This window comes from Lathyrus oleraceus, chromosome 2 (assembly GCF_024323335.1).
Source record: "Lathyrus oleraceus cultivar Zhongwan6 chromosome 2, CAAS_Psat_ZW6_1.0, whole genome shotgun sequence".
Classification (NCBI taxonomy): domain Eukaryota; kingdom Viridiplantae; phylum Streptophyta; class Magnoliopsida; order Fabales; family Fabaceae; genus Lathyrus; species Lathyrus oleraceus.
The window spans coordinates 89,924,413-89,996,501 of record NC_066580.1 but is presented as its reverse complement, the minus strand read 5'-3'; the positions used below and the strand labels follow the sequence as shown (position 1 = coordinate 89,996,501).

General features: G+C 36.9%; 1 long non-coding RNA gene across 1 annotated transcript; it reads right to left on the bottom strand.

The window, feature by feature from the left end:
- Nucleotides 1–50,035: 50,035 nt before the first annotated feature.
- Nucleotides 50,036–50,801, bottom strand: LOC127121154 (uncharacterized). The gene is made up of 2 exons (XR_007803331.1): nucleotides 50,616–50,801; nucleotides 50,036–50,458 (listed from the first exon to the last, which is right to left on the bottom strand). It is a non-coding gene; the product is annotated as an uncharacterized LOC127121154 (long non-coding RNA).
- Nucleotides 50,802–72,089: the final 21,288 nt, after the last annotated feature.

The following is a 72,089-nucleotide window of genomic DNA, read 5'->3' as shown; positions in this document are numbered from 1 at the left end:
CAATAGACTTCCAAGCTCTTCCTATCTGCTCCAATCTAGCCGGGTCACTCTGCTTCTCAAAATACACACTTTCAGCTACCTCAGCCTCAAGTGGTTTTCCCTTCAACACGAACCCCAACTGGCGAAGAGAAAGAACCGGGTTATAATTGATGCAACCCTTAGTCCCTACCAGTGGCACATTCCGGAACTCTCCACAGCTCATAATGACGTTACGCACATCCATCTGGTAAGATTGCCATCTGATATCATAGGAGGTAAGGGACATAACCCTCTGAGTCCACTTATGCGTGCTCTGAGCATCCACAAAAGGTCCACTAACTGGCAGGAGAGACATGAACCATCTGAGCAAAAGTGGGAGACAACATCTGATAGCTCCACCCTTACCATGCCTACTGTGAATGGCATAATAAGTGTCAGCTAATAGAGTAGGAACTGGATTTCCTCCAAGAAAGATAATGACTACAGCGTAGTCAACAAAATTGGGCATGCTCGGGAACAAGACAATCCCATAGATCATGACAGCAAGCTGAGCATGAAAAGCTTCCCAATTCCCCTTCTCTGCTTCTTCTCTAGCTACCCTCAACAGAAACTTCAAAGGCAATCCTACAACATCCCCACTGGGCTTCCAGTTATCACAAACTTCTTTGATACCCAAATGGAGAGCTCGAGCAACGACTCTGAAATCAACTTCCTTAGGCACATCCAAGAAAGGAACCTGATACCGGATCGGGACGCTCAGCAGAATAGAATACTCCTCAAGAGTAGGCGCCAACTGATAATCTTGAAAGGTGAAACAATGAAGCTCTGGGTCGTAGAACTGAAGAAGAGTCTGCAACGGTACCGGATCGACTACCATCTTCAGCAGCGTCAGAATATCTCCATACAGGTCAACAAACCCCTTCTGGTTACCACTGGTCATAAGGCTACTCAACTCAATCAGAGACGTCAAAGGCTCACGGTGAAAGCTGTAGGAACAAGTCTTCCGCTTCGGCTCTGGGACTGTTGCCATCTCTATCAGTGAACAGACTCTGGAATGTACCTGAGAAATGATATGCATGCAGAGATTAGCTTTTCTTTTTTTCTTCTTTTTTTTTTCAATTCTTTCTTTTTTTTTATTGCGTATTTTTTTTGAAAATAAACATGCTATGATGCAAATGATGCAGACACGACTGGCTGGCTGTGCATCTCAAAACGCAGGATCGAAGCTTCGGTTTAAACTCAGAACCCCAAATCCATCTGAAACCCAAAGTCAACTGAGAAACTGTCATCTGAACCCAAAGTCACCAACAGGACCACAAATCACCAACGGTACCTGTAATAATTATCAAACCCTCCCCACTTACGGGTGTCGTCTAGGCCAGGGTAAGGTCGAGAGAAATGCAGCATAAATAACCTTTCGCAGAATATCATCATATACACACCCGAAGTATGCAACGATAATATCCCACCAGGGTCTGAACTGCTCGTGATATCAATGTTCCGCTAAGTGGCGCGATACCACCCGCTTCCCATGAATCACTCTATTCCTAAGTATCCTAGATTTCACTCATGGCCTGGGTATTGGGCCTTTTACCTCAAGTAACTCCCACCCCAACAGAGAGAAACAGACAACCAGTCAGCCAGATGAACAATGAATATGAATGAATGCAAACATAAATGCAAACATAAATGCAAACAATAAATAATGAATGCAATAAATAACAGCAAACAGCAACCAAAACCCTAACCTAGAGAGCGCTAGGAGAGACTCGCTTAGGGAAGATGGACCAGCAAGAGGTCAACTTCTCTAGAGTCCCCAACAGAGTCGCCAGCTGTCGCATTACGCGAAAAACCGGCGGGAAACAAGAACAACAGAGCCGCCACCGTGCGTTATTTATCCCAAAAGAGGGAAAGGAAACGCTCGAAGTAAACCTGGAAAAGACATGGTCTCGCGACCAAAGAGAATGGGATCGGGAGTCGGTTATGTGAAGGGAAGGTATTAGCACCCCTACGCATCCGTCGTACTCGACGGGATCCACGCACAAAAGGAAGGAAAATGGTTGCTAAAACGCTGCTCACAAACAAACAAACACTGGCTGAAAGAGACACAAGAAAACAAACAAGACTGACTCGGTAGGATATCGCATCCTGGGCCTACTTAGTCTATCAAACATAGACATCAGAGTCTAAGTAGTTCGGACTGGGGGAAAACATGCTCGCTAGGATGTCGCATCCTATGCATACGTATCTTCTTGGACAAAGAAGAATCAGAGCATTCGTAGCTCGGCTAACGCACGCCAAACAAAACAACACAGGAAATCGACTGCCAATCGCTGGACTTACGTCAAACTCCACACAAACAGGCAAACGTGGAATCCGAATGCCAATCGCAGGACTTATATCAGATTCCGAACCAAACACACCCACACTGGAAACCAACTGCCAATCGCTGGACTTATGTCGGACTCCAAGCACACGACAAGAGGATACGGAATGCCAATCGCTGGTCTTACATCCATCTCCTGACACACACAAAGACAAAACAAAAAGGGCGCCCGGAGAGATCAGCTCATCTCCTGCCTACGTACCTCATCTGGTATGAGGATCAGGGCGACGTAGTTCCCCTACGAAGGGACAAAGGACTAGCCTAACCAGATAACAAAGGGAGACACAACTAGGGAGACTACGACTCGAGCCTAGATGTTATCATGCAAATCATCCCTAAGTTAAGGTTGCTATCTAACTTGCACAGGAAGCAAGCTAACCTAAACATGACTTGCACAGGGAGCAAGCCAAAATAACCCTAACTTGCACCGGAAGCAAGCTAAACTAAAAAACACAAACACACAAGCACAAATAGCACCCTCTATATGCAATCAGTTGGCTCAATCAAGGTTAGGTTTTAGTCGAGGGGTCATATCAACCTCGACAAACAAACCACTGTAACAGGGTAATGTTAGCTCTTAACCCTAACATTGAGAGTTAGGGTGAAGCAAATGAAAGGTGAGTGAAGATGAGACTTCACAACTCTTATCCCTGGCCAGGGAGAGCTTCAAGACAATGAAAGTGTGGGTTCAGAAAGTTGGAACCCTTCTACACTTATGACTGACACAATGTACAATGATCTTGGGTTAGTATCTGCAATGCATCAACACAGTGGTGTGAGCAAAGCAGATGACACACAGAATAGCAGGGGATGGATTGCACATCCCTTGTATCTGCCAATGCCTCTTCACTTAGGAGGTCTTTGGATATGTACAAGGACAAAAGTAAACAAACGCAAACATTGCCTCTTAAGGAGGACTTCAGACAGGTGCCTGACCAAGTAACAGGCCAGGTCTTCCAGACTACATGGAGAAAAGAAATTCTACCTCAATGCTCAAGCTATCAAGCAAAGCCAAAGCAAGTTCACAATGGAACTATAGCAACTAAAGTACCTGAAATCAATCAAATATCATCAGTATACCAATCACTAAGTCAAAACAGGCAAGATAAGAACCAACAGTCAACACAATCAATCACATGTGCAAAGCACAACTCAAATCAAATGAGCTAGCATCCTACAAAACAAATCAAGTTAGTCCATAACAATCAAGTAAACCAAACTCAATCAACTTGAATTAATCTCCTTAAAGCAATTGCTTCTTCAACCTGAAAATCAAACTCAAACATGAGAAGCAAACCCTTAGGCCAAGGCCTAGAGTCAAAGAAAGAGAAATGGACCAAAACAGAACATGAAAATTTACCAAAATCAAGATTAATCAATTAGGAACAAAATCCAGAAGGCCTCATGTCAAAATCATACACCAATTGCATTTCATAAGCAAATCATGTCAAACAAGCAAGTTAAAACCTCATAGAACCAAACAGAATGATTCAACTCAAAACAACTCACAAACATTTCAATAAATCCCCAAACAATTCATGGCTAAACAACATTCATAACATGACAATCATACCAAATTTCAAGTCATTTGGACCAAGGGAAGCAAGTCATTTAAATTCATCAAGTCAAGGCATGTTCAAACAAGCTCATACAAGGCATCCAATCATGTATCAACTTCAAGCAAGCATAAAACAGGATTGGCATAAGATAAATGAACCAAATCAAAGCCATGACAAACTTCAAGATGTCTAGAATACATGTGTAAAATTTCAAGTCCATCCAATAAACAACAAGAATTTCACAAATCATATAAAATCATGTCTCACAAGAAGTCAATAATTGGTCAAACAGGGGAGAAAATCTCAATCAAATTGGAAATGCACTCAAAAAATCCACAAAATTTCATGAGCAAACTTAACATCCAGAAGATTCAACATGCAAAAACTCAGGTCATTTTGAGTTCATATGGCATGGTAAAGAAAATCAAGAAGTCAAGCAAGAAATGGTGTGACACAAATTGTCACACCTCTATTCAAAAAATCATATCTCATCAACCAGGAATGATAAAATCAAAAACTCCATACCAAAATGACCATGAACATGTCTAGTTTAAGCACAAAAAATTTCAGCCTCATTGGATTAAGCATCATCATTTCACAAGCAAAATGGCAAGGCATACACAAATTGGACACACATGAACAAACCCTAGGCAATTTAAAAATCCACACGTGCACAAATTCTGGAAAAATCACCATAAACTACTAGAGATCATGAGGAACACAGTGCAAAACATCCCACATTATTTGGACAAATATTGAATGACTTATGATTTTTCTAAGATTGAAGATGAAAATGAAATTAAAATTTGAAATGAAAATGAATTAATGGATTAAATGGAAAATAATGGCAAAATCGTAATTAGGATGCAGCAAGGATGAAACGCTGCGTTTCATTTTATGAGGTGGCAAGGCGTGGTTGGATTCATGGGCGACAAACACAATTTCCATGCAAAAACACGGGACCAAAGATCAAATGGCTTCTGGCTAGGGTTCTTGATACAGTTCATACGTTCTTCAAACAATTTCCAGCACATGAACACTTTGTAACCAAAATCAACAAACGATATACCATTGTGTTCATCTTCTAATGCACATCAATAATCTAACATTGGTTTATCCTAATTCAAACTAGCATGAAAGAATCGAACAGAATAACATTCACCAACCAAACTTAAAATCCAAATAAATCTCTTAATACTCAATAAAAATCAAAACTATAAAGTTCAGTGTACTCATGGGTGCAAGATCTATCAAACACATAGCACAATTTCATGAATGGTGGATTTCGAAATCTGACCTCTATGCAGATGCAGATGTGAAATCGCAGCTTTCAAGGCTTGAAATGTGCAAACAGAAGCTCAATGATGCTTATGTTGATGAATGGAAGTGTGTTGGATGTTCAATCGCTTCGAATCCAGCTCAAAAGTCCAACTGCCATGAATGGAGCTCTATGTAACAGTGATTGGAAACAGCTTGGAATCTTTGCTCTCTTGCTTCAATCCAGCTCAGTGATGATTGTAGATGATGATTCAATCGTGGAAATGGCAAGGGTTTGGAGGAAACTTGCAGAAAAAGTGAAGAGAAAAAATGGAGAGAAATTGCAATTCTTAGATCTAGATCTGTGTGAATGAATGCTAATCCGAAATTCTGTTAGAATTATGATTTTATATGTGCTGCTAATCCACCTTGTTAATTATGGTTAAGCCAAATGCAATGGTTAATGAAAATGAGTGTTTATGTGCAATTGCTAATTCACCTTCATGTGCATGGGGTGCATGCTACAGTACACGAAAATGGGCCTAAATCCACTCCAAATATCATTTTTAATCAAATGCAATTGATAGAAAGTGTAGAAAATGCTTATTTTTCAAATTGACTTTTTTCCTTCCAAATATTCAAATTAATTCACTTGAAAAATGCCATTTTTATGTGATGACTTTTGATGAAATATGATGAATGATTTGGATAGAACATGTCAAAAGGAGATTGTAGCAAGAAACCTCACTCAATTTGGCCAAATGGTGTGAAAGTTATCCCACTTTGAAGTTCAAAATTTCTTGATAATGATTTGATCATAACTTGCCAACCACAAATGAGAAATGGATGTTCTTGGACTTTTTGGAAAGGTGAGAGCAAGATATTCAACTTTCATGTTGGACAAAATTTCATTTGAAGCTTTTAAGATGATGTAAATTTGAGGAGAATAACTTTCCATTTTTGGCAATTTCCAATTACAGGTCACTTACTATTTTTGGCAATTTTTCATCTGACCTCAAATTCTTCAACCTTGAACTTTGAAATGTCAAATGAGACTTGTATGGACACGAATGAGGCCTCTCAAACCATCTCCTACCTTCAAATCCTTGATTTCAGGCACAGTTGACCACAGTTGACTTTCTAGGGTTTCTGGGGGATTGAACAATGACAGATGACTTCTGAGCACCCAATCCTTGACCAAACCACTTCAAAAGGACCCCTAGGTCATATGAACTTGTTGAATCAACCCTAGGGCTTTGCCTCAATAGGATTTGCACTTGCTTGCTTGCTTGACTGATTCTCCTGATCATCTTGACCTAATCTTGTCTGATGAATTGCACTTGGGCAAAGGACAATGCAATGCTATGCAGTGGACTATGTTATGTTAATGACCTAATCATGACAATGTATGTACAAAATGGGAGGTGCAAATTTGAGGTGCTACAGCTTCCCCTATTCAATCAGCTGGGAACCTGAACGGATGAGAGCAACGGCTGTCAGACTTTCAGGGTAAACAGGGATTGAATACCAAGAACCGTAGAAATTTGCACTCTGCTGGATATGATACAAGAAAAGCTAAGTCATTTATCGATGACGGCTGCACGACAATTTCAGGAAAGCGAAAACCATTTACCGATGGCTAAATACTGGGAACTTGATTTTTACCGATATCAACTTCAGCGAGACCATTTACCGATGGCTGCTGGGAAACACCTTGATATTAAAAGGAAGCAAGACCATTTACCGATGGTGGCTTCAAAGCAACTTGATATTTACCGATATCAACTTCAGCAAGACCATTTACCGATGGCTGCCTCAACTGGGGACTCGATATTTACTGATATCGAAGAAAGCGGGGCCATTTACCGATGGCGGCTAAACTGAGCATTCGACATTTACCGATATCGAAGCAAACGGGGCCATTTACCGATGGCGTCTCCACCGGGGGAGGAAAAAGATATTTGCAAATGGAATCAGATAAGACGTTCACCGACGACTCCTGGGGATTTTTTAATTTTATCAACAAGAAATACACACGATCAGACATTACCGATGACTGGGATGAGACTCGATGTTTACCGACATCGGAAGATGATGTTTACCGATATCCAAAAACGACCAGACATTTACCGATGACTGGGGTGAGAGACACCAACGGAAAGGTGAGCACTTTACTGGGGAAAACAAATCCTTGTAACCGGAAACCAAACAGGACGTTTACCGACGACTCTACTGGAGATCTCTAGCTGGGGAATTATCAGACATTTACCGATGACTGGGAAAAAAACTCGACGTTTACCGACATCGAAAGATGATGTTTACCGACATCAAACAAAGGCGACCAGACATTTACCGATGGCTGGGGGAGGACTAGATGTTTTACTGACACCGAAGCAATGGTGTTTACCGACACCAAAGAAAGAACGCACGCGGGTGCTGACATGACACTTACCGGTATCCCAAGAATGACATCTTAAATACGTCAAGGCAAGGCTGACCACTTGCTGAGGATCTCACTGGGGAGAAACAAGCTTTCCGTTCGCGGACGGGTGAGGAAATAAACCTCTCTGGGGAATATCAATCATGAATGCTGTCAGGAGCAACTGCAGCAAACGTGATGTACCGATGTTGAACAAACAATCCGCCTCTGCCGGGGATACGGTCTGATTGGGTTAACACATGAATGCATATGTTTGAACTTTTCTATGGCGTAATGCTCCATATTGAATGGAAATGCTACGCAGTTTTGAGGATGCAATGATCACTACATGCAAAATGCAAAGGATGAACACTCCGCCGGGGAGCCAAAACTGATCAGATACTCTAACTCTGCAGGGAGACTCTGCTGAGGAGTACTCTGCGGGGAGAGCACCGGCTTCTCACTCATGCTGGAGAATAGCACTGCTGCTTGGGAAAGGTAAACTCCGCTGGGGATATCCTTCATAGGACCCAATCCACTCGGGGACTCAGCTTGGGGGAACAACCAAAACAACTCGCTGGGGACAAACCAAAGCGACTGCGCTGAGGAGTAAACAAAGCAACTCGCTGGGGAGAAACAAGGCGACTTGCTAGGGACAACCTGGTGACTTCACTGGGGAGAGCCAACCAATCCACAAGTAGGAAAAAACTCTGCTTTGGGAAATAAATGCTACTCCGCTGGGGACGACCCATCCAGTCCACAGATAGGATAACTGCTGGAGATAAATTTTATTGAACCCGCTCCACTCGGGGATTCGCAGATTATATGCTGGAGATAGCACTGCTGCCCTGCTGAGGACAGGCGCTCACAACCATGCTGGGGATGGTGATACTTCCAACCAGACTGCTGGGGAAAAGAAGGCACTATCCACCGACGTCTCTGCAGGGGAACATAGCTCTGATAGCTTCCATACTTGCTTGGGAAAATATCTGCTGAGGAAACGTTCTCACAGATGCCAACCTGCAAAACAGCACAACAAAATGCCTCCAGGGGATACATGGACAAGATACGCTCAAGTGTCCTCAATATTCAAAATGATTTTCAAATGTTTTGTCTTTCTGCACGTTATTGTTTTAGCCTTCATGTTCTTATATGCAATGCTTATCAAAAATTCGGACGCTTTTGCAAACAAAACAGTAAAAAATAAAAACAAAAGAGCTATTTATCTGAATAACGACTTTTATTGATTGAAAATGTGCCTGAAAAGGCAAATACATTGGGGAGCAATTCCTAGAAAGAGGTAATTGCGCACAGAAGGAAAATAAACTATCCTAATGGAAATGTGAACACGGCATCCACTATTTCCCAACTCTGTTATAACTCACAGATCATCAGTTTTTTCTCCCAATTTCCTTGCTTTCTGAGAAGAATGACTGGACCGATCACATCTTTCGAGATGGCAGACGACAAAGCGCGATGAAGTACAGATAACTCAGACTGTAGTCTTCACTCTAATCCCTCTTTTGCCTGGATCGCCCTTTCGGGTTTTCAATCCACCGGGATACCCATTTTTGCCTAAGCCGCCCTTGCGGGTTTTCGACTTACCGGGTGTACAAATTCTTTTCATTTTTATCCCTAATTTTTGCCCGAACCTTTTCTTTCTGTTTTTTTTGGTTCGCCGGGATGCCCTTTTTTGCCTGGACTCTTTTATTCTTTTTGTCCATCGGGTCAATTTATGCGAAGTATTTTTTGACTACATCTGAGTTAACAGGGGACGGAAAATCTTCGCCGTCCATAGTTATAAGCATCAAGGCTCCACCGGAGAAGACCTTCTTCACAACATATGGACCTTCGTAATTAGGAGTCCACTTGCCCCTGTTATCTGTACCGGGAGGGAGGATCCTCTTCAAAACTAGATCACCAGTTTGATAGCTTCGAGGACGCACTTTCTGATCAAAGGCTCTCTTCATCCTTCTCTGATACAACTGCCCATGGCACACAGCTGCTAGCCGTCTTTCTTCGATAAGGCTTAACTCATTAAACCTTGTCCGAATCCACTCGGCTTCGTCCAGCTTGACATCTAATAAAACTCTCAGAGAAGGGATCTCCACTTCAACTGGCAGGACTGCTTCCATACCATACACAAGGGAGTACGAATGAGGCCTCTCAAACCATCTCCTACCTTCAAATCCTTGATTTCAGGCACAGTTGACCACAGTTGACTTTCTAGGGTTTCTGGGGGATTGAACAATGACAGATGACTTCTGAGCACCCAATCCTTGACCCAAACCACTTCAAAAGGACCCCTAGGTCATATGAACTTGTTGAATCAACCCTAGGGCTTTGCCTCAATAGGATTTGCACTTGCTTGCTTGCTTGACTGATTCTCCTGATCATCCTCACCTAATCTTGTCTGATGAATTGCACTTGGGCAAAGGACAATGCAATGCTATGCAGTGGACTATGTTATGTTAATGACCTAATCATGACAATGTATGTACAAAATGGGAGGTGAAAATTTGAGGTGCTACAATATGATGTAAACTGAAAATTAAATCGAATTTATGAAAATTTTAAAATGCCCGGACAAAATTGGGGTATGACAGCTGCCCATATTTCATTATCTTGCACTAGAAGGTAAGAATGACAACAGTCTTCATACATTCATAGTGGAAGATAATTAAATACGAAAAGACCCAAATTTTTTCTTTTTGAAATGCAAGGAAGAAATGCAGAAAGAAAATGCAATGAGAAATACAGTAAGAAAAGTTATCAAAAGGTAAAATGAGATAGCCAAGATTTTTTGGGAGTCGTCAGAACAGTATCTTGGACATCACAATCGAGATATGTTAGTAATGGAGTGACATCCCTTGCTAAATATCAAGACTTTTCCAGGATGCTAGAGTAGTATAAAGAAAATCTGGCATGAGACTCTTCATATTGATGAAGCAGCATCTCAATAGTAAAAATGAAATACCCTGTATCCAGTTGAAGCAGCATCTTATATGATAGAATTAAGATGTTCCAGCAAGGGAAAGATACCTTAATTAAATCTAAGACTCTCCAAGGATATTAGAGCAGTATCTCTAAAAAGATCTGAAATGAGACTCTTCATATTGATGAAGCAGCATCTCAAATAGTAAAAAATGAGATTCTCTGTATCGGGTCGAAACAGCATCTTATATGATAGAATTAAGATATTCCAGCAAGGGAAAAATACCTTAATTGAATCTAAGACTCTCCGAGGATATTAGAGAAGTATCTCTAAAAAATCTGAAATGAGACTCTTCATATTGATGAAGCAGCATCTCAAACAGTAAAAAATGAGATTCTCTGTATCGGGTCGAAACAGCACCTTATATGATAGAATTAAGATATTCCAACAAGGGAAAAATACCTTAATTGAATCTAAGACTCTCCGAGGATATTAGAGCAGTATCTCTAAAAGATATGAAATGAGACTCTTTATATTGATGAAGCAGAATCTCAAACAGTAAAAATGAGATTCTCTGTATCGAGTCAAAGCAGCATCTTATATGATAGAATTAAGATATTCCAACAAGGGAAATATACCTTAATTGAATCTAAGACTCTCTGAGGATACTTAGAGCAGTACCTCTAAAAAATCTGAAATGAGACTCTTCATATTGATGAATCAGTATCTCAAACAGTAAAAATGAGATTCTGTGTATCGAGTCGAAGCAACATCTTATATGATAGAATTAAGATGTTCCAGCAAGGGAAAGATACCTTAATTAAATCTAAGACTCTCTGAGGATATTAGAGCAGTATCTCTAAAAAGATCTGAAATGAGACTCTTCATATTGATGAAGCAGCATCTCAAATAGTAAAAAATGAGATTCTCTGTATCGGGTCGAAACAGCATCTTATATGATAGAATTAAGATATTCCAGCAAGGGAAAAATACCTTAATTGAATCTAAGACTCTCCGAGGATATTAGAGAAGTATCTCTAAAAAATCTGAAATGAGACTCTTCATATTGATGAAGCAGCATCTCAAACAGTAAAAAATGAGATTCTCTGTATCGGGTCAAAACAACATCTTATATGATAGAATTAAGATATTCCAACAAGGGAAAAATACCTTAATTGAATCTAAGACTCTCCGAGGATATTAGAGCAGTATCTCTAAAAGATCTAAAATGAGACTCTTTATATTGATGAAGCAGTATCTCAAACAGTAAAAATGAGATTCTCTGTATCGAGTCAAAGCAGCATCTTATATGATAGAATTAAGATATTCCAACAAGGGAAAGATACCTTAATTGAATCTAAGACTCTCTGAGGATACTTAGAGCAGTACCTCTAAAAAATCTGAAATGAGACTCTTCATATTGATGAATCAGTATCTCAAACAGTAAAAATGAGATTCTCTGTATCGAGTCGAAGCAGCATCTTATATGATAGAATTAAGATATTCCGAACAAGGGGAATGATACCTTAATTGAATCTAAGACTCTCCGAGGATACTTAGAGCAGTACCTCTAAAAAATCTAAAATGAGACCCTTCATATTGATGAAGCAGTATCTCAAGCAGTAAAAGTGAGATTCTCTGTATCGAGTCGAAGCAGCATCTTATATGATAGAATTAAGATATTCCAACAAGGGAAAGATACCTTAATTGAATCTAAGACTCTCTGAGGATACTTAGATCAGTACCTCTAAAAAATCTGAAATGAGACTCTTCATATTGATGAAGCAGTATATCAAACAGTAAAAATGAGATTCTCTGTATCGAGTTGAAGCAGCATCTTATATGATAGAATTAAGATATTCCGAAAAAGGGGAATGATACCTTAATTGAATCTAAGACTCTCCGAGGATACTTAGAGCAGTACCTCTAAAAAATCTGAAATGAGACTCTTCATATTGATGAAGCAGTATCTCAAACAGCAAAATGAGATTCTCTGTATCGAGGCAAAGCAGCATCCTATATGATAGAATTAAAATATTCCGAACAAGGGAATGATACCTTAATTGAATCTAAGACTCTCCGAGGATACTTAGAGCAGTATCTCTAGAAAACAAATGAGATTCTTCAAATTGATGAAGCAGTATCTCAAACAGAGAAATGAGATTCTTCAGATAAATGAAGTAGTATCTCGAATATTCGTCTGTTGAGGGAACTTTAAGAAAAGACTCCTGTTGAGGGAGACATACTGGAAATGCTCTGCAGGGGAAAAGCTCATAAGAGACTTTTTAGGGTAACCTCTGTTTGGGGAGTAATGATTGTAAAGAAAAATGCTGGGAATATCATTATTAATCATAAAGTTGAAAAATGATTTGTTGAGAAATAATTCCACGAGCATATGCAAGATAATAACTTTATAGAATTTAGATGGAGAGTGTCTGGGGTACATATGAGTGAACCTGGATCTTGATATTTGTCATGTTTGATTTTTGTATGATGTCCCACTTTAGGTGGGAATACCATGCATGGGATGATGCATGTGATGTATGCAAGTATGCAATTACTAGGGATATTTGGCCGTGCATGTAGGAATGCGAATGATTTTTATTTTGTTGAAATTCCCCTTTTGTGGGAGTGTTATGCATGAGTATGCTGATGATTGATATGAATGTGTTTTTTTAATTTTCTGTTTGGTAGGAAAACCATGTATGGATGATTCGTGTGATGCATGTCGGAATGCAACTAGGTAATTGGATGTGTTTGTAGGGTTTAATTCTTGATTGCCAATGAGGTTGGACTTTAAATGGGAACTGCCAGAAGAGAACTGGTGAAGGAGATTGAACTTCCAGATGAGGACAACACTCGAAGGGTATGTTACCTGACGCGAACTGGTGAAAATAATTGAAATGTCAGACGGGACTGAATTTGTTTTTGTTTGTCAGACGGGAACTGACTTTTTTAAAATAGGCTACCAGACGAGAACTGGTGAAAATAATTGACTACCAGACGAGAACTGGTATCGAAATAAGTGACCTACCAGACGAGAACTAGTATTAAGAGATAATTTACCAGACAAGAACTGGTATTTGGCAAATGATTTGTCATGCAAGAACTGATTTTTGATATAGTTCGCCAGACGAGAACTGGACTTTGGAAATAAATTTCCAGACGGGAACTGGACTTTGAAATGAATTGCCAGACGGGAATTTGGTTTTGAAATAAATTGCCAGACGGGAACTGGGCTTTTGAAAAAGGTTGTCAGACGGGAACTGGGCTTTGTAATAAATTGTCAGACGGGAACTGGACTTTGAAATAAATTTCCAGGCGAGAACTGGACTTTGTAATAAATTTCCAGGTGAGAACTGGACTTTGTAATAAATTGCCAGACGGGAACTGGGCTTTTGAAAAAGGTTTGCCAGACGGGAACTGGGCTCTTGAAATAAGTTGCCAGACGGGAACTGGGCTTTGAAAAAAATTGCTAGGCGAGAACTGGACTTTGAAATGGCCAAGCGATGTTGGGCTTTGGTGTCAGATTTTGTGTTTCAAGGCTTTTTGATGCTAGGTTCATGTTATGGGGTTAGACCCGATGAATTTTATGATATGCATGGTTTTATGTTAGAGCAAAGCGACATGACTAATGCATGAGGATGCTTTACGCAATGATTTGCAGGTTTCCAAAATACCCCTGCGTGAGTATTGGAAGATAAGGTTCATGCCAGAAAGGCTTCTGTCTGTCAAAAGGCTATTTTTTTGGGGTGGTAGCATGATTCCCCGACACTCATCTTGAACTCTGCATTTGCTGACTTGCGAAAAGCTTTTGCTTGAACTGCTTAAAAACATGGAGAGGAATCGCTCTTGTATGGCTCATCTTGCCCCATTGTGATGGGTCTATGCAAAATGTTTACCTCGAAAGGATTTTGAAAGCAATTGTACCATAATTTAGAGATGGATTGCCCCAGAATTTTGATCCCTGAAAGGATTTATCCTTGGTTAACCGACTCTTGGAGTGGTTGAATTTTCTGTGCTCTTGAGGTAGCTTGCCCCGGTATGAGCGTTGAAGCGACTTAACTCACCCTAACTGAACATTGAAGGGGTCTGCCCCTGCCCAACAGAACCTCTAGGTGATCTGCCCCTAGTTAATAGAGTCCTGAGATGATTTTCTCTAGATCAACTGATTCTTGAAGTGACTGGCCCCTGATTAACAGATGTTTGGAGATTGTTTAAGACTGGCCAATTCTTGGAGTAATCTTCCTATGATCACCTGATGTTTAGGTGGCATGCCCCATATTCATAGGTTGTGAGGTAGTCTTGATTCGGGTCAGCACCAACGAATGTCCAAGTTCCTCTGATTGTTCCTTATTATTGGAATTTCCCTGACGTCAAGTACTGTCTTGCAGTTAAAATTATTTTGTTCAGAAATGGTAATTTCAATGCGATACTCATGCAAGTTTTAAGAAAGAATCATTTATTGGAATGATGTGATAGTATGTGACAAGTGGGCCATGAGTCCAAATGTAATGCTGATTTAGCAATTTAAAGTATGAAAGACACAGCGAGAATAATGACATCGATGTTGAAGATTAGCAAATCTTTAGGAGTCAGTTTACGCAACCTTGTTGTAGTATGCTTTCGGAATAAACCCTACTTCAATTAGGTCTTTTAAGGGTTGTAACATGGTTTGGTTCACGGTTTTCGAACAAAAGGATATAAGGCTCAAAGTTTATTTTAACCCACCCCTTCTTCATGATGATCTCCAATCCTACTTTCAGTTAATTCGACACACACTTACTTTTGCGAGATTTCAGCAGTGCAATATCCCTTGAAATGACAGTCGTCCTATTTTGCTCTTCATGGATGTTGGTGACCTTTTGATTTTGGTATGGTGGCCATTGGTTCTTGTTTTCTTTTGTTGAGGAATTTCATTGTCTTTTTTGATTCTTGTTTTGATCCCTAACTTTTGCATGGACCGCTTGTTGAAGCTTTAGTCCATCAGGATTGCCCCAGTTTTTGCTTAAGTCTCCTTTTAGGGTGTTGGACTTAGCGAGCTCTTTCTTTGATTTTCTTTTTTTAGAATGTGACTGCCAGGTCATTGGTCATTGAAGAACAACCGTCGTAACTTTTGATTTTTTCAAGGTTCCTTCGACACTTTAGGATGTGTGCGAAGAATGGCATGTAGTTGATCGATATACTGGATATTTCATCTTGTAATTTGAATGCATAGTCAGATTAACTGAACATTACCCTGCCCCGGGTTAAACATAAGGGTTTGTATATCCAAAAGAAACACCTACTTCTAGGCTCGAAGTGTTAGACTAGGGATTAACTCCTTATCTCTCCAGTGTTTGGGGATTTGAAACAATGCCTATACATCATTAGTAGGATTTTATCCGAAAGCATACGGTCAGCAATTATGGGTATTTTGTTTTCGTCATCCTCCCTCAAATCTTTGCTAAAACAAAAGTTATGATAAAGAAAAGTGAACGGGAGAAACACTGATGTATCTTTTTGTCTAAGAGAAGAAAAATGAGCGAATGCGAGATAATTAATTCAAAACATGCATCATTACTTCATCAATATTACCATTAAAAACAACAATGTTTAAACACAAGCAGCTTTTAACAACAAAGAAACTACAAATGCAAAAATAGAAACAAATCAGTCCAACGATTGCCAGTGTTGAGGATGTCTTCCTGTCTGAACTACTGGCATTAGAAGATACTCTATGAAATCTTTGAACTCATTCTGACGAGAGATTAACGTGCACCAACAGGCTTCCTTCTGCAAAGGATATGTACCTTTTGTTGATCAATTATTGCACTTTAGCCTTGAAAGCATTGCAGTCTTCAGTTGAATGCCCTATTGTTCCGGCATGATATCCACATTGCACATCAGGATCATATCCAGGTGGGTATGGTTCTGACAATGGCCTGAGAGACTTGGGCTCCACTAGTGAGCTTTGAATTAGACATGGAAAAAGTTGACTGTATGACATAGGGATTGGATCAAGAGGAGCATTCCTTCTTTCCAGATTGTTTCGAGGCCTATGTTGGTTTTGATGCTGATTCTGATATCCTTGACCACGAGATCTTTGATTTGTATGAGGAACAGTCCATGGTTGCTTGAATGGTGCTCTAGGCCTTTTCGGTCGCCTATAAGGATAACGTGGTGTTGGAAATGGTGATTGCTGAGAAGGTGAAGAACCATAAGGCCTGGATGGTGCATCGTGAGAATACCCAACATCTGCCATGACTGCATTTATTTCATTATCCTCTTCCTTCTGGGAATCGCTGAGGGATTCTGTCTCGCTAGCTTGGTTGCTCGAGGCACCTTGGATTCTTCCACATTTTAGGGCACTCTCGATGCGTTCTCCAATTGTCACTAAGTGAGCGAAGTTTGATGTTGTGCTGCTAATCATCCTTTCGAAGTATGGACTTTGCAGGGTGTCCCTGAATAATTCCATCAATTCTTTGTCTAAGAGTGGTGGCTCAACGTAAGCCGCTAAATTTCTCCATCTTTGGGCATACCCTCTGAAGGATTCATTGTCTTCCTGAGATAAGGCTCTTAGCTGCATGCGGTCGGGAGCGATGTCCAAATTATATTTGTATTGCTTCAAGAATGCGTTAGCTAGGTCCAACCATGATTGAATACGACTCCTTTCTAACTTCATGTACCAACTCAACGATGCCCCGGTCAAACTGTCCTGAAAACAGTGAATCATTAGCTTATCATCGTGGGCATGAGAGGTCATTTTTCGATAAAACATCACCAAATGGTGCTTTGGACAACCATCCCCTTTGTACTTCTCAAATTCTGGTACTTTGAATTTTGGGGGTATGACCAGGTCAGGTACCAAACACATGCCTAAGGCATTCAGTTCAACCGTATCTTGCCTTTCTATGGCCTTGAGTCTTTTCTCTAGCACGTGACATCTTTTAGAAATCTCATCATCTTGTGGTTGTTCAGCATTAACCACTAGGCTTGTTCCATGGGAATCTGGCACGGAGAATGCAAAACTGTGATACTCAACAGCATCATGACGTGAGGAATCTTGAACAACATGACGTTCTTGTACAGTAGAGTTATCAACTGGGGTTTGCACAAGCTGAGGTTGGGTAAGACCATTTACTGTAGCTAGCCTAATATTCTCAACAACTGCAGTCTGTTGAATGTTGTCTTCCTTCTTTGCTAAAACTATCATAGCCTCCACAAGTTGGTCTACCTGGTTTTTCATCAAGTCAACATCTCCTCTTAATGCAATGTGATTTTGCTCCAATGGATCCATGGTTTTTCAAGAGCTACTTTAAGTCTGATATAAGTGTCGGGAAATCAACTGCAGGTTATGGACGAAGGATAGATGAGTTTTTTTGTATTTATTTTTTGGTGAAAATGATATGAAATGTATGATGATGAACGCAAATGCAATGATATGTGTATGAATGTAGTGACATGTTTAGGATCACAGGTTCAAAACGTTCTCAGATGGATCAGAATAACGGGTGAATGATGGGTATCTCTGGATAATGTAACCCCAGGGGTAGGCTCTACAGTTGGCAGGTTCCCAAAGTCATGGATATTTCTTGAGGATGTCACTGTCGTGACGAAGACTCGTCGGACAATAGTATCCTTAAGAAGATCTCGTCTAGGTGAGGTCTTTGTATTATCCCAACAAGGAAAACTCCATGAGGATTCTACTACACGACTCTCGATTCCAGGGTTCTAACAAGGTTCTCAGAGTCATAGATCGAGGTTGGAAATATTACTGTAAGATAGTAATACGTCCAAGGGATCTCATCTGATTGGGGCTTTCATATTAAGCCAACAAGTCTGAAACTTCGTAGGTTAATACTACATAACCGCCATATAGAGTGGGTTAAAAGCTCCCTAAAGTCATTGATCCAACTTGAAAATACTATCGTCGTGACGAAAACTCGTCGGGCAATAATATCTCAAGAGAATCTCCTCTAGGTGGGGTCTTCGTATCTTCCCAACAAGGAAGACTCCTTGTGGGCTCCCACTACGCAACCACCAACTTAATCTTATGGTTTTTCTCAGACTTGGGTAGAGAGCCTATCTCACAAAGCACCATTAACAAAAAGCCCCAAATAAGACATAGTCAATAAATCACAATACAATAATTATGACAGAATAATAATAACAGAATAAAAATAGCAATCAAATAAACAAGATTAACACATAATACAGAAACTGAACTGAATTAGGCTTCACTCTCTTTTGCTTGGAGCTAGTCCCCAGCGGAGTCGCCATCTGTCGCATCTCGAAAAATACGACTCCTCACGATGGTCGCGGAAAATATTTATGTTCGAACAGAGTCGCCACTGAACTTTATTTATCCCGATGAAGGGATAGGAAAATATCGATAAAACCTTTAGGAAACGGAATAATGGTCGTCGCAACCATATTCAGGTTCGGGAGTGGATTACGTAAGGGGAAGGTATTAGCACCCCTTACGTCCGTCGTACTCAACGGGAACCTTTTAGTTCTAATGTGTGTTTCGAGTGTTAATTTATGTTTGTTTGTTATCTTTGGGTTATAAAATTATTAAAAATAGAAATGGATGGGAATCTTAGAAAGGGAAAGGGGAGTTTTTTATTAGTGTGCTCACGAAGATACAACAATCTCCTGCATACATATCCTTAAATAAGGAAATCAGAGCATTCGTAGTTCGGGGAACTACGGTTGGTTGGTGTCTTTTAGTGAACAGTTATTTAGATCATATTCTAAAGGCTAAACGTTGGCTTGTCTATTCTCGGTGGAGGCTTAAGCACTAGTTTGTTATGCGCATCAGAAAGGATTAAACAATGTTCTTTCTGAAAGGAGTTTCGGTCACACGGGGGTGACAAGTTGAGTTAATATTTTTGATGTTTTGTTTGATTGGTTTTGATTTCACGAGGGCAAGAAAAGATAGATTTGATGTGTTGAGATATTTTGTTGGATGACGATTACTCGGATAGTCGAGTAAGACAACTCGTATCCTAATAATCGAGGAGAGGAATTGAAGGCTCAAAACCATCCCCCTTTTCATCCTTAATAGTAAAAAGGATTTGATGATAGTTAAGGTATTTTAAATGGATGATGATTACTCGGACAATCGAGTAAGACAACTCGTATCCTAATAACCGAGAAAGGAAATAGAAGACTCTAAACCACTTTCTTTTTCATCTGAGTAATTATGAAAATAAGGTTGTGTATAGTTGATGTATTTTAGTATGAATGACAAATACTCGAATGACTGAGTAAAACAACTCATATCCAAGCATTTGAGGAGAGGAATCGAAGACTTAAGACCATCTCCCTTTTCGCATAGTTTATTATGAAATGATTTGACTTACGGTATAAGTTGGTGGAAAAATGACAATTGTTCGACTCACCGAGTAAGAGAACTCGTATTCAAACAATTGGGAGAGAAGTTGAAGACTCAAAGTCATCTCCTTTTTCATTTCGTTATTATGAAATAGTTTGATTTAAATGAGTTAGGAAAGTCTTTAAGAGAGATGACAATTATTTGACTAACCGATTAAGAGAACTCGTATTCAAACAGTTGTGGAGAGAAGTTGAAAACTCAAAGTCATCTCCCTTTTCATTTCTTAATATGAGTATGAATTCGACTTGATTGTGCTTAGGTGGATAGAAATCACGACTATTTGACTAACCGAGTAAGAGAACTCGTATTCAAATAATCGAGGAGAGGAATTGAAAACTCAAAGCCATCCCCCTTTTCATTTCCAAATAAAATGGCGTTTGATTGTGATTTTTAATTTGAATGAAAATACTCGACATTGGATCGAGGTTTTAAATTCGTGTTTTGTGAATAAATTAGATTTTATTTAGTGAATCAATCATCTACTCGATTAAAATCGAATATGTCTCATTGTAAGAAAGCCCAAGAGTAAGCTATGTGAGGTTGATGGTGATGCCTAAAGCAATCGACTTACAAAGGTGTTTGAAAATGGGCTTGATGTTAAATCAAGAATTGTGTGATTTTAGTGGTTTAAAATAGTTTTGTATTGGTAATGAAATTGAATGAAATCAAGTTTGTTTTATGAAATGGTAGTAAAAGATGATGGTGAAATTGTGAAATCGGTCAACTTCTAATTAGCAAAATTAATTTATTAAAATTTGATTAAATCGTCTAATTTAAGGTAAATAAAATTAATTATCAAAATTATCGGATTAAAAATTAATATAATCAAATAATTAAGTTAATTAAAGTTAATCAATAAAATTATCTAATTTAATCAAAACTTTAATTAATTAATTAAAAAGAAATAAGTGACAATGTCGTTTTAAAAATGATCGGAGTAAATTGGCCACAATATGCTCAAAAACCCGGTTTGTACATATCGACAATAAAGTTAAAATGTCGTATGTAAAGACCGAAACACAGTGAAATATCATATTGATGTATTATAATTTGGCGGCATATCGACATAAAATTGCTGAACCCGCGGATAAAAGTCTGGCTTATCATAATGAAATTAAACAGAAATCAACATATATATATATATATATATATATATATTTATAATATCATATGGATTATATATAACCTACAAGAGTAACTCATGTACCTAAGCATATATGTAAAAACCAAGCACAATATATCAGTATTATTATGATTCAAATAAATGATACCAATAGAAACTCTGTTTGACTTTTCAACCCTTATAAAGAAAAAGAAATATCACATAACTATGGTCAGCGAAATTCTAAAAAAATGCTCATTATTGTCTTCTTAGTGAAGCATAGATCACACAAGCAAAATCCACAATCTTCTTCCTATTTCCAAAATAAAACAAATATAAAACCTCTTTGTTATGGACAACAGGAGAAGTGGTAAAAGTCTTTACAACACCAATTTAATCTCTTATTCACGTACAATTTAAACAAAAACTTGATTTAGAGTTCAAAATCCAACACAATTTCTATAACTTATGCAATTAGGATAGAGTTGAAAAACAATGTATGGTCTTCACGTTTACAACACACACAAAAAATGAAAAAAATGCAGAACCAATGGATATGAGTCGATCACAACTGCAATGATTCCAAGAAGTGTTTTACATGAGCTTCAATAATTAAAAAAATCATAACTAAAAAAAAGCCTCTGAGTCGCAATGAATTTGAAACAAGAATATGTCACCAAACAATATACTAATATCAACGAACAAGTTTTTAAAAAAATAGAGTGTTACCATTCGAATCCGCTCGATGTCGCTGCTTCAGCATTCAATGGCTCATAATTTGTCATTGTGGTGCACTGGATGGTGTCGTTCGCGACTTATGGGATTTACCAGCATATGACAAAAACCGGAAAACTTGAGGTTGTCTTCCCCTGTTCTTGCCCATTATCATTCATCCGGCTTGTGCTTATTCCAACATTTGTGTCTAATCCAAATCGCAAACGCCTCCAAATCTTGCACCAACACTGTGAAAAACAAACAAACAACAATGAACCGAGTCGTAATGTTGGAAACAAAAACCGTGTCACTGTGTAATGAAGTGGCAGCCTCCATGATGAGGAATAGTTGCGTGTGGCGTTACGATGTTCATCGAAACAGCATCCTCACGGTGTCCCGATAGTGCCCAGAAACGGAAAAGCAGAACATGGATAAGTGGTATTGAGAAGGGTGTTATGGTTTATGGAATCGGTCGGCCGGAGGGTTTCGCGGTGTGTTGTGGTGAATGGTTGGAGGAAAAGGTCGGCGACGGTGCCGGAAGCGGAAGGTTGTTTCAAGGAAGTTAATGGCGGTGTGTGGAAGGTTGTTTCAAGGAAGTTAATGGCGGTGTGTGGAAGGTGTAGTCGGAGACAATGGTGATTGGAAAATTAAGGCTCGCCGGCTTTAGATCGCGGCGGTTGAGGGTGGTTGGGTAGGGGCGCGATGAAGAAGAGGCGGATCTGTGGTGTTTGGTGCGGTTGTCGTTGACAGAAGGGTTTGTGGAGGGAGCTCGTCGGTAGTGATGTTATTGTTCAACGGTGTGGACGGAGATTAGGGGTGAGGAGACAGATTAGGTGGTTGTCGAAGCTGTTAGGTTATGAGTGGTGGTGCGGTTACGAAAGGAAATGAGCGGATTCACTGTGGTGCGGTGAAGGACGAACGACGTGCGTGGTTCTGTTTGTTGTTGTGGCTGTTCACGGTGGATGGTTGAGCGGCGACATCACAGAGGTCATGTGTGGTTTAAAGGAGGATGATGGTTGTGCGTTGGGGTTGGAAGTCGGCGTGTAGACGGCGCGAAGTGGTGGTGGTGTGGTGGTTTGTCGGAAGGAGAGTGAAGATGAAAGGAGTCGCGATTATGGCGGTGGGTGTTGGTGTTGTGCGGAGGCGCGTATGAAGGGGTGGATCTGGAAGACGAAGAGGAAAATCTTTTTTGTTAATTTAATTTTTTCTTTTGTTTTCCTTCTCAGAGTGTGTAGTGGGAGTGAGGTAAGTGAGTAAGGGATGTGTGGTCCCGGGTTAGAGAGGTAGTGTCCTCTTTTTTTTTTTTTGCTTATTTTTGTTACCGTTGGTGAGGAGACGTGTGTGAGATAGATGCAAGCTGGAATTTTATATTACCGTTGGAGATGCACTAGCTATCAAAAAATAGAAATCCAATGTTGATCTCATTTATTTATTTTTTGCAAACAATTATTATTTATTTAAGGAGATATACTCATAAAATTTCTAATCAATATTTGATTTTAAAAAAAATCATAATTACTTTAATTAAATAACTAAACCAAAAAAGTGACCAATTATAAATAAGGACCGATTATAAATGTGCACGAAAAATTAAATCGGGCACACTAAAATGATCAGCATAAAATATACTTATGGAAAAAATACAGCGTTTCTTCAAATTCTGAAATAAATTTGCATCGGTTAAGAGGCTCAAGCGGGCCAAAATGCAACCGAAACAGTCGCTGAAAAATATAACGGGCACACCAGTTTAAACTACATGAATCATAGATTAATAATACTGGCGTCTGCAATTTTAATTTCGAAACTTTTTATTTGCTGATTTTGTCCGTACTTGAGGAAAGATTTAGCCGATTTGTCTGTATTTTTCAATAAATTTATCCTGACTGATATTTCAGGTATTATTAATGATAAAATGCATGTTATGCTGTACATATGATGTAAACTGAAAATTAAGTCGAATTTATAAAAAATTTAAAATGCCCAGACAAAATTGGGGTATGACAACTGCCCCTATTTCATTATCTTGAACTAGAAGGTAAGAATGACAACAGTCTTCATACATTCGTAGTGGAAGATGATTAAATACGAAAAGACCCAAATTTTGTCTTTTTGAAATGCAAGGAAGAAATGCAGAAAGAAAATGCAATGAGAAATACAGTAAGAAAAGTTATCAAAAGGTAAAATGAGACAGCCAAGATTTTCTGGGAGTCGTCAGAACAGTATCTTGGACATCACAATCGAGATATGTTAGTAATGGAGTGATATCCCTAGCTAAATCTCAAGACCTTTCCAGGATGCTAGAGTAGTATAAAGAAAATCTGGCATGAGACTCTTCATATTGATGAAGCAGCATCTCAACAGTAAAAATGAAATTCTCTGTATCGAGTCGAAACAACATCTTATATGATAGAATTAAGATGTTCCAGCAAGGGAAAGATACCTTAATTGAATCTAAGACTCTCCGAGGATATTAGAGCAGTATCTCTAAAAAGATCTGAAATGAGACTCTTCATACTGATGAAGCAGCATCTCAAACAGTAAAAAATGAGATTCTCTGTATCGGGTCGAAACAACATCTTATATGATAGAATTAAGATATTCCAGCAAGGGAAAAAAATACCTTAATTGAATCTAAGACTCTCCGAGGATATTAGAGCAGTATCTCTAAAAAATCTGAAATGAGACTCTTCATATTGATGAAGCAGCATCTCAAACAGTAAAAAATGAGATTCTCTGTATCGGGTCGAAACAGCATCTTATATGATAGAATTAAGATATTGCAGCAAGGGAAAAATACCTTAATTGAATCTAAGATTCTCCAAGGATATTAGAGCAGTATCTCTAAAAGATCTGAAATGAGACCCTTCATATTGATGAAGCAGTATCTCAAACAGTAAAAATGAGATTCTCTGTATCGAGTCAAAGCAGCATCTTATATGATAGAATTAAGATATTCCAACAAGGGAAAGATACCTCAATTGAATCTAAGACTCTTCGAGGATACTTAGAGCAGTACCTTTAAAAAATCTGAAATGAGACTCTTCATATTGATGAAGCAGTATCTCAAACAGTAAAAATGAGATTCTCTGTATCGAGTCGAAGCAGCATCTTATATGATAGAATTGAGATATTCCGAACAAGGGGAATGATACCTTAATTGAATCTAAGACTCTCTGAGGATACTTAGAGCAGTACCTCTAAAAAATCTGAAATGAGACTCTTCATATTGATGAAGTAGTATCTCAAACAGTAAAATGAGATTCTCTGTATCGAGTCGAAGCAGCATCTTAAATGATAGAATTAAAATATTTCAAACAAGGGAATGATACCTTAATTGAATCTAAGACTCTCCGAGGATACTTAGAGCAGTATCTCTAGAAAACAAATGAGATTCTTCAAATTGATGAAGCAGTATCTCAAACAGAGAGATGATATTCTTCAGATAAATGAAGTGGTATCTCGAATATTCGTCTGTTGGGGGAACTTTAAGAAAAGACTCCTTTTGAGGGAGACATACTGGAAATGCTCTGCAGGGGAAAAGCTCATAAGAGACTTTTTAGGGTAACCTCTGTTTGGGGAGCAATGATTGTAAAGAAAAATTCTGGGAATATCATTATTAATCATAAAGTTGAAAAATGATTTGCTGAGAAATAATTCCACGAGCATATGCAAGATAATAACTTTATAGAATTTAGATGGAGAGTGTCTGGGGTACATATGAGTGAACTTGGATCTTGATATTTGTCATATTTTATTTTTCTATGATGTCCCACTTTAGGTGGGAATACCATGCATGGGATGATGCATGTGATGTATGCAAGTATGCAATTACTGGGGATATTTGGCCGTGCATGTAGGAATGCGAATGATTTTTATTTTGTTGAAATTCCCCTTTTGTGGGAGTGTTATGCATGAGTATGCTGATGATTCATATGACTGTGTTTTTTTAATTTTCTGTTTGGTAGGAAAACCATGTATGGATGATTCGTGTGATGCATGTGGGAATGCAACTAGGTAATTGGATGTTTTTGTAGGGTTTAATTCTTGATTTCCAATGAGGTTGGACTTTAAATGGGAACTTCCAAAAGAGAACTGGTGAAGGAGATTGAACTGCCAGATGAGGACAGCAATCGAAGGGTATGTTACCAGACGCGAACTGGTGAAAATAATTGAAATGTCAGACGGGACTGAATTTGTTTTTGTTTGTCAGACGGGAACTGACTTTTTTAAAATAGGCTACCAAACGAGAACTGGTGAAAATAATTGACTACCAGACGAGAACTGGTATCGAAATAAGTGACCTACCAGACGAGAACTAGTATTAAGAGATAATTTACCAGACGAGAACTGGTATTTGGCAAATGATTTGTCATGCAAGAACTGATTTTTGATATAGTTCGCCAGACGAGAACTGGACTTTGGAAATAAATCGCCAGACGAGAACTGGACTTTGGAAATAAATTTCCAGACGGGAACTGGGCTTTGAAATGAATTGACAGACGGGAACTGGGTTTTGAAATAAATTGCCAGATGGGAACTGGGCTTTTGAAAAAGGTTGCCAGACGGGAACTAGGCTTTGTAATAAATTGCCATATGGGAACTGGACTTTGAAATAAATTTCCAGGCGAGAACTGGACTTTGTAATAAATTTCCAGGTGAGAACTGGAATTTGTAATAAATTGCCAGACAGGAACTGGGCTTTTGAAAAAGGTTTTCCAGACGGGAATTGGGCTTTTGAAATACGTTGCCAGACGGGAACTGGGCTTTGAAATAAATTGCTAGGCGAGAACTGGACTTTGAAATGGCCAAGCGATGTTGGGCTTTGGTGTCAGATTTTGTGTTTCAAGGCTTTTTGATGCCAGGTTCATGTTATAGGGTTAGACCCGATGAATTTTATGATACGCATGGTTTTATGTTAGAGCAACTTATGACCCTTAGTGCTTTCCCAAGGATAGTATAATCACCAAAGGGTAAGACATTTGTTCATATTCTGGCATCCTTATATCCTCTTCATCAGCTTTCAGGTTGTCTCCCCAGTGAGTGCAGAAAGAGTGATACATTATCAGCTTCCCAGAGAGTCTGGTATGGGAAGTCCTCTTTGATGGCAATAGATTGATCTATCTTATTGGATTGCTTTCCACTAGCAAAAATTTTGGATGTTCATCCAACGCATTCCTGGATAGTTTGTTTGTGCATACATGCTTGTTTCCCTTGCGGAGTCTTAGCAATCCATGATTGGTTGAATGGTTGATCCGAGGATGATCCTTCCTGTTCCAGTTCGTGCCTTGATCTTTTAGAGACGTGTATCCCTCTATACCAGTCACTAGCATTTATGTTTTATCAATTATATGGTTGTCATTCCTTGTGTGGACTGACTTAAAATCCCTTATAAATTGATGAAAGTTGATATGCTATTCTACTCATAAGGAGGTTTGTCTTTCCCCAGCATGAGTGGAAGTCCCCAGCGGAGTAAGCATGTGTTCCCTACAGAACTATCTTTCCAGATATTTGTCTCCTCAGCAGGAAGTTTCCTAGAGCAATTGGTGAAGGGCTTGTCTCCTATTTCATCCCCAGTATATCGCTTGTAGATGCAGGATTCATTTCTGATTTTCTCCAGCCAAGGTAGTTCCCTCGAGAGCATTTGCAGCTTGTCCCCAATAGGGTTGCCAGATCCGAGTTTGATGTTGATATCTTCTCCGGGTCTGAAGATTTCTCCTAGTATTGAGAGCTGGTGTTGAAGATGTTTATTTCCTTCCCTAGTGGAGCAAATTGCTATTTTTCCCCTTTGTAGAGTTTCCGCTCCAGCAGATAGGAGGGAGTGTTTTGACTGATGTGCATCTGGTTGGTGGTTGTTCCCCATGGAGTTTCATATCATTCCTTGATAAGTTTCCCCAGTAGAGTTTCTTCTCCGGCGGATCTTATCATTATTAACCACCTGTCCCCGAGAGAGTTGATGGAAATTCCCCGACAGATCTTCTGCATTTTCCTTTTGTCAGGATTGTTTGCCCCTGGAAGACTCCTCCTGTGCAGAGTATTGTTTCTTGCAGTTGGAAGCTTTGACTTTCCTCATCCCCAACTGTGGTCGACGTCTTCCCGTGTTTTTTCTTCTTCCAGAGATTATCCCTATCAGAGTTGAGTTCTTTGTTTGGTTATCTTCTTTCGCTACTCCTGAATACATCTTCTTTGTATCCTCAACGAGTGTAGCTTTGGGATAAGGTTTGATATCCCTGATGATTTATTTTCATCCTGCTCGGGTTGTTCCCAAACTGAGTTCTCCAGTAGGCTTTGCCCTTCTTGTTGAGATGTTGTACCGGGTGTCCGTTGTGATTCTTGGACTTGTTTGTGTTAGATATGTCTGTTCGTCAGCATCAATCATACACAAATCATGCATATACATGCATAATCATAGCATTCAGATATTCATGATTGCATTGTTTGCCGTATATCTTTGCTTGATATCTCCTGCTATTGGTGAAATATTCTTTCCCAAGCAGATGTTTGTGTCTGATCTCTCCATATAGAGTCAGCCCCATAGGCAGAAAGTGTTTATCTTTCCTTCTTTATTCCCCACTGAGTTATATCCTCGTGGATGGTTATTATTTTAGTTTCCTCCCCAAGTGTGTATTGGGATGGGAATTACTCCCCTGAGTTATATCCTCATCGGGTTGAGTCTTGTTTGATTGTGTCTTTCTAGTTTGTTCCTAGACTGACTCCTTTCTTGTTATCCCCTACAGTTCCCTTTGGTTTAGTTGTTCAATTGCTCAATAACCAGTAATTGTCCATCTCATCCTCAGCGGATTTTGTGGCCTTCTACCTAGTAACCGGTAGTTGTAAGTCCTATTTCTATGGCCTTCTACCCAGTAACCGGTAGTTGTAAGTCCTATTTTTGTGGCCTTCTACCCAGTAACCGGTAGTTGTAAGTCCTATTTCGGTGGCCTTCTACCCAGTAATCGGTAGTTGTAAGTCCTATTTCTGTGGTTTTCTACCCAATAACCGATAGATGTAATCCCTTCTTTGTTGGTTATCTTTACCCAGTAACCAGTATTGATATTCCTTCGTTTTTGAGTATACCACCCAGTAACCGGTGATATATCTCTTGGATAATTGCTTTTGTCAGGCAATTTATCCCTTGTGAGTCATCTTTCATTTACCCCTTTGTTTGGTAATGATTGCTTCTCCTTCTGATTGGTCATCATTTTATACCCAGTAACCGGTATCCTGATGTCCTTTCTTTTCGGTCGATTTATCCTTCATTAACCCAGTAACCGATTGTGGATAATCTTCCATGCGAGTATGTTATCTACGTCATGACGGTAATAGATAATATATCTCATGCGCTCTTCAGTCGGAGTCTTTTTTCTTCCTCAGTCGAGTAAGATTCGTATTTCTTTGTGGAATCGAATGTTCATCCTGTAAGTTGAGTTTGCTTTTTCAGCCCTCCTTTTGGATGATGAGTGTCTTGGATTTGTTCCCAATTCACGCCTGGTTGGTCACCTATTATATGCCCAGTAACCGGTATCCCTGGTGTTCCTTCCTGCTCCCTATTATGACTTTTTATCCCTTGTGGAGTCAGATTTCCCTGAGTTGAGATGTGCCTTTTGGGTCCTCCTCAGATGTTCGAATGATTGATATCTCTCACCCTTATACCGCTCTTAGATATTCTTTCTCCCTGAGCGTGTTGTTCTCTCACCCAGTAACTGGTGTTTTGATAACATGTCTCTCTTTGATTTTATTACCCAGTAACCGGTAATATCTCATTGTTTCTTCCTCAGCTGAGTCCTTTGTGGACGTCCCCGTCTGAGTCTGGATTTTATCCGATGTATCCTTTGTGGATAGTTTTATTGTATTGGCATATTCCCCAACACATGCATCTTTGCGTCAGCTCGAGTCTTTCCATCGATTTATTTTCGTGGAATCCCTTCGTGTCTCCCAGCGAGTTTTTAAGTCGTGACCTGCTCACGCATTTTTACCTTATTTCCCCCCAGAGTCTCTGTCTCCCTAGTGAGTGTGTTACTCCTATAAATTTTCAGTTTCTCCCGATTTCTTTTCCTTTGTGGCAATTATTCACCATGAAGGTTTTATTTTTTTGCATGCATGCATTTGCATCATGAAGACTCTTAGGGACCAAAATTCGTCTCTTTGTTATTATTTAAGCCCATTCTATCTCGTCGAGACGAAGATTTTAACCTTCATATCTCCGGCTAGAATGACCTTAAATAGGGGCATCTGTAAGACACTAATTTTGACCCTAAGATCCCTCATGGCATCATGTTATTGCACAAGTGCATTGCCTTAAGGATCATAGCATGTTTGGCTCCTTAACCCTAGGGTTGGGACTTGTGTGACTGGTTTGAGACCACCAAGCATGCTTGTATTGTATATTATTGCTTTTCTTATTTGATTACTAACCAAAAGCACAAAAATATGTCACTAACTCTTTTTGTTTTGAAGCTCAAGTGATCATGTGCTCCAATGCTCCTAGGAGGCTCCTAAGCCCAATGAAATGGCTAGATGAAGATGAGAACAAGCATGAAAATGGTACACAAAGCTCCTAATCATCATATATGTCTCCCAAGTATCTAAATTTTCCAATTTGATCAAGATAACCCAAAGGGCTTGATGATTGTTTCCCAAGGAAACTCTAATTCAGCTGTGCTTTGACTGTGCCTTGCCCATGAAGAGATCTCAACCTCTGATCAAATTTAATCAAGGGAAGTTATTTCATTCATCATTTTATGCATATGTGAGCCTATTTGAGGCCCATCAATCATTCATTCATCAAGATTGGAAGTTTGGCCTTGAAAAGTTGACCATTCAAGTCATCTGACTAAACTGAGGATCACTGAGATATAACTTTTGATGTGTTTGTCAAATGAAGATGACCCCAAGTGCACAAATAGTCTTAAGAACCATATGATGATACAAAACATTATAGGTCATCTTGGACCTAATTCATTAAATTTGAAAAAGTACCCAACTTCAAATGCCCATAAATTTGTCATAGAAAATCCAAATTATGCAACCTTTGAGTCTAAATTGATCAACTTGAAAAGATCTACAACTTTGATGTTATAGGTTTTTTCATTTGATGCTTGCATAATAAAACATAGGGGTTTGATTAGGCTTGCTTTTGGTGAAAATTTTCAAATGTGACTTAAACATGTTTTGTACTTGGGTTTTCCAGGCCAGTTTTCATTAATTTTCAAATGCCAAATGATTTTTTTCCCAACATGACTTTCGTTCCTTATTTCAAGGAATTTCCAACCATTACTCACAATAATCTTTTGGACTTACCATTTGAGAGTTTCGAATTCATTTCCATTTAGGTGCATTTTGGTATTTCATGTTATAACTTGGTATGCAAGCTGATTCCATTTCATGTACACGTCCAAATCCTTTCCATATGAACTCAGCATGATTTTGCTGCCATCGTTGGGCCTTCCACACGCCTGTACAGGCCCATGCATCCAATTTCAATTTGCCATGCACATGAGAGAAGTGTGATCATTTGAGACTTTCAGCTATAAATAAAGGTTCCCTCTCATTCATTCATGAACCTTTTGGAGATCTGAATTGCTGCAGCATTGAAACCATAACCATACCAAAGGAATTTTTCAGAAATTTTTCTCACTTTCGAGCTTGAAATTCAGAATCATTAGCTGATCTTCAAAGCTTAATTCCTTACCCTTTCACTTCCACTGCATCCCTAGAGCAAAAATGAGCCAAGATCTTGAAGGATTCGTGGCCTGAAGTGCTTCAATTCATAGGTATACATTCAAAAAATTTGGATCTAGAACTCTCAATTCAATGTAGTATCCTTATTTTTGTGTGGTTTTCTGAAGTCCTCAAACTCGAGGCAAGCTTGTGATGCTTTCAATTTTCCATTTCATGAACTTTAAGTTTGAATACCATGATCTTCTCCTTCACATTTCTCTCAATATAGGAAGAGTGAGGAAGATCCATGGATACAATGATGATCTCCATCACACGAGCTTCATTTCTATGTCCTTATTTTCTATTTTCATTAAAAAAAATCTTTGCAACTGGTGGCCAGAAGTGGTTGTCTCACCGGAGAAGATGGTGGTTTCCACCACCATCACCACGTGTGTCACTCTTGGCCTTTGGATCATGAGTTCAGGATCTAATCCTGGTCATTCATTGCGTTTACTTTATTTAATTCATGTTGTCATGCGTTTGACTCAAGCACACCATGCGCCCTCACATCTGGATTGTTCTTGGATGCCACGTCAATTAATGAGCTCCATCCTGTGGCGCTGGTTTTTCCATTTATTCTATTTTCATTTTATTTTCAGTTAATTCCTTTTATTTTCAAAAATTCATAGAAATTTCATTTGAAGTCATAAAAATATGAGACCAACTCCAAAAAATTTCTTAAAAAATCTAGTTTCATATTTTGATTTTTAATTATTTTTGTGACTCCATTTGATATTTTTCATGGATTAGTTTTAATTCATTTTAAAATACTTTCTGACTTTTGAAAAATCCAAAAATATTTTCATAGCATCTATGGATCATGATAAGTCAATGAAAAATAGTCTCATCAATTTCATATTTGATTTGATATTTATTTGAGATTTTAATTCATATTGTGCTATTTTTGTTGGTTTTTTAATTGTTTTTAATTACTTTCTAGTTTCAAAAATTGTTGAGAAAATTAGTCAAAGTTTGTTTGACCATGTTGGACCTATGAGAATTTAATTGGACTTGTTGAAGTTGATTTGAATTGAATTTGAGGTTTGACCTTATTTGTTTATTTTTTATTTGCATTTAATTTTAATTCAAAAAATACTAAAAAATTATTGTTGACTCTTTGACTTGTTATCTTCATTTCTCTTCTGTTTGGTGTTGGTTGATGATGATTTAATTCATATTTGATCAATTGGATTTGGTTGTGGTCTTCTTTTCCCCTCCCTTTCATCTTCATCCCTTTCCTTCCATCAATGGCCAATGAGTTAAAGTCTTATGGTTGGTCTTGACAAATGAGAGTTTTAACCTTCTTTGATCCAAACCAAACTCAACTTGATCCATGATCAAGTGAGTTGTTTTGTGTCAAAGATAGGTTGCTTCTTGGTCAAGCAAATAACTTAAAGTCAATACAAGGTCCTTCCCCTTTTGTTTTGGCATGGCAAGTTTATGGAGCTTGGCTTACTAGTCATGATCTCTAACTTGTATTCTTTGCCTATATTTTATTGATCGGTCTCAAATAGGTGTGACTACTACATTAGTCCACTTACGATTGCTTAACATAGCGCTACATTGACTTATGACAAACTAACATAACCTCACTAATTACTAACTTTAATTTGAGCATTTAATTTCTTGTCATTTACTTTTAATGTCATTTATTTCTTGCTCATTATTCATATTGATTTTAACTTTGCTCACTTGAGCACATATTTTATGTTTATGTTATTTTTCTTTTGCTCATTTGAGCCCATTATTGTATATAAATATATTGCTATCTTGTGTTTGCTTTGTGTTTTTTTTGTGTGAACCAAATGCAAAAAGGAGAAAGGACTTAGAATTAGGATTTACCTATGCTTAAAGGAGTTCAAGAGCAACTAGGCCTCCTGCCTTTAGAATGCAAAATCTTGTTGAAGAGCAACTAGGCCTCATGTCATTAGAATGCTAAAATTCAAAGTTGACCTCAAAGGACTTCTCCTCAAACTTATTCTTTTTCCATTCCCTTTATTGTGTTGTGAATTTTTTGATGTTTGCTTTTTTGTGATAGGGATCCCCCCTTGAGATTGTGAAAAGAGGACCATTGTCATGAGTATCCAAGTTAAGAGACAAGCCAAATGGAGATCCTATGGGCTTGAATCCAAATTGTTTGATTGCTTGTTTGTGTGTGCTAAGTCCAAAGGAAAGGAGCATCTATAGTCATCTTTATGACTTCAAGAAAAGGAACTCCAAGGGTTTATCTTTCCCCTCTTATCTTTGTATGCTTTAGGACTAGCCCTTCTCTTCTTCTCCTCATTCTAACCAAGCCAAAAATAATTTTCAAAACTTTGACTTTGTTTCAAATTAGAAACCTAGGCCTTAAGCCTTTGACTTTTCAAAATCATTTTCATCAATACTCATTGTGAATAAATCTTAATCCAACTTTGACTTCATTTTGTAAATAAATCTAACCTGTAAATATAACTCACTTCAAGTTGTTTTGTGGTTTCAATGACCACTTGTTAAAACTTTTCTTAAACATTAGTCATAGGTTTGAGTTATCCTAGTGGTTGATGTAAACCTCACCTCATCCTTAGTGGTTGGATTATAAGTCTTCCATGCTTATTATAGGGTTAACCCCTCACTAGCATGTTGAAGCCTTCCTCACATGGTGGATTGTTGGTTTAGGTTGAGTTTTCTCCCTTTGATAACAAAAGACCTTAAGGCTTTTGGTCAAATCAATTCACCAATCTTTGAGATTTTTACCCCGAACTACGAGGTTTTGATCCTCCTTTGTGATGGTACGTAGGCAATGGGTTCATCCATTCAAACAACAAAATTTGTAAATATAATCTATTCTTTTCTCATCCCTCCAATCTATTTGTACAAATCTTTTCACAAATACCAACCTACAACACATATTTTCAAAAAGGGTTCCCTTAGAGTACTAAGGATGATTTGGGTGCGTAAAACCTTCCCATTTCATAACCAACCCCCTTACCCAGATCTCTAACATTTTTATTAGTTTTTTATTTGAAACACTTCTTACCTTGGCTTTTGTTCGCTTTTTAGCCTTTCCTTTGGACAAATAAAAGTCCAGTGGCGACTCGAATTGTATGTTGACTTTTGGTTTAGTCAATAAACCTAAAGGTAACGAAAACCCCGCTACAAACTCACTGGAGGTTTTCGAGCAACCTGAGCCAAGCATTAAATGTTATATCATGAATGTATAACAAGGATAAAGGAACAAGGAAAGAGAGTTACCTTTGCAGGTTTGCTACTTCCCTCGACCTTCGAGTCGATGAGTCTTTTGTTGGTGTGTTTTTTTGGGGGATCTTGATAGCTAGATAAAAACAAGAAGAAATGGTCAGCGTTAGCTAAAAGCAAGTCAAAGGGAATCTACTTCATGAGAAGCCCCCTGTATCACACCTTCATATATGTCCGATTCGATTCTGACATCTTCGATTCCTATATGAAGGTGCCCCTTGAAACTGCCTAAAGTGTGCTTAGTCGCAACCACCCGCTGAGCCTTTTTCTGAGATTGTAGTCGAAGGATTTTAATAGAGTCTCCACAAATGAACCAATCTGGAAATGGGGGTGCTAAGCCACTCCAAAGTCAGCTTTTGGCAGTGGAGGAAACTTCGGAGGAAATAGTTTAAGAGCCATTTCATAGCGTTTCTCGTGAGGAATGTATGAGGGAATCTTTAAGGTTTCCATTTTCTTTGAAAATTTATCTTTGAGCGTAACAATTGCTTCACGGATGGTTCGACTAAGATCATCAGATCGATAGGAAGTTTCAAAGTAGTTTTGAAAAGCTTGAATTTCTTTTATAAGCGTATAAGTACCTTTCTTGGTCTTTTCCTGCACAAGAAGAAAAGCTTTGTCAAACAGTTGAATAAAGGAAGTAACGTCGCAGAATTCCTCGATGTAATACTTAGCCCACCACTTTCCAAATTCTCGACTGCAAAGGAAGCTAGGCTCAATTTTGTGGAATGGAGTCAACTGGGTTCTGCCAGCGTACTTGGCTATTTGTCTGAAAACCGTGGTTTCAGTATGATCGGCATTATGAAGGAGGAGGTTACTCTTCTTGTCGTACAGGTACTTCGGGAGGACCTGAACCAACCCAAATTGTCGAGCAACAAGATTGGGCTGGTAAGTTATCAGCGTGACTTGGACCTTCGAAGGGTTAAATCGAAGGGTGAGGATTTTAGGTGTCAAGAAGGCTTCCAAAATTAGCAAGGATTCTGTCTCTTGCTTTTTAGATGAAGAGGGGAAAGTCCTAGTAAACCACTTAGGGCCAACTTTCCTGAAAGAGAATGGAGCCATACTCGAAGTAAAAGTATGTCGTTTAGCAAACATCATGATATAACTCATGAAAGTTGGTTGGAGAGCTTGTCCTTCGTCCCTAGGGGTTGTTTGAGCTAGCCTTGGTCCTTCGACCCTCATATGCCGGATTCCTTCAGTATCCTCGTTGACGAGGCCCTTGTTTGGAAGATTGGCCTCGAAAGTGGCATTAAGCCAAAGTTGTAATAACCAAAAGGGGCCATACAACAGAAGATTCCCTTTATCCCCCAGATTCTTCAGTTGAGCCACTTCGTCGCTCAATGATTCGTACAGGCTTTCCAAAATCATCTCACTTAAGCAGACGTCATGCCCCGCATGCAGTTGGTTAGCCAGGGTGAGATATTTTTTGGCAACTTGTAATGATTTCGAGCAAAATACGGAGTGTGACAGCCACAGAGCCAAAAAAATCTATATGCTCCACGTCGGAGACAATTTCAGTGTCTTTATCATGGTAGTGGGCTATGTGTGTTGAATACGCCGCTGAGGTAGTCGAGAAGGCAATAGTATCCATGGAATCAACATCAGGATCGTAGGTGTGGCCAGTGGGTTTCAGCCCTGTGATAGCGGCCATGTCGAAAAGAGTGGGTGTGACCATTCCGCAGGGAAGATGGAAGGTATAGTGTGTGTTGTCCTAGAAGTACAGCGAAGAAATTAACATAGGGTTACTATAATCCAAATCCAATTTCGACAGCATAATGAGGTCATATATCCCTATATCTTTCCAAGCCTGAGTTTTTTGTTTCTCTATTTTGTTTAACCAATTGGAGTGATCAGTGGGATCTTTGAAAGTTGGGGTGGCACGAAAGGCTCTAAAACCATTGTTCATAAACCTCAAATCTATAATGTCTTCAGCCTGAGTGTTTTCGATAGAGGAACTTCTAGGGTTTCTAGCCTGTCCTATGGGTTTACATTTATGGTAAGATGGAAAAAACTCTCTAAGCTTGCTAGTATCAGCCTCTAAATCTGCTAAAGGTCTAGATAAGGCATGAGTTTTATTAGAGACAGAAACGGGAATGAGTACCTGAGAAGCATAAATCCTACGATGCTCCTCTATCTGAGGTTCTGGTAGGTACTGACGATTCCCAACTGCAAGTGGGGAGGATAGGGTAGCAAATGGCGGAAGTTCAGAGATCTTCTTCGAGGCTTTGGACCTGTTGGCGGTAGTTTTGAAAGAGACTCTTGTTCCCTTGAGATCTTTGTTTGAAGCGTCCATTGTTAAAGTTTGAAAACAAAATCTGGGTTTCAGTTAGAAGGTATTGGGAGAAAGGAGGGTTTGAATGTTTGAAGATTCAGAGAATGTGAGAAAGTTTTGAAATGGGTAAGTAATTGGGTTTTATAGGCCTATAGGGAGACGTTTCAAATCAACATTAATGGTGGACAAGTTAATGGGACACGTGTATCCCTTGGGCAATGTAGTGAAAATGGAAATTAATGCTATAGCCCATGATTTCCTAGAAGCTAGGAAACGTGATGAGTAAAAAAGATTCTATTGTGGGCTGAAAAGACGTGGATAGGAAAAACAATGATGACGCTGACGTCACCGGACAAGTGGAGGAACTAAAAAGTTTTTGCGAATATTGAGACACCTGGCACAGTATCAGTCATTGAGGCGTCGAAGTAAGGTCTCAAAAAAGTCTTTCTCTCTCGTGTGTCGAAAATGACATTTTGGGGGGGCAATCTGTTATCTCAAATTTTTGACGCCCACCCCAAATTACCACAGCTGGTTTTCGACCAAGAAGTGATTCGACCAGCTGGAGGTAGATCGGCTTAGCTGATTGGATAAAGATCAAGCTTATAGCTGAAATTTCGGAGCAGTTCCTTGAGGAGCGGTTAGAAAACGGTTTCGATCAGAGATTTGAAATTTAAATAAAGGAGGGAAGATTACCTTCGTTAGAAACCACGAGGATACGCGTGGAGCAGAGTGAGCGAACGCACGCATGCAGGACGCCACATGTATCGACGTAATTGAAGGACCATCAGAGCGGTTATTTCGATCCAGTATAAATATAGGATCTTAGTGTTAGAAAAATATGTGTCAAATTATGTACAAAATCTGCAAATTTACTAAGTATTTGTGTGAAGAAGAACTGTAAAACGCAGAATGTATGTTGTCTACACCATTGTTTAATCATTTCAAAGCATTATAAATTTGTCTTTACTTTCTCTTCAGAAACATTCTTCCTTATTCTTTCCTTTCAAATACTTTATTTTTACTTTGTCATTTGCAAGTTTAAATATCCTTTGTTCCTTTCCTTACCTTAAACTTTTACCTTACAGTCTTAAAGATTCCAGTGCTTACAAACCTTTTTGATTACTTTCAATCATTTTACGATTTCCGTCGTTTAATTCATTTTTCTTTGCTAGTTCTAAACGCTAATTTAAGACTTTTCTTTTCGTTTAAGTCACTCTTTTGTCCTTAATTTTCTTTAATACTCTGATCTGACGTTTAGTTTGATCATTTATTACTATTACGTTTACGAGACACTTAGCACATGTCCTAGGATCAATCTGATTGATCCTGTGAGTGACCAAATTTAGAAATTTGAAAGGTCAGCGGTTGTTTACCATTTTTCAAGATAAACAGTCTCCCCCTCTTTATTGTCTTTGTATTTGATCGTGTAATAACGACAATGACTTTATGTCTGATTCCAACCTCTTTAGCCCATATTATTACAACTTTCCGACGATAATGACTTTATGTCTGATTCCAACCTCTTTAGCTCATATTATTACAATTTTCTGTATATCAAATTTCGGTGTAATTGATAATGCATCAATGATGCTTAAACAAGATTGATTTTTATTGCATAGCATAAGAATATTCGTATTTATAAAATTATAATAAAAATATTTCAAAATAGAAAATTAGAATCTTAAAAACAAAAAATACATACTTTCATATTGAATTACTTAAATGTGAATTATCTGCTTAACAAAAATTACATATTAGATTATTTATGGTGAACAACGTTACATATTAGATAACTTCAATGCAAACTTTCTTGTGAAAACTCCGAAGAAAATACTTGAAAAGAAATTATACGATGATATTAACACGAATTATAACGTTAAAATGAAGTTATTCGTAAAATTTGGTCATCGAAACACATTTGTATACCAAAAAACTTGTGTAGGATACACTTTCTTCAAATTCGAAAATTTTAAAAATGAGGGTGAAAAATTAAATGGTAAATAATAATTTTGTAAAAATGTTAAAATTAACATATTTTAATTTTGTAGGAATAAAGGTATAAGTGTAAGAGTGTCAAATAATTTTTTCAAAAAATTCTCATTTGGCTGTCGATATTCATAATCTTGAAGCATTTGGGCCTTATCTTATTTAGCACTGCCCTAGTCTTAGTCATGGGGCCTTCTCTTGTATTATCCTCTTCGTGGACCATATCAGTGCCACTCAGTGTCCAATTTTTTCACATCTTCATTTTCTTATCTTAGTTTATCATATTCTAACTTTATTTATTCAATTCTTAGAACATATCCTTCTATGAGAAATTATTCACGCGAAGATTATGAAATAAAGTTGAAGGAAAACATACTACAAAATAGTAGGGAGAGCATTAGATTCAAAAGGATCATGTATGTTTGAAATCTACAAACTTCAAGTAGTAAAATGTTTCTTTGCGATTAAATAATGTGATAAACTTCGAATCATATGCCCACGTGTATTGTTGTTTTTTTAATTGAAAAATAAAATATTAAATATATTGAAATATAAATTTAACTCATCAAAAATAATTTTTGAAAACTTTTAAAATCTAACTTACAAATACATAATAAAAAAATTTACATGATATAATTGTATTAAATTTAATTGTAGAAATTGCATATATATTTTGATGTGCATATCAAATTTTATGTGGAATGATATGTCCATTAATGGTATTAAATCTTGTTGGAATTATTGTGCCTGTATGATTTTAAACATTTTTTATAGTTTACATAGGCCCATGAAACAATTTTTATATAACTTATTTTCTGTCAGGAAAGGCCCAATAAGAGAAGGTTCGTATTTGGTCTAGATCTTGAACACTCTAAACAACTCTTATATATAAAGCATCTTACATTAAAAAAAATGTCTATTTTAAAATTCATTCTCATTCTCACATTATTCATTATTCATTATTTTTCGCTAACTTAGGTGTTTGAGTGTTAACCTTAACATTCAACTCCCTTCCATCATAACAGAAGTTAAAGTTTACTACATTGACTCCTGATTTTTGTGAATTTCCACAATAAGATCCATCTGATTCAAGTCATAATTGTTGTAACCTCACGCTAAGATAAAGAAAACAATTCTTAATCCTGCATCCTAGAGCACCTTAGATCCTTTAGACTTTGGATCATCTCCGATCTTCATTGTCGATTCGGTTGGTTGTAGCGGTAAATTCATGACCATCAAGCTATGGATAAGCTAGACGTCAATAAAACCAGAGTCGCCGCCACGCTTTTATTGTTTCCAAGTGAAAAGGGAAAAGTACGAACAAAACCCAAGAGATAAGAAGTTTTCAAATCAAAACTAATAAAATGTCAGAGATTACGGGTAAGGGGGTTGGTTACATAGAGGGAAGGTGTTAGCACCTAAAGTGTCCTAGGTACTCCTACAGAGCCTTTTCTTGTGTGCATATGTTTTTTGTACAAATCATGTTTGCAATAAATAGAATGGGGGATGAGAAAAGAATTCATTAATTATATTTTTTGTGTTTGACAAGACCTTCAGACTTGTGCCTACGTACCAACATAAAAATGAGGGATCAAAATCTCGTAGTTCGTGATAACAATTTCAAAGTGAGTGCATTGCTTTTAACAAAAATTTAGGTTTGACAAAGGCACAAAAGGCCTAAAAAATGGTTTGAATGAGTGTTAGTTCTTTTTGGCTTTTGAAATTTTAAGTCAAGTATAGTTAAATTTATTTACAAATTTGTTTAAGAAAAGAGTTTTAAAATGCAATGGCATAAGGCCAAAGTTTCTAATTTGCAATAAAGGTCAAAGTTTAGAAATCACAAGCAAAGAAGATTTTGAAAGAGGGGAGAGATTTGAAATTAAAGAAGTGGGAGGAGATGAAGAGACTAATCCTAAGCAAAAATTTAAAAGTTAAGAGTTGAAAAGATCTGACCAATGGGTTGCAATCCAATAGACAAGAATGTCATATAGAAACCCAAATTTCCCTTGGACTTTAGAATCAAGCAATAATCAATACACATATAGCAAGATGAAGAGCAAGACATCAAATAAAGATAGCCACATTCAAGCTTAGCAACTCCATGATCTTCTTCAAAATTCCCCATGTATCAGATGACTTCAAAGATGGCATGAGACACAAATTCAAAATAACGGCTTCACAATGATCATGTTGCAGATGAACTCAAATGGATCTTCAATATTGTATCAGATGAATGTTCACTTCACAAGCACTTGGTTTCATGAAAGTTGGCATTGGTCAAGTCCTTTGCATAGGGAATGTTGCCTAAATTCTAAGTCCAATAGTCTCATATCAAACCAACAGTCCACACAAGATGATTTTTAGGTTTTTTTGTTCTTATTATGTACATTAAGATCAAAAGACCAAACAAACAAACAAATATATACAAACACAATGTATCACAAAATATGACCCAAGTGGGCAAAGTGAAAATAACATTAAAATAAACAAATTGAATGGTATGAATAATGGCAAATGAATTAAAAGCTTAAAAATTAAAGTGCATAAAAGTAAATGACTTGAAATTAAATGTTAGTTGTTAGTTGATTAGATGTTAGTATTGCTTTTGCTTTGTTTTGTTTAAGTCATTCTTTGGAGAACACTGAACCCACTTATCACAAGCATGGATCCATGAACCAAGACATCTTCCAAAGGAAGGAAAAAAAGGCCAAGTTTCCACACAATACCATGAAAGAGGGGAGACTTACAATCTCACTAACTAGAATGTTATGCCTTTTGTGTCACAAATTTAGCGTTATGTTAAGCAATCATAATTGGACTTATGTAGAAGTCACAACTATTTGAGGGCGGGCAATAGAATTTTGGTGTTAATGCATGTTAGAGACATAGTATAATGGACTATGCTCATGAAACATACCACATACAAAAAGAATATGCAAAATGGGGGACCTAATCTCATTCATACTCATGTTGATTTTGCAATCAACTAGCCTTAGGATATAGAGATGTCATAGGTCCATGACATAAATGAATAAAGAAGGGGAATGAGATGAAAATGGAGGGGAAATGGATTCAACACAAATTGGTCAAAGGAGGACTTTTACCAAATTAAGATCATTCATTCATTTTGGGAGATGGAATGTACATTCCATCAATCCCCTAAATTCAATGATCTTAACCTAACAAAGTCAAATCAACCTTGACCAAAAATATTTGGTTGGTCAATTTCCTAAAACCTCATCAAAACACCAAAGAAATGGTCATGAGATTTATCATAGGTCAAACAAGGTCAAAGGACCTTGGAGAAAAAATTTCATAATTTTTGGAAACTTAAAAGTCTTTTTAAATAATTAAAAATATTCATAAAATCAATTAAATCATGAAAAATATTAATAATGATCCAAAAAATAATTTTAATTCAATAAATAAAATAGGATTTTATTTAATTTTTTTTGGTGAAACTCTCATATTTTTTGGATCAATATTAAAATTAATATGAATTAATGAAAATAACACAAATAAAATGAAATTCAAATATTCAGAAAAAATGTGGACCACTTGATCTCCCTCATTAATTGAGGTGGTAGATTAAGTGAATCCAAACGCGCGTTCCACCATACACTTGAGTCAACGCGCCACACAAACGGTATTCAAAACCAACGCCCGTGATTAAAACAAAATGAAATGATCATGTGGCTCTGAACCATTCCAGCTCATCATCGGAGCAAAACGCCGGTCATCTTCTCAGGCGACCCTAGCCAGACTGGTTCACTCATCACCATCACAAAAATAAAAAAGAAGGACATGATTTCAAAGTAAAAATGGCACTGATCACGAATCTGACCTCAATTCATCCTAACTCCAAGTATATTGAGAGATACATGGAATTGAAATTTGAGGTACATGACTTGAGTTGCTTCGATATGGCCTCAAAGCAACTCAATCTGCTTGCCTTCAATGTTGTGCAGAATTCGATTGCTCTTTCTTTGATTCTTGCTTGATCTTACTCAGGAAGCTTGCAGAAGTAGATTAGAATGGAACAAAAGCTTTGGATCCCTGGAGTTTTGAATCTCCAAACAGTGAGATTCAAACTCAATTTTCAAAGAAAATTCTCAGGTTTCTCCTTTCAAAATATGAGGGTTTGGGGTATTGGAGCAAAGCTGGCGCGTAAGGGTCCTTAATTCTGATGCTAGAGGTCTCTATTTATAGCTGTAGCTTGTGATATTTGCATCTTCAAATTCAACTTCCAAATTTGGCAATGGATGATGCATGCTTACATGGGTGTGTACAGGCCCATGAAGTCACTCAATTAGGTCCATAATCAAGTGTGAATGAATCTGAAAGTGAATTGGAATGCAAGGCAAATGTGTACAGCTGTTTGAAGTTTGATCTTTGCCAAATGATGATGCCCTATTCAAGCGATGCGCAGACTACTCAAACCTTGTCCAAAATGGATGAAATTGGACTCTTTGGAAAGGTTAGATCAATAGTAACAACTTTAATATTGAACACTTTTCCATTTTAAGCTTGTATCATGATGAATTTTGAAGTGGAAGTTTGGAAATTTTAACATATCAAAAATATTTCTAAGTGCCAAGCCATATGTTCACTTGTTCCACCTTGTCTAACTTTTTATGTGAGCTTAAAATAAGTAACGTGTCTTCATAAAAGTTGTAGCTCTTTCAAAATCCTTCAAAATGGTTACCAATTTGACCATATTTGGATTTGAGATGAATGAGTTATGCATTTTTGAAGTTGAGGAAAATCACTTGTTCAATGGCATTGGTCCAAAATGACCTATAATGTATCCTCATATAACATGCTTATAAAAGTTGAATTAGCTCTTCCTCCAAACATAAAGGTTTAATTAGACACCTTTAATTTTATTGTGCAACTTGTAAATCATTCATCTCATAAAAATTGAGCAAGTTATGGCCTTGGGAAGTTGACCTCCAAATTAGGGTTTAGACAAAATGACCTATAATCTTTCACCATAAAAAATGACTTTCCAAGCAAAACTAGCTCTAGACCTCAACATGAAAGTCGTTTGGAATGTCATTTTAGAGTAACTTTGATATGGGAATCATTTTCATATGATAAAAATTGTAGGAGATATGGTCTAGGGGACCCCAGTTTTGATTAGATGAATTCCTTTGGTCAACCACCATCAACCAACTTGCTAACTTGCAATTATCTTGACTTTCGGGACTCATGGGAGATCATATATGCATAATATGGTGAGATTTGAAATACCCCTTGAAATATTTGATCAATTGTTGAAGAAGCTTGGTGAAGAAGTTACATAAGATACCCAGATGCACTAGGGTTTCCAAGGCAAACCAATTCCAAACTCTTGAAGAATTCTTGATCATAATACCATGTAAAGATCATAGGGACTCATATATGATGCCTAGATCCATTATGGATCATTTCATGGTTGATCTCTTAGCAATGAGGGTCTTAAACCCTAGATGTGAGCTTGATAAATCAAAGGTGATCATGTGCCCTACCTACAAAAGAGTTAGACAAATGCAAAGACATATTTTTGGTATTTTAGTTAGTAAAATAACATGTATGATACAATCACATAGTGCTTGGTGATCTCTCCCAAAACAAACCCAATGGATGAGGGGTAAGGAGGATGCCAAGGTATGATCCCAATGCCAATGCATATGATGAGATATCATGAGGGATCTTAGGGTCAAAATTGGGGTCTTACATTGGCCAGAACCTTCCAGGTGAGAGAGAGCCTCAATCATAGAGAAAAATTCAAATCAAGAGGAGACAAAAGGATGGAACGATGCTAGGGTTTTGAAAGCACGATAAGGTGAACAAAACTCCTAATGCAACACTTCTAGTGGTCATAACCGCCAAAATAACCAATTATTCAGTATCAGGCATCCTCATTGATGACAAAATATTGTGCTACCTAATATATCTCACAATCTTCAGGAAGTTAGGACTATGCATGTGAGATCTGAATCCATGTGAAGGTAAAAGCCTCTTAGCATTCAATGACATCTCAATTAGACCATGCGGAGCAGTAGATTTACTGATCTTCTTCTAAGGGAAGAACATTAGAACTATTAACGTTCTTTTTTCGTAGTCCCTTTCTAAAATTTCTACGGTGACATCCTTGGGAGATCATTCATAGCAACATTAGATATTGTAGCCTCTCTGGTCCATTTAAATATGAAATACCATAACTATGTGGGCCAACCAATCCTTGTTGAAGTCGATATGTTTGGAGCTCGTATTATATACGAGGAAACACTAAAGAGCTCCTGACATCCACTATCGTTACTGAGGAAAAGAGGAAGAAGGTCTGTGAAATAACCATCATAGTCGATCTCAATGTACTGTACGACAAATATCTATAAGACGACGAAATAAGAACATCGATTGGGGGTAAGATGAAGACCTTGGGGATGATTTCAGACATGGAGTTTTAGGTCATTCAACTTGATGATAATCTATCGAGCTAGTTCGTGTAAGCACTGGTTTACTAGCCATAGTAAATAAAGAACTTATTGAATGCCTAAAGACGAATGTCGACCTCTTTGCGATTTCTCCACACGAGATGCTAGGCATAAACCTAAGTTTAACATGCCATCAATTAAATATTAATCCACATGCCTAGTATGTATCCCATCGTAGGAGGAGACAATCACTTGAAAAGGACGAAGCAACCATAAAGACGGTCCAGAGCTTACTCGATGCGAACTTTATATCTGAAGTTAAATATACAAAATGGCTCTCTAATGTCATGTTAGTAAAGAAAGCTTCAGGGAAATTAAGGATGTACGTCGATTACATGGATCCCAATTGATCATGTATCTAAGACTCGGACCCCTTTCCAAATATAGACAAGTTGGTGTACCATTCATCTGAATATAAGCTTATGTCCTACATGGACACATATTCCTGTTACGACCAAATTCCCATGTATGAGCTAGATAGATTGAATAGAACTTTCATGACTGAGCAAGCAAATTACCAGTACAACGGGATGCCTTTTGGCATAAAAAAGTATGGATAATATACTAGATAATGATTCAACATTAGAAGTGTACATAGATGATATGATCGTTATGTCTGGAAAAGAGGAACTACAGGATGATCATCTCTCTTTTGTGAATTCTAAAGATTCTAATAGTATAATATAAGGTTTAATCCAGATAAGTGCAAAGCAGTCATCCAAATGGTGGTACTAACCACAAAGAAGGAGGATTATACTTAATGGCTCTCAATAGGTTTATCTCAAACTCAAATTAGCACACCCTACCATTCTACAAATTGAAAAAGGAAGCATGATTTGAATCGACCTCAGAATGCAAGCAAACATTTATATCCTTGAAGATGGCTCTATCAACCCTACCAGTATTGTCTTGGAATTCCACTAGGGAGGTTGTATTCCTATCTTTTCTATATTCGACAAAGAAATTAGTGTTGTCATCGTGCGAGAATCGAATTTAATCAGGAGCTCAATTTACTTCATCTCCAAGGCCTTGGCCAGACCAAAAGTATGATATCAAAAAATATAAAAAATGATATTTACATTGGTGATTGCATCGAAGAAGGTGTGACAATATTTTCTAGCACGTTCCATTATAGTTCAGTATCTACCCTTAAAGCAAGTCCTCTATCATCCAAATCTGGCGGGACGATTGAAGTTGTGGTCAATTGAGTTTTCCGAATTTGACATCTCCTTTGAAGAAGATGAAAGCTTTAAAATCTCAGTTTGTTTGCAAATTTTACTGCAGAAATGACTCCAAGTATATCAAAGTCAGCCTACATCTAGGTCGTTTTCACGGGTGAGTCATATAATAGTTGGGGGAAGAAGAGATGGTCTCATTTTGTAGAACAAAGTCGGGTTGGTGATTAAGGTATCCTTACACTTAGAGTTCCCCACCACCAATAATTAAGCCAAGTATGAAGCTTTTATCCTCAGCCTCACATTGGTTGCCGAAATGGGGGAAGAAATCATCAGCCTATGGACATATTCCTAACTCTTAGTGTCACAAGTCAAAACGGAAGCTCAGACTAAATATCCATTATTACAGTTATATGTCACCTTGACTATGGAAAATATGGAAGAGTTTAATTCCTTTGAAATTGTGAACGTCCCAAGGGAACAAAACACTAGAGAAATTTTCATTTGTAAACATGCTAGAACCACATCCTATGGAGTGAATCGTTCCTTCATCCAAGAGATGTCAAGGGGTCCAAGCATCCAAGTTCCATATATGATAGTGATTCCTTTAGAATACATCTCATAACCCTCTTGGATATAAACCATTATAAAGTTTATTGAGTAGGGAACACTCCCCTTCAACATAGTTAAGGCCAACCCGGTATAAAGAAGAGTCAGTTTGTATTCTTTGATAGAAGGGAGCTTATATAGAAGATTTTTTTCCACCCGTGTTGAAATTCCTGGGAGGGGAGTAGGCTGCATACACTCTCGCCAAAGTACACGATGGGATAGCTGGTTAACATCTTGATGCCCGAGCATTGGCCAAGAAAGCCCTTAAAGATGGATATAATTGGTCGCCTACAATCCATGATGCCAAGGATTACATGAAGAAATACAACTTGTTCCATAAGCACGAAGACATCAATAACACCCATCCATCTGAGTGGCATGTGTTCACATTACCTTGGCCTTTTTTCGTAATATGGTATAAATATCCTTGGTCATTTCCCCTACCACAATGTCAACTTTAATTTCTAATTGTTGCATTTGATTGCTTCACCAATTGGGTCAAAGAAGAGGATTTAATGAATATTGTTGCTCCTAACATCCAAAAGATCTTTAAAAAGAACATATTGGTTATATAAGGAATTCCTCAATCCATCGTAACAGATATCGAGACATAGTTTTTGGTTAAAAAACTGAAGCAATTGCTGGAGGATTTAAAGTTCAAGAATTACTTCACATCAATGGAATATACTTAGACGAACGAGTGGGCCAAAAAAATGCAAACAAGTTTTTTTTAGAGGACTGAAGCGAAGACTAGAGGTGACTAAGGGAAATTGGGAAGATGATCCCACACTTATCCTTTGGGAATATCGTACCACTTCCTACTTGGCGATGATAGAAACACCCTTTTGAATTATCTATGGAACTGAAAACGTTATTCCTATTGAAATAAGGGAGCTTAGCTGGAGGACGACACATGCTTTTCCAGAATAAGACAACACCTAGACAATTAGGGAGGTAATCAATCTTAAATGTTTCATCCAACACGCGGTATTTTTTAGCAATCTCAACATATTATGGTCTCTTAGTATTCACCATCGGAGTTTTCCCTTGGGAATTTGATGCGAAAAATACAAAACCATGATACTCAATAGTGTCATAATGTGAGTAATGCACATCTTGGACAATGGGATGCTCTTGTATAGCATGGTTCTCAATAGGGATCCATACAGGCTAAGGTTGAGTGAGATTTCTTACTTGAGCTGGAATGATATTCTTAGTGACTGAAGGACGTTGAATGTTGTCCTCTCTTCTTTCCAAAGATATCATGGCCTTTACCAGTTGGTCTAACTTGTTTTTCATCAAGCCAACATATTCTCTTAACACAAACTGGTTTTTCTCTTCTAGGTCCATGATCCTTCAAGAACTGCTTTTAGTTTGATATGGGCGTCAAGAAATTATCTATTGGTTATGGACAAAAGGTGGGATGAGTTTTTTTTTGGTAAATGATATGCATTCATGCTAATGAAATGCGAATGCATAATTTTTTTTTGTATTTTGGTATGCAAAGAAAATGCAATGCATGAATAATGCTAGGATAACCTATATAGGAGGTCTCCCTATAGTGGGTAGTTTTTGGATGTCTACCCATAAACCACTCACATGATAGATTCTAGGTTGACGGATAAGGTTTCTAGAGCCACAAACCTTAATCGTATCAACATACTACAACAGGCTAGTCGTTTTATGACGAGAGTGGCGAAAAGGTCTATTCTGGGTGGGGTCTTCATATTAGGCACACAAGGAGTGGTTTATGGGGACTAACACTATGCAACCACAGAAATAGAAATTGGTTCTTGTCATACCCCAAAATTCGCCCTACCCTTCACAAAACCATATAGGTCACTAACCCCAAACATTTGCATATCATCTTCATCCATTCATTTCATTCGAATAAGCATGGTTCGACACAAGAAGACATATGACTTGCACTCATGGGTTGTACTGGTACCTGGTGGATACCAAGATTCATCGGTAATTTGAGGTGGATCAATCCTTCAAATTCTAATCCCTTGGTTGATAACAGTGGCAAACAATTTTGTTAATCAGGTGTCCATGTGATCGTATACCTCATTGTATTCTTGGATCCGTATTCATTCCTGATCAGCCATTTGATCCCTGGTTACATATTTCTTGGTGCATTGATATGGTTATTCATTCCTGATTTGCAAGTCTCGTGATCATTTGGGTTCATTGGTTTACTGCATGTGGTTATCCGATTTATCTTTTCATCATTGCATCATAACCTTTTTCCATTGATCTCAGTTTCAAAGTGATTTTTGATTTCAAGTTAATTCAAGAAAGTCGAATGGATTTTTGTTCGAGTTAATTTTGATTCAAATTGATGTTTGGAAGTTCGACTTGATTTTTGGAATTTTAATCATTGTAGAATTTTTCTTTCTTTTTTCTAATGGGCCATGATTGTTAAATAGTTAAGCCCATTCATTTTTTGTTTTACAAAAATACATTTTTGTTAAGCCCAATTGTAAATCCATGATCCATTTTAGACCAAATAATCCATTTCACAAACCATGATATTACCCATTATCCATTAATCCATTTTAGACCATATAATCCATTTCACAAACCATCATATTAGCCAATATCCAATTCATTCATAACCATTTTTTTATCCATTTACAAAATCCAATCCACATTCATTTCCATGTTTTAATCCATTAACCCATAAACCAATTCATTATCCATTTTGAAATTAAATCCAGTATTAATATCCAAATAAAGTAAAACTTGTGCAGGAAAAGAAGAGGCCATTGGAAAGTTAATAAAGTTGCAACATAAACAACCCAAGGACCACAACATGACTTGAGAATACATGACCAAATACCAAATAATTTTCTTTCATTCAAGATATAAACAGTTTTATACATAAGCCTTTGATTCTAAGGTCTCATTCAACCATTTTTAAATTACAATCAAGTTCAAGCATTCATATACATTCCTATTCGATACACAATTTGAATTCAACATTTAACACACGGATTCCAAGTTTCCAATAGTACCATCCCAATCACGAATCCATGAGCCACCCGCATTCCACCTCACTGTTCCACAGAATTTGAAAGGAGATGTTAAGAGCCACGGAAGTGAGAATCAAAAACGAGTCATCGAAGGTCATCCATACCCGTTGTAACAGAAAGTACGCAGCAAACAACCAAAAAACTGCAGAACAAAATGGCGAGATCAAGTGTCAAAACGCAGCAAGTGCAATTCCAATACGCAAAGGAAAACGTAGCCAACTTCAACCCTGCATAAGATCCAAGAGCATAATTAGAACCGTCAAAAACCAATGCAAAATGTTTTCGAACCACTTGTAACAAACTCATAAATAAACAGAATAACAGACTGAGAAAAAATCTAACAGAAAGCTGCAAAACCGAGAGCATATAAGAACAACAATTCACCATCACAAGGATTGATTCATTTTTACTTGGCACAAATCATTGAAACTCTCTCCTTCAATCCTTCAACAAACCCTCAACGGCCTGCCACAACCTTCCACAATATCTTCAGCAATCCAAAACCAAAAATTCTCTGATATGCTATCAACAGTGTTGTTCGAGCGTGGAATCCCCTTTAGATGGAGCAACGCATATGCTGGGTAACGGTTCAGGGCTGAATCCAGATTTGTGGTGAATACGGGCAAGAAGCTTGGGCCTTGCTGAGGCCCAAGTACATTTCGTTGCATACCTCACCTCCTCAATGTTTTCACCCCCTGGCCCATGCTTTGATTTTTATTTATTAATCCCTCATTAACCTTTTTCTTAATGAGGATTAATTATTGTTAATCTTGGTGCTGATTAAAATTGCTAATCCATGTTAGATTTAAGAATTTTCTTGATTTTAGATATTATGATTTAATTCATTCTTTTAGTTAGATTAACTAGAGTAATTATGATTAATTAGGTTTAGCCAAAATTTTAGATTAGATTTAATTTTCTTGTATTTTTAGAATTAACACTCATTTGATTAACTGCGCCATGATTAGATTTTTAGTCATTAAGTCTTGATATTTTCCTTTTTGTGGTTTTATTCGGATTAATATGGTTAATGGTGGATGTTGCCATGATTAGACCTTAGGATAATTTCCACTCAATTTGATTTGTATAATCATAATCATTAGATTCAATTCTTGATGTAGATTGTGGATTTCCCATTTGCTTTTGATCCTAATTCATGTTTAGGTAGATTTTAGTCTTTAGAAATCATGTTCGTTTTAATTGTCCATTTAATCGATTCCTTTGGTTTATGATCATTTTGATTAAATTGAAAATCTCATTTCAATTTAGATGATGAATACCTTGTATGTCTAATTCCATTTGCCATGATCACATGATAGATCTTTGATTGTTTTTTCATTGATTAATCCATTACCATTCGAATCGATTTTAACCATTGAATATGCTTACATATTGTTGCATCGTTTTCATTCATTTGACTTGATCTCATGCTAACTCGTTTGTTGCTTTGTGTTTCCATATGTGACCTTGAGATTCATGCTCACTCCTAGCTAGTCATGCTCTTAACCATTTCATTCTCACTCAATAGCCTTGTATTGTTTGAAGTACCATTTCACTAGTATGCTTTAGGCATGGTACATAGTTAATAGTTTGTAACTTGTATCTTCCTTTCATTCCCTTTCTGTTGTATTGTGTGGATCCATCCCCCCATTGTGGGTTAAATGTTCCCCCCACCCTATAGTCATGTAATATCTTAGATTTATTGCTTTCTAGTTAGTTCACCATGCATGTTAATAACCAAGATAAAATATAAAACGATAAACAAAGAATTTCAAAAGAAACAAAGGTACTTGATTCAATGTCAAGTTGTTTTCCGAATAAAACTCATACCATTGCAACGCGAATACTCTATTTAAAGCCAAGTATTCCCCACCCTTTCTTTCTCATCTTATCTCCTCAATCTCTCACTATTTCATAATCAATAAACAAACCCTTGATTCAACGTCAAGCGGTCTTTTCTCAAATCAAACTAAAAAACACAATAAGATACGATTAAGATTGCATGTCACGAGCCTTAAGTGATAAAGAAGGTATGAGAATGGAGCTTTCTACACTCGTTCTGAGTATCTTGAACACAAGACGTTTGGCTTGGTAGTTCGTGATACTCACCTTTATCCATAGTCTTTAGTGCAATTCGAAATCAATGACACTTTCTCAATACCTAAAAACAATTCAACACATTCAAACCTTTTGTTTGAGCCTTAGGGCGACACAATCGAAAACCCTTCTTCAAGGTAATAAAATCAACAAACAAACAACATTTTATACCCACGAACTACGGGGCTCTGATTTCTCACTTCAACAAGTGGGCATACGTAGGCATGAGGACCCAATCCTTGACGAGCACACTAATTTAAAATCTACCTCCACTCTGTAAACCTTTGACAAGCAAACATTCGATAAACAACACATATTTAAGCGCAAACATCCTATATGGTTCCCATGGAGTACCATGTATGTGAGGGGTGCTAATACCTTCCCCTTGCATAACCGATTTCCGAACCTATTCGTGGTTGCGATGACCATTCTTTGGGGTTTTCTCGATATTTTCCCTTTCCTTTGGAATACATAAAAACCGATGGTGACTCTGTATTTTTCGTGTAGCGACAGTTCTAAGAGGGGTCCTTAGAGTCATGAACCCTTCATGAATCAACATTATGCGATAGGCTAGCCATCTTATAATAAGATCTACGAAAAGGTTTACTCTAGGAGGAGTCTTCATGTTAGGAACACGAGGAGTGGTCCTTAGTGACTAAGACTATACAAATTCCATTCTAACATATGTATTCTCTCTTCTTTTTCCAAAGCTCAGGTGTAGAGAGTTACTCAAGATATAATCCCAAACCCCACAAATAAACATGGTGATAAACATATAATATGAAATGAGAAAGCAGAAAGAAAATAAATATGTAAAGCATATAAAAAGAGAAAGCACGAATAAAAGAAGTAAGTAAAACCAACATTTATTGCAAATTCAACTAAATTAGGCTTGACTCTCTCTTGCATGGAGTATATGTCCATAGCAGAGTCGTCAGTTGTAGCATCTCAAAAATTACGATCCTTCGCAGGGTGTTCGCACACTTGCGGAAAAATGATTCGAACATAGTTACCACCAAACTTTATTTATTATATGAGAGGAAATGGAAACTGTCGATAAAATCCTTAAAAGAAAAGGAAAATGATCTTCGCAACCAAATTTAGATTCAAGACTCTATTACACAAGGGGAAGGTATTAACACCCCTCACGTCCGTTGTACTCAAAGAGAACGTTTTAGTCAAATTTTCGATTGAATGTTAGCTTATGTTAATTGTTTTCTTTGAATGATCAAAAGTTCAAAAAGGAAAATAAAAGAGGTCGCAAAAAGGTTTTTATTAGGGTGCTTGACAAGATTGTGAGTCTCGCTCCTACGTATTCCCGGGTGTGATGGGGAACTCAAAGTTACATAGTTCTTTGTAGCAAATGAGTGTTGGTTGATTGATTTTATAAAATGAATGTTTAGGTCACATTCTAGTGGTTTAAACGTTGGCTTGTATTCTCGATCAAATGCGTGTTTTAGAAATTTAAACATTGTTTGTATGCTCACGCATGAGAGTCGCAGTAGAATGGACTAAACAATGTTCATTTTTGAAAAGGTTTTGATCGCGTGGGGGCGATAAAAAGATAGGTTTGATGGGTTGAATGTTTTTTTAGGTGAATGACGAATGCTCGGTGAGAACGAGACGTGAGCCTCGAGACTAGCTATTCGGGGTTTCATTGGAATGCTAGACTCTAATGTTCCTTTTTCATTCAAGGTATTTATGAAATTTGTTTGATGGACAACGAACGCTCGATAATGACAAGACGTTTTCCTCGGAACCGATTGTTCAATGGTTCCATTGGGATGCTAGACTTCAACGGTCCTTTTATGTCCAAGTTTATATTAAGTGATTTAGAAACGAAAGAAATAATATACGGCTAGCCCAAGACATGTGCCTTGGGACCGATCATTCGAGGGTTACATTGGAATGCTAGAATTTGACGTTCCTCTTCTTTAGCTTTTGTTAAGAAAAAGATTTTCAATGTTACGCTTATTCAGAAAAGATTTGAATCACATCGATATAAAACTAATCGGGTTTGAAAAAGTCACTTTGCATTGGACCAATGTTTTGAAAATCCCACTTGGTATTGGACCAAGGGTTTTAATCTAAAGGTTTATTTTTTAGTTATTTTATCATTTAACAACTTTATTACCAAGATGATCAAAGATGCATGGCTAATTCATGATTACCAATTGATATGATAAGGATACAAGCGCATATAACATATTTACATCACACATTTATCATTAATTAATCGAAAAAGTAAAGCAAAATGAAACGTGCATGGATTAAAATCATGACGCAAGTGTAAGACCCCAATTTTGACCCTAAGATCCCTCATGCAATTTCATCATATGCGTTAGCATTGGGATCATACCTTGGCATCTTCCTGACCCCTTTTCATTGGGTTTGTTTTGGGAGAGATCACCAAGAACTTTGTGATTATATCATACTTGTATATTATCATTTTACTAACCAAATACCAAAAATATGTCTTTGCATCTATCTAACTCATTTGTAGGTAGGGCATGATCTCATTGATTCATTGATCACATCTAGGGTTTGAGACCCTCATGAACAAAGAGCACCACCAATAATTGATGCAAGAATGGTTATGAACATCATATATGAGTCCCAAATGTTTCTACATGTTATATTTATCAAGTTTGCTTCAAGAGTTTGGGTGTGATTTGCCTTGGAAACCCTAGTTTGACTGGGTATCTTGAGTAACTTCTCGAACAAGCTATCTCATCAATTGATCAAATTTCTCAAATTTCACTTCAAATTTCATCATCTTATGCATATATTATCTACCATGATCCAAGAAAGTCAAGAGAATTGGAAAGTAGCAAGTTGGTTGATGGTGGTTGGCCAGATGAATTCATCTGATCAAAACTGGGTCTCCCTAGACCCTATCTCCTATAATTTTCACCATATGAAAATGATTCCAAGAGAAAACTTACTCTAAATGACATTATAAACAACTTTCATGTTGAGACCTAGAGCTAGTTTTTCTTGGAAAATCATTTTCTATGTTGAAACATTATAGGTCATTTTGTCTAAACCCTAATTTCAAAGTCAACTTCCCAAGGCCATAACTTGCTCAATTTTTATGATATGAAATATTTCCAAGTTTCATAATCAAATGCAATGTGTCTAATTCAACTTTTATGTTTGGAGTGGGAGAAAATTCAACTTCTTTGAACATGTTATATGAGGCTACATTATAGGTCACTTTTGACCTATACCATTGATCAAGTGAGTTTGCCAAACTTCAAAAATGCATAACTCTATCATTTCAAATCCAAATGACATGAAATTGGTTACCATTTTTAAGTTCTTTGATAGAGCTAAAACTTTGATGAAGACACTTTTCTCATTTGAATCTCCCATAAAAAGTTAAGCAAGGTGGAATATTGAGACATATGGCTTGACACTTAGAAAATTTTTGATATGTCAAATTTTTCCAAACTTCCACCTTAAATATCTCCAAGTTCCAAGCTCCAAATGAAAAAGTGTTCAACATCAAACTTGTTCCTCTTGATCTCACCTTTCCAAAGAGCTCAAATTCATGCATTTTGGATGAGAAATGCATAGGTTGGGCATGGCTTAAACAGACTGACATCATTTGGCATGGATCAATCTTCAAATGACAATGCACATATACCTTGCAATCCAATCCATCTCCAAAGCATCTGAACTTCATTTTGGACTTTCAAACAATCATTCCATGGGCCTATGCGCGCCCATGCACCATGCTTTCATCATTTGCCAATTTTGGAAAGTGAAAGTGAGTGTGCAAATATCATCGAATTTCTCTATAAATTGAGGCCCTTATGCTCAGAATGAAAACACACCTTGCGCCAGCTTTGAATCCCCATTGAAAACCCTTCACACTAAGAGGATAAACCTGATAAATTCACTTGAATTTGAGCTTGAATCTCCACTATTTTGGAATTCAATTCTCCAGGAATCCATTGCTTCTAAGCCTTTCCGTTCCTCTTCTGCAAGCAATTGAAGTGAAGCCAAGCACGATTTAGATCAAGATCTAGCAAGCTCAGACCTCCATTGAAGGTAATTTACAGAATTTTTCAACTCTTTGATTCTCCTTGTTTCTTGCTCAATTCCATTCATTCTTGTGTTGTTTGAAGTCCTACCAATGTAGGCAAGAAGTTTGAGTTGCTTTGAGGCCAAATCGAAGCAACTCAGATCATGAACCTCATTTTTCAATTCCATATATCTCTCAATATAGTTGGAATTGAAAGAAATGGAGGTGATATTCGTGCTCAGTGGTGTTTTCTCTTTAAAATCATGTCCCTGTTTGAAATTTTGGTGATGATTCATGTTGACCAGTCCGGTGAAGCTCACCGGAGAAGACAATCGGAGCTCTGGCTCCGGTGATGATGTGTCTTTGGTCTAAACCGTGTGATCCAGGCTCCACGTTATAATCTCAGCCGTTCCTTGTAAATACCATGTTTGCCACGCAGTTGACTTAGGCGTTGGTGGAACGCGCATTGTGGATCATCAGATCTGTCACCTCAATTAATGAGGGAGATCTGATGGTCCACGTATTTTAGCATTTTCTGGTTTTTGTTTTAATTCCTTTTTTTTTCAACAATTCATAATAAATCTAATATTGATCCAAAAAATATGGGACTTTCACCAAAAAATTTCAAATAATTTTGTCTTTCATATTCTGAATTAAAATCATTTTTTGGATCATTACTAATATTTTTCATGAATTAATTGATTTTTCATTTGTTTTTAATTGTTTAAAAATATTTTTAAGTGTCCAAAAATTATGAAATTTTTTATCCAAGGTCCTTTGACCTTGTTTGACCTATGATAAATCACATGGCTATTTATTTGGTGTTTTGATGTGATTTTAGGATTTGGACAAAACATATTTAAATTTAATGCATTATTTTACTATTTTTAATTGAATAAATTTCATTTTAATTGTGTTTACCATTTGGATTGACTTAATTGAGTTTCTCATTTGTTGTTGGGCCTTAGTCAAGGTTGATTTGACTTTGTCAAGTTAATATTATTGGATTTAGGGGATTGAGGGAATGTACATTCCATCTCCCAAAATGAATGAATAATATTAATTTGGTAAAAGTCCTCCTTTGACCAATTTGTGATCTCACTCATCCCTTTCCCTCTTCATCTAATTCTTCTTCTTCATCCATTCATTTCAATTGGCCAATGACATCTCAAAGTCCTAATGCTAGTTGATTGAAAGATTAACATGAGTATGGATGAGATTAGGTCACACTCTTTGCATATTTTTGCGTGTGGTATGTTTAATGAGCATAGTTCTTAATACTATGTCTCCAACATGCATTAACACCAAAAGTTCATTGTCTGGCCTCAAATAGTTGTGACTTCTATATAAGTCCAATTATGATTGCTTAACATAACGCTAAATTTGTGACGTAAAAGACATAAGCATTCTAGTTAGTGAGATTGTAAGTCTCCCCTCTTCCATGGTATTGTGTGGAAACTTGGCCTTTTGTCCTTCCTTTGGAAGACGTTTTGGTTCAAGGATCCATGCTTGTGGCAAGTGGGTTGAGTGTTCTCCAAAGAATGTCTTGAAATCAAAAATCAAAACAAAACTAACTACTAATTTACTAACCATTAACTTTTACTTTCAAGCTTTTACTTTTAATGCAATTTACTTTTATTGTTCTATTATCATTTGTCATTGTACATATCATTCTAATTGTTTATGTTAATGTAATTTTCACTTTGTCTATTTGGACCATATTGTGTGATATACTTTGTTGCTTTGTTTGTTTGATTGGTCTTTGACCATTAATGCACATAATAATAACAAAAACCCTAAAAGACATTTGAGTGGACTGTTGGTTTGATCTTGCCTAATTGGACTTAGAACTTAGGCAACATTCCTTTGCTAATGGACTTGGCCAATGCCAATTTGTTGAAGAACCAAGAACTTGCAAGTTTGAATTCATCTGATACATCATTCTAGATCTCTCCAGATTCATCTGCAACATTGATCATTATTAAGTTGTTATGTTGAACCTGTGACTTGTGGAATTCATCTGCTACATAGGCTATTCTGAAGAAGATCATGAAGTGGATAAGCTTGGATGAGGCCATCTTTATTTGATGCCTTTGCTCTTCAAGATTGATATAATTGAGCATTTGTGTGTTGTTTTGATTCTAAAAAGTCCAAGGGAATTTTGGGTTTCTATTGACATACTTGTCTATTGGATTGCTCCCATTTGGTCAGATCTTTTCAACTTTAAACTTTTAATTTTGTGCATAGGGTAGTCTCTTCATCTTCTCCCCCATTTTCTTTAATTTCAAAATCTCTCTCTCAATTTTCAAAACCTTATTTGTGTGAACTCCTTTGTTCTAAACTTTGATCACTTTCAATAAAGGTAGAAACTTTGGCCTTATGCCATTGCATTTTCAAACTTATTTTCTTAAATCAAACATGTAAATAAACTTAACTATACTTGACTTAAACTTTAAAAAAGCCAAAGAGAACTAACTCATTCAAACCATTTTAGGCCTTTGTGCCTTTCAAACTTAATTTTGTTAAAACCAACACACTCATTTTGAAATTTCTAGCACGAACTACGAGGTTTTGATCCCTCATTTATATGTTGGTACGTAGGCACAAGCCCGAAGGTCTTGTCAAACACAAATATATAATTAATCAATTCTTTTCTCATCCCCCCATTCTATTTGTTTGTAAACATCACTTTGTACAAAATACATATGCACACAAAAAGAGCTCCCTAGGAGTACCTAGGACACTTTGGATGCTAACACCTTCCCTCTGTGTAACCAACCGCCTTACCTGTAATCTCTGACTTTTATTAGTTTTTATTTGAAAACTTCTTACTAATTGGGTTTTGTTCGTACTTTTTCCCTTTTCCCTTGGAAACAATAAAAGTACGGTGGCGACTCTTGTTAATTGATCTCTAGCTTGTCAATAGCTTGATGATCATGAATTTCCCGCTACAACAAGGATGCAAATCGATGTCGCATAACACAAACACATACAAGGCTACCAAAAGTTGGATTCAAATATGATTTAAAAGTAACGACATTGAATCGTTGTGGTCTTATCATGAATTGTTAATGTGAAATGTATCATTGTAAAATAGATCGTTAGTCGGAGGTGGTAACACGGGTGCTGCAACCGATGATGTAAAGAAGTTGATATGGTTTAAGTAATGTTTAAGGTGGAGAGAAGGTGTTGGATTTGAATGGTGGCATTGGATTTATAAGGAGGAGAGGTTACGGTTTTGATCGGAGTAGGAAAGAGATGAAGGTTTTGGCTGTGAGAATATGGTGGTGGTGAGATAGAGATTTTGTAGAAATGGTGAGTTATCTCAAAAGGAAGAAAAATCATATAAGGTCATGAGAAATGTGTTGTGTCTCACCAATGAGAAAAAGAGTATTATTTTTCTGCTTTTTCTTTGCAACGGGAAGAGAGAGTTTCAAGATGAGAGAGGTTGTGATGTGTCATCAAGAGAGAGGATCAATTAAGGTGATACCCTTGTTATTATGTGTATGGAAGGAATCTTTTCTTCATGAATGTGAGAGAGAGTATTTTGAGAGAAAAATGGTCTGATCTTTTTGTCTCGTTTGGCTTGTTTCCTCTCCAATATAACCATTTATTTTTCTTTTCTTTTACTAGTAGTGGGGTGTCCAATTATCAGTGATCATGGAGGGTGAGGTGTCATCCAAAGAGAGGATGGAAATGATTTTTTCAAAAAGAAAATTTGTTGTGAACCAATCAAAAGTGAGTATTATCCTCCTCTTTCATGTGTCCGCTTGGTGTATGGGTAATGGTCCCCCTTTTGTGTGTTAAAGGTCAACGTAAAAAGGGGAAGGAGCAGTGTATTGCGCATGTCCCTATCAAGTGGGAGTCATTTTATTTTCAATTCCACCTTTATCATTACCAGCTACATGAGAGTTTAAAACATGAGTGGTCATGATGTGTGAGGATTGTGTTGTCAATTGATTGGTGAGCATACCATTTTTCCTTCTTATCCTTTTCAGTATTCTTTTTCAAAATTAAGGGAACTAGCCGAAAGGGCGCCACATGTCATCTCTTGGATGGAAATATTTTTTCCCTCTATTTCTCTTATTATTTTTTTGAATTTTGAAAAATAGGTTTAGTAATTAAATCGAAAACAAAACAAAACAACATAAACCTAAACTAAATACTCAGTTACTTATAGTTAATTTTGCTGATTATTTTGACAAAAAAGAAAAAGTAAAAGGATTAAAAATAAATTAAAATTGGGCACGGAAATGCTTGAAAAATTAAAATGAATGAATTACAATAACCTATGCGAAATAAAATTCTAGAAAACAGACAAAAAAAGATCAAATTTTAAAGTAAAAAAATGTTCGGTTGAAGAGGCTCGGGCGTATTAAAATGCGACCGCAAAAGGAGTCAAAAAAATTAAACGAACACACCGGGTTAAACTAAGTGAAACGTAGATCAATAAAATTGACAATTGTAAGCCCGATCTTGAAATTTCCCCCCGCTAATTTTATGTACGTTTGAAAATTGATTCAACCAGTCTATCTGTATAACTGAAAATTTGTTCCAAGTAAAGCAAAGTAAAGTCAGTTGCATGAAAGTTTGAAATGCCCGGACAAAATTGGGGTATGACAAATGCCCCTATTTTATTACCTTGAACTTGAAGGTATAAATAACAACAATATTCATACATTCTTGGTTGAAGATAATTAAATACGAAAAGATCCTAAATTTTGCCGTAAAAGGAAGACATGAAATGCAGAGATGAAATGCAAAGATGAAATACAGATATGAAATGCAATGAAGTTAGGAAATGAATAACGGTAATGGGAGACAAGATCAACATCAACTCGGGGGTTAACACTTAGTATAAAAGAACAATGATTGGTGTCAACTCGGGGGTCGAAAATAAAGACAAGACATCAACTTGGGGGTTGAGAACAAATCAACTCAGATGTTGAGGAAATAAAGACGACATCGACTCAGGTTGAGAATAAATCAACTCGGGGTTGAGAAAATAAAAATGATAACATCGACTCGGGGGTCGAGAAAATAAAAATGATAACATCGACTTGGGGGTCGAGAACATACAAAAAATATAAAGGCAACCATATTGAACGGGGGTCGAGAAAATAAAGACAACATATCAAATCGAGGGTCGAGAACATACCAAAAACATGAAGGTAACAATATTAAATGGGGGTTGAGAAAATAAAGACAACATATCAACTTGAGGGTTGAGAAAATAAAGGCAGAGATATCAACTCGGGGGTTGAGGAAATAAAGACAACTACATCGACTCGAGGGTCGAGAACATATCAACTTAGGGGTTGAAAAAATAAAGACAAAGACATCGAATAAGGGGTCGAGGAAATAAATATAATGATATCAGTTCAGGGGTCGAAAACATATCAACTCGGGGGTTAATAAAATAAAGATAAAGACATCGGCTCGGGGTCGAGGAAATAAAGACAACGACATCGACATCGACTCAGGGGTCGAGAACATACCAACTCGAGGGTTGAGAAAATAAAATGACAACATCGACTCGGGGGGTCGAGAACAAATCAACTCGGGGTTGAGAAAATAAAGACAACATCGACTTAAGGGTCGTGAAAAAATAAACTCGGGGATTGAGAAAATAAAGACAACAACATCGACTCGGGGGAGCGAAAAAAAATCAACTTTATGATAAAAGGATTATATATAAATAAAAATTAGGCGTGAAATGCTTGAAAAATTAAAATGAATACATTACAATGATTTATACAAAATAAACTTCTAGAAAACAGACAAGAAAATATCAAATTTTAAAGTAAAAAACGACCGGTTGAAGAGGCCAAGGTTGATCAAAATGCGACCGGAAATGGAGTCGAAAAAAATTAAACGAGCACACCGGGTTAAACTACGCGAATCATAGATCAATAAAATTGACAATTTCAAGCCCGTTCTCGAAAATTTTCGCTCACTAATTTTACGTACATTTGAAAATTGATTCAACCGGCCTGTCTGTATAACCAAAAATTTATTCCAAGCAAAGCAAAGTAAATTTGGATGCATGGAAGTTTGAAATGTCCGGACAAAATTGGGGTATGACAGTAGTCCCCACTTCAGAACTACTCACTTGAACACAAACACATATAATTATATACGCAGGACATTATAAAACCACATCACATATCACATCAATAACATGTAATTTTAACTCATCATATAATTATACAAAGATTCTGAAACATATAACTATATTCATCAACACATAATTATACTGACAATTCACAACTCATACACATAATTATAATTCACACCTTATTAAACTTATCATGATATTTTATCACCAAAAATTTCCATGATTTTCATAAACACATAACACCCTTCACTCAGAACATTCTAATGTCACAAACTCAACACATGACAACCATCAATTCACGATTACATGATTATTCAATATTCGTCTCGTAAGACTTATCACAAGTAAACACACTCTTCATATTTTCATGCATATATTAAACCTCTATTTAACCATAATAACATATTATTTCACGCTAGCTACCCAACCCTTCGAACCGCGTCTCAAACGGAGTCGCGAAACTCAAGTTATGATGAAAACAATATTTTGAACAAAATATGCCTTCATGATTCGAATCATGTGTAATCTGTGATTCGAATCAAATCAGGCAGAGGCCACCAAGAGTCTATGATTCAAATAAAATTTTATAGTGTAATCCCATGATTCGAATTAAATCAGTCTGCAGCGTTTTTCTGCTAAATTTTCACAAGAATTCGACTTATAAGCCTAATTTTTTCAACCTAAATCTATCCCAATATAATTTTAAACGTGAATTATCATAACGTATCACATATACCATTGATTTAAGCTGTACTTCCTCAAGTATCATTATCATCAATAATCAATTAACCATGAATCTAATCTTATGTTGAAAAAACCAAAACACACCAACAACAACTACCACATTTAGATGCACATAGTCACATCATGCATATTTTTTCAATATAAACGGAATATGAATTGCATATATTTCACAACAAACATAATTTATTACACATAATTCCATCCAAAAACACATAAATCTCGACAATGGTGAAAAAGATGACAAAATCTATAGGAGGGTGAGGATCTCTCTCTATCCCTCATGCAATAACACCTTTATTAGGATAGTTTCCCCCTTACCTGAATTTCCAGCAATTACTCAAGCTCTAGCTATGGTGATCTTTTCCCCAAAAAATCCATTGTTCTTCCTTTTTCTCACTTTGCCTCTTTCCTTTTTTTCTCAATACAACTTCCACGTATCAGTAAACTCCCTCAACCTCACACTTTTCTTTTTAAATTTAAACCTAATTCCACTATTTTGGTTATTCCACTTTTACCCTTCTCATCTCTAATTTCCCTTATTTTCCTAAATTTTATAATTTTCACCAAAATATCATTATTTATATTATTTTATTTATTATTCTGTATTTTTAATCATTTTAAAATTAATTAAAAATTGTAATTAATTTCTACCACCCTCCTAACTTCCAACAACATACCCACTAATGCCACATATGACATATATTCACCAAATAATAATAAAAAACATATTAAATCACTCAAATAATAAAATAAAATACAACTAAATTTAATTGAATTCAGGGTGTTACACCATCCATCTTGACATGCTTAATAGAAGGTTCACCCCCTTCCTCTATTTGTCAGTTATTGATCAGGCGATGAGTTCGGTGCTTGTCCAAGAGACAGGTAAAGCTCATCGTCCTGTCTATATTGTGAGTAAAGAGTTTAAGGGCGCTGAGACCCGATATCAGAAGATTGAAAGACTTGCTCTAGAAGCTGTGATAAATGTAAGAAAACTCATACATGACGTTCATGGGCATCAAGTAATGATAAAAACTAACTACCCCAATCGACTTGAGAAACCAAATCTAGCAAGAAATACCTGTATTGGATATGCACATTACCATATCTAGTCTATACCTAAAGGAAATATCAAGTCACATGTATTGTCTGATTTCTTGGTTGAATTAAGCTCGTTAGTTGGCGACGAGGCTCCCCACATACGGACGTTGTCTGTAGATGATGCGTCTAACTTAAAGGGAAGCAGTGTCAAGATAGTGCTGGAAGGAACGAACAACCCATTAATTGAGAAATTGTTGAAGTTTGAATCCAAGGCTATCAACAATCAGGCTTAGTATGAAGCCCTCATCGTCGGCATAATCCTCGCCCTTGAGACGAGCTATTTGAATCTGAAGGCCATTATCGATTCCCAATTGGTGAAAAATCAAATCACTAGGAAATACTTGGCGAAAGAGCCCTGACTCAAAGCTTTTGAAATAATGTATGTGCATAGGGAACAAAATTTCAAAGCGGGCTTTCTCTCCAAACTCATCAGCACAAAAAGAGTAAGACATATTTTTAATTCAAGATACTCCCGCCGCCTCTAACTAAAGTTCCTGACAATATTAAATGAGGGTTGAGAAAATAAAGACAACATATCAACTTGAGGGTTGAGAAAATAAAGGCAGAGATATCAACTCGGGGGTTGAGGAAATAAAGACAACTACATCGACTCGAGGGTCGAGAACATATCAACTTGGGGGTTGAAAAAATAAAGACAAAGACATCGAATAAGGGGTCGAGGAAATAAATATAATGATATCAGTTCAGGGGTCGAAAACATATCAACTCGGGGGTTAATAAAATAAAGATAAAGACATCGGCTCGGGGTCGAGGAAATAAAGACAACGACATCGACATCGACTCAGGGGTCGAGAACATACCAACTCGAGGGTTGAGAAAATAAAATGACAACATTGACTCGGGGGGTCGAGAACAAATCAACTCGGGGTTGAGAAAATAAAGACAACATCGACTTGAGGGTCGTGAAAAAATAAACTCGGGGATTGAGAAAATAAAGACAACAACATCGACTCGGGGGAGCGAAAAAAATCAACTTTATGATAAAAGGATTATATATAAATAAAAATTAGGCATGAAAATGCTTGAAAAATTAAAATGAATACATTACAATGATTTATACAAAATAAACTTCTAGAAAACAGACAAGAAAATATCAAATTTTAAAGTAAAAAACGACCGGTTGAAGAGGCCAAGGCTGATCAAAATGCGATCGGAAATGGAGTCGAAAAAATTAAACGAGCACACCGGGTTAAACTACGCGAATCATAGATCAATAAAATTGACAATTTCAAGCCCGTTGTCGAAAATTTTCGCTCACTAATTTTACGTACATTTGAAAATTGATTCAACCGGCCTGTCTGTATAACCAAAAATTTATTCCAAGCAAAGCAAAGTAAATTTGGATGCATGGAAGTTTGAAATGTCCGGACAAAATTGGGGTATGACAGTAGTCCCCACTTCAGAACTACTCACTTGAACACAAACACATATAATTATATTCGCAGGACATTATAAAACCACATCACATATCACATCAATAACATGTAATTTTAACTCATCATATAATTATACAATGATTCTGAAACATATAACTATATTCATCAACACATAATTATACTGACAATTCACAACTCATACACATAATTATAATTCACACCTTATTAAACTTATCATGATATTTTATCACCAAAAATTTCCATGATTTTCATAAACACATAACACCCTTCACTCAGAACATTCTAATGTCACAAACTCAACACATGACAACCATCAATTCACGATTACATGATTATTCAATATTCGTCTCGTAAGACTTATCACAAGTAAACACACTCTTCATATTTTCATGCATATATTAAACCTCTATTTAACCATAATAACATATTATTTCACGCTAGCTACCCAACCCTTCGAACCGCGTCTCAAACGGAGTCGCGAAACTCAAGTTATGATGAAAACAATATTTTGAACAAAATATGCCTTCATGATTCGAATCATGTGTAATCTGTGATTCGAATCAAATCAGGCAGAGGCCACCAAGAGTCTATGATTCGAATAAAATTTTATAGTGTAATCCCATGATTCGAATTAAATCAGTCTGCAACGTTTTTCTGCTAAATTTTCACAAGAATTCGACTTATAAGCCTAATTTTTTCAACCTAAATCTATCCCAATATAATTTTAAACGTGAATTATCATAACGTATCACATATACCATTGATTTAAGTTGTACTTCCTCAAGTATCATTATCATCAATAATCAATTAACCATGAATCTAATCTTATGTTCAAAAAACCAAAACACACCAACAACAACTACCACATTTGATGCACATAGTCACATCATGCATATTTTTTCAATATAAACGGAATATGAATTGCATATATTTCACAACAAACATAATTTATTACACATAATTCCATCCAAAAACACATAAATCTCGACAATGGTGAAAAAGATGACAAAATCTATAGGAGGGTGAGGATCTCTCTCTATCCCTCATGCAATAACACCTTTATTAGGATAGTTTCCCCCTTACCTGAATTTCCAGCAATTACTCAAGCTCTAGCTATGGTGATCTTTTCCCCAAAAAATCCATTGTTCTTCCTTTTTCTCACTTTGCCTCTTTCCTTTTTTTCTCAATACAACTTCTACGTATCAGTAAACTCCCTCAACCTCACACTTTTCTTTTTAAATTTAAACCTAATTCCACTATTTTGGTTATTCCACTTTTACCCTTCTCATCTCTAATTTCCCTTATTTTCCTAAATTTTATAATTTTCACCAAAATATCATTATTTATATTATTTTATTTATTATTCTGTATTTTTAATCATTTTAAAATTAATTAAAAATTGTAATTAATTTCTACCACCCTCCTAACTTCCAACAACATACCCACTAATGCCACATATGACATATATTCACCAAATAATAATAAAAAACATATTAAATCACTCAAATAATAAAATAAAATACAACTAAATTTAATTGAATTCAGGGTGTTACACCATCCATCTTGACATGCTTAATAGAAGGTTCACCCCCTTCCTCTATTTGTCAGTTATTGATCAGGCGATGAGTTCGGTGCTTGTCCAAGAGACAGGTAAAGCTCATCGTCCTGTCTATATTGTGAGTAAAGAGTTTAAGGGCGCTGAGACCCGATATCAGAAGATTGAAAGACTTGCTCTAGAAGCTGTGATAAATGTAAGAAAACTCATACATGACGTTCATGGGCATCAAGTAATGATAAAAACTAACTACCCCAATCGACTTGAGAAACCAAATCTAGCAAGAAATACCTGTATTGGATATGCACATTACCATATCTAGTCTATACCTAAAGGAAATATCAAGTCACATGTATTGTCTGATTTCTTGGTTGAATTAAGCTCGTTAGTTGGCGACGAGGCTCCCCACATACGGACGTTGTCTGTAGATGATGCGTCTAACTTAAAGGGAAGCAGTGTCAAGATAGTGCTGGAAGGAACGAACAACCCATTAATTGAGAAATTGTTGAAGTTTGAATCCAAGGCTATCAACAATCAGGCTTAGTATGAAGCCCTCATCGTCGGCATAATCCTCGCCCTTGAGACGAGCTATTTGAATCTGAAGGCCATTATCGATTCCCAATTGGTGAAAAATCAAATCACTAGGAAATACTTGGCGAAAGAGCCCTGACTCAAAGCTTTTGAAATAATGTATGTGCATAGGGAACAAAATTTCAAAGCGGGCTTTCTCTCCAAACTCATCAGCACAAAAAGAGTAAGACATATTTTTAATTCAAGATACTCCCGCCGCCTCTAACTAAAGTTCCTGACAATATTAAATGGGGGTTGAGAAAATAAAGACAACATATCAACTTGAGGGTTGAGAAAATAAAGGCAGAGATATCAACTCGGGGGTTGAGGAAATAAAGACAACTACATCGACTCGAGGGTCGAGAACATATCAACTTGGGGGTTGAAAAAATAAAGACAAAGACATCGAATAAGGGGTCGAGGAAATAAATATAATGATATCAGTTCAGGGGTCGAAAACATATCAACTCGGGGGTTAATAAAATAAAGATAAAGACATCGACTCGGGGTCGAGGAAATAAAGACAACGACATCGACATCGACTCAGGGGTCGAGAACATACCAACTCGAGGGTTGAGAAAATAAAATGACAACATCGACTCGGGGGGTCGAGAACAAATCAACTCGGGGTTGAGAAAATAAAGACAACATCGACTTGAGGGTCGTGAAAAAATAAACTCGGGGATTGAGAAAATAAAGACAACAACATCGACTCGGGGGAGCGAAAAAAAATCAACTTTATGATAAAAGGATTATATATAAATAAAAATTAGGCGTGAAAATGCTTGAAAAATTAAAATGAATACATTACAATGATTTATACAAAATAAACTTCTAGAAAACAGACAAGAAAATATCAAATTTTAAAGTAAAAAACGACCGGTTGAAGAGGCCAAGGCTGATCAAAATGCGACCGAAAATGGAGTCGAAAAAATTAAACGAGCACACCGGGTTAAACTACGCGAATCATAGATCAATAAAATTGACAATTTCAAGCCCGTTCTCGAAAATTTTCGCTCACTAATTTTACGTACATTTGAAAATTGATTCAACCGGCCTGTCTGTATAACCAAAAATTTATTCCAAGCAAAGCAAAGTAAATTTGGATGCATGGAAGTTTGAAATGTCCGGACAAAATTGGGGTATGACAGTAGTCCCCACTTCAGAACTACTCACTTGAACACAAACACATATAATTATATTCGCAGGACATTATAAAACCACATCACATATCACATCAATAACATGTAATTTTAACTCATCATATAATTATACAAAGATTCTGAAACATATAACTATATTCATCAACACATAATTATACTGACAATTCACAACTCATACACATAATTATAATTCACACCTTATTAAACTTATCATGATATTTTATCACCAAAAATTTCCATGATTTTCATAAACACATAACACCCTTCACTCAGAACATTCTAATGTCACAAACTCAACACATGACAACCATCAATTCACGATTACATGATTATTCAATATTCGTCTCGTAAGACTTATCACAAGTAAACACACTCTTCATATTTTCATGCATATATTAAACCTCTATTTAACCATAATAACATATTATTTCACGCTAGCTACCCAACCCTTCGAACCGCGTCTCAAACGGAGTCGCGAAACTCAAGTTATGATGAAAACAATATTTTGAACAAAATATGCCTTCATGATTCGAATCATGTGTAATCTGTGATTCGTATCAAATCAGGCAGAGGCCACCAAGAGTCTATGATTCGAATGAAATTTTATAGTGTAATCCCATGATTCGAATTAAATCAGTCTGCAGCGTTGTTCTGCTAAATTTTCACAAGAATTCGACTTATAAGCCTAATTTTTTCAACCTAAATCTATCCCAATATAATTTTAAACGTGAATTATCATAACGTATCACATATACCATTGATTTAAGCTGTACTTCCTCAAGTATCATTATCATCAATAATCAATTAACCATGAATCTAATCTTATGTTCAAAAAACCAAAACACACCAACAACAACTACCACATTTAGATGCACATAGTCACATCATGCATATTTTTTCAATATAAACGGAATATGAATTGCATATATTTCACAACAAACATAATTTATTACACATAATTCCATCCAAAAACACATAAATCTCGACAATGGTGAAAAAGATGACAAAATCTATAGGAGGGTGAGGATCTCTCTCTATCCCTCATGCAATAACACCTTTATTAGGATAGTTTCCCCCTTACCTGAATTTCCAGCAATTTCTCAAGCTCTAGCTATGGTGATCTTTTCCCCAAAAAATCCATTGTTCTTCCTTTTTCTCACTTTGCCTCTTTCCTTTTTTTCTCAATACAACTTCTACGTATCAGTAAACTCCTCAACCCTCACACTTTTCTTTTTAAATTTAAACCTAATTCCACTATTTTGGTTATTCCACTTTTACCCTTCTCATCTCTAATTTCCCTTATTTTTCTAAATTTTATAATTTTCACCAAAATATCATTATTTATATTATTTTATTTATTATTCTGTATTTTTAATCATTTTAAAATTAATTAAAAATTGTAATTAATTTCTACCACCCTCCTAACTTCCAACAACATACCCACTAATGCCACATATGACATATATTCACCAAATAATAATAAAAAACATATTAAATCACTCAAATAATAAAATAAAATACAACTAAATTTAATTGAATTCAGGGTGTTACACCATCCATCTTGACATGCTTAATAGAAGGTTCACCCCCTTCCTCTATTTGTCAGTTATTGATCAGGCGATGAGTTCGGTGCTTGTCCAAGAGACAGGTAAAGCTCATCGTCCTGTCTATATTGTGAGTAAAGAGTTTAAGGGCGCTGAGACCCGATATCAGAAGATTGAAAGACTTGCTCTAGAAGCTGTGATAAATGTAAGAAAACTCATACATGACGTTCATGGGCATCGAGTAATGATAAAAACTAACTACCCCAATCGACTTGAGAAACCAAATCTAGCAAGAAATACCTGTATTGGATATGCACATTACCATATCTAGTCTATACCTAAAGGAAATATCAAGTCACATGTATTGTCTGATTTCTTGGTTGAATTAAGCTCGTTAGTTGGCGACGAGGCTCCCCACATACGGACGTTGTCTGTAGATGATGCGTCTAACTTAAAGGGAAGCAGTGTCAAGATAGTGCTGGAAGGAACGAACAACCCATTAATTGAGAAATTGTTGAAGTTTGAATCCAAGGCTATCAACAATCAGGCTTAGTATGAAGCCCTCATCGTCGGCATAATCCTCGCCCTTGAGACGAGCTATTTGAATCTGAAGGCCATTATCGATTCCCAATTGGTGAAAAATCAAATCACTAGGAAATACTTGGCGAAAGAGCCCTGACTCAAAGCTTTTGAAATAATGTATGTGCATAGGGAACAAAATTTCAGAGCGGGCTTTCTCTCCAAACTCATCAGCACAAAAAGAGTAAGACATATTTTTAATTCAAGATACTCCCGCCGCCTCTAACTAAAGTTCCTGACAATATTAAATGGGGGTTGAGAAAATAAAGACAACATATCAACTTGAGGGTTGAGAAAATAAAGGCAGAGATATCAACTCGGGGGTTGAGGAAATAAAGACAACTACATCGACTCGAGGGTCGAGAACATATCAACTTGGGGGTTGAAAAAATAAAGACAAAGACATCGAATAAGGGGTCGAGGAAATAAATATAATGATATCAGTTCAGGGGTCGAAAACATATCAACTCGGGGGTTAATAAAATAAAGATAAAGACATCGACTCGGGGTCGAGGAAATAAAGACAACGACATCGACATCGACTCAGGGGTCGAGAACATACCAACTCGAGGGTTGAGAAAATAAAATGACAACATCGACTCGGGGGGTCGAGAACAAATCAACTCGGGGTTGAGAAAATAAAGACAACATCGACTTGAGGGTCGTGAAAAAATAAACTCGGGGATTGAGAAAATAAAGACAACAACATCGACTCGGGGGAGCGAAAAAAAATCAACTTTATGATAAAAGGATTATATATAAATAAAAATTAGGCGTGAAAATGCTTGAAAAATTAAAATGAATACATTACAATGATTTATACAAAATAAACTTCTAGAAAACAGACAAGAAAATATCAAATTTTAAAGTAAAAAACGACCGGTTGAAGAGGCCAAGGCTGATCAAAATGCGACCGGAAATGGAGTCGAAAAAATTAAA